Source organism: Chrysemys picta, chromosome 7 (genome assembly GCF_011386835.1).
Source record: "Chrysemys picta bellii isolate R12L10 chromosome 7, ASM1138683v2, whole genome shotgun sequence".
Taxonomy (NCBI): domain Eukaryota; kingdom Metazoa; phylum Chordata; order Testudines; family Emydidae; genus Chrysemys; species Chrysemys picta.
The window spans coordinates 101,096,125-101,168,213 of NC_088797.1; positions in this window are offsets into that span (position 1 = coordinate 101,096,125).

Sequence of the window (72,089 nt, forward strand, 5' to 3'; positions counted from 1 at the left end):
GCAGGATTGATCTTAATATGGTGAAATAAAAATGAGAACGTTTGAGAACTAAGAATCACACAATTTGGAAAATCATCCTCAAGCAAGTCAAACAGTATGGTAGCTATTAAATTGTTTCTATTTTAAATTATTTTGGCTAATGTTGCGACACTCTACACACCAGGGAAGCACCCTGTAACCCCCATATTAATCCTTTGTATATAATTGTGATATTGAATATAAAACATGCCTTGTAAGGTACCATGGGAAAGGTTATGATCTGCTGAAACCCACTGTTCCTTCTAAATATATATAATATGCATATGAAGTTATGAGAATTGTGTTGTATGATTGTCACTAAAATATCCTGTGGATTTGGGAAGCGCCCAGATACTAGCTCCCCAAAGACAATAACGAGGGGGAAACCAATACTTGGGCGGGTGTCGAACAACCCATCAACAGCCATTGTCCAGCAAGGGAGCTACAATGCAATGACTCACTTGCACAAGGCCACACCAGGGGAATTGCTCAGCCTTGCCTGGTGACTCAGCAATGCCCACCAGACATGCCTGGACTTGTGTTCTCTAAGAACATGGACTATGGGTATAAAACAGAACACAGCAGGCCCATGCTTGGCCTTTTCTCCTCCTCCCACCTACAATGCAATCAACAAGAACGTTCAGAAGACCGAAGACTCCAATAAAGGAGTCTGGCCCAGGTTTAAGAGACAAACCTGTATACTAAAGGCCTATAAAATCCAGGGGGGTGAGAACATTGCTTGATCTAAATACTATCTAGGGTGATGAGGGTTAAGGTTTAGACTGCATGCTTATATTTTATATTATTTTGGTAACCACTCCGACTTTTTGCTATCACTTAAAATCTATCTTTTGCAATCAATAAACTTGTTTTACAGTTTATCTTTACCAGACAGTTTGCCTGAAATGTTTGGCAAATCTGCTTAGGTTTACAAAGGCTGGTGTATATCCACTTTCCATTGATGAAGTGTTGAATCAATTAATAAATTTGCATTGCTCAAAAAAGGATCTTGAGCAGTGCAAGACGGTATATTCCTGAGGTACAAGGCTGGGAGCTGGGGGGTTTGACTGGTGCCTTTCTCTGTGTGATTCATGAGTGGCTCTGGGAGCATTCATGCAATCTAGCTGGGTGTGGGGTTCCACATGCTGTTGTGCTGAGTGATAACAGTGCCTGGAGGGGTTTGCTGCTTGTCACTAGCAAAGTATTGTGAGAGACAGCCCAGGCTGGAAAGATAAGGGGGCACAGTAGTCCCAGGTCACACTCCAGGGATCCCATCACAAATGTCATGAATATATGGCCTAGTGCAGTGGTCTCCAATCTTTTTATGCACAAGATCACTGTGATGTTATCTGATTAAAATATGACCATATAGAGCATTGTTGCAACCACTGTTATATATTTGCAACAAATCTTGTATGAAGGTTGCCAAGTGAGGTGTCTAAGAAAAGGTTATGATTTGCTGGTTATGATTATGCTATCTGCATGCATGTATCGGTTTTGTATTTGAAGTGTTAAGTATTGGCTCTATACCTGGATTTCAAATGTTGGCATCTGGGGTACTGCCCATAGCTAGCCAGCGCATTTTGGAGGGACTATTCAAATTAAGTGGCTCATCAAGAAACACTTGGTTGACAATGGACCGTGGGAGATGCCAATTTACACTGAGTGGACTGTCGTGTAAACATGCTGTCTGGAGTGTAGGTAATGGCTTCCTGCAATGACTGCGCGAAATTGGGCATGAACATGTGACTTGCCCGTGTGACTCCAAACACCATTTTGTTGCTGTAATTTTCTGCAGTAAGAATAATGGGATGACCTCCACATGGCAGAAGCTATAAAAGGCCCTCCATTTTGTCTTCAATCCTGCTTCTTACCTGTGGAGGAACTTTGCTACAAATTGAAGCTCTGAAAAAACGACTGAATGACCCATCCAAGCTGTGGATGTACTCCAGAGACTTGACTTAAGCCAGCAGTATATTACATCACTGCTACAAGCCTGAACCAAGAACTTTGCAATTACTATATGTAATTGATTCCTTTAACCAATTTTAACTCTCACCTTTCTTACTTTCTTTATATGAATAAACCTTTAGATTTTAGATACTAAACGATTGGCATCAGCGTGATTTTTGGGTAAGATCTAAGTTATATAGTGACCTGGGTGTGTGGCTGGCCTTTGGGATCAGAAGAACCTATTATCTGATGAGGCTGGTTGTAAAGAACCACTCATCTCTGAATTCAGTGTTTTTGGTGGTGATATAAGAACTGAAATGCCTGAGGAAACTGCCTTCATGTTTTCTTATTAGCCAGTGTGGTGAAACAGAGGTTTACTTTTGTTGCTGATTTTGTATATCCTATGGGGCATTCACCATCAGTCTTAGGGTGTGTTTGCCCTATTTCTCAGCAGTTCGTCCTGAATTTGGCATCCTCTGTTGTGACCCACTGAGGCACGATTGCAATCACTTTTTGAATTAAAGTGCAACCCAGGATCTACCCTGCCCCTTCCTCAAGGCTCCTGCTCACTCCATTGCCCCTCCCTCCATTGCTTGTTCTCTCCCACCCTCATTCACTTTCACTGAGCTGGAGCTGAGGGGTTCAGAGTGTGGGAAGGGACTCTGGGCTGAGCCTGGGGCAAGGGGTTGGGTTGCAGGAGGGGGTGAGGGGTGCAAGCTCTGGGAGGGAGCTTGGGTGCAGAAGGGGGCTCTGGGCTGGGGCAGAGTGTTGGGGTGCAGGAAGGGCTTCAGGGGGTTGGGGTGCGGGAGGGGGTTCAGGGCTGGGGCAGGGGGTTGGGGTGCAGGAGGGAGCTCCTCCCAGCAGCACTTACCTTGGGTGGCTCCTGGTTGGCAGCGCAGCGGGGATAAGGCAGGCTCCCTGCCTGCCCTGGCCCCATGCTGCTTCTAGAAGCAGCAGTCACACCCCTCTGGCTCCTGGAGGGGGGGAACATGGCTCCTTGTGCTGCCCCTCTCTGCAGGCATCGCTCCCGCAGCTCCTATTGGCCGCAGTTGCCCATTCCCAGCCAATGGGAGCTGCGGGGGCAGTGCTTGCAGGTAGCAGCAGCACGAGGTTGCTTCCGGGAGTCCCGCGGGGCCAGGGTAGGCAGGGAGCCTGCCTTAGCCCGACTGCACTGCCAGACTTTTAGCGGCCAGAGATCGTGATCAACTGTCAGAGGCTCCAAGATCGACCAGTTGATCGGGATCTACCAGTTGGTGACCACAGGCCTAGTGTATGTATAGCCTTTCTGGAAATAGCAAGAAGAGTAGGTGAGACTCAAAGACAAAGTAAACAAAATAAGTTACTTTTTATGGCATACCTTAAATCAAGTCATTTCTCTAACATCCCTATCACCGCATCAATGAGGACAACAGCACTCTGTCCACAGGATGAAGAATTGAGAAACTAGTGAATCATTATCATCAGGGCCGGCTCCAGGCACCAGCCTAACAAGCAGGTGCTTGGGGCGGCCAAGGGAGAGGGGCGGCACCTGCGGCAATTCGGGGGCAGCAGGTTCCTCACTCCCTCTAGGAGCGAAGGATCTGCCGCTGAACTGCCGCCGCCGATCGCGGCTTTTTATTTTTTTTTTGGCTTGGGGCTGCAGAAATGCTGGAGCTGGCCCTGATTATCATTTTACATTATCCTAGACCACTGGCACACTGGCCACCAAATGGCCCCTTCCTCTCCATATCCTGCCCTGATGATCTTGGTCTTCACACACCCCGTGCCAAATGAAAGGGGAGCAGAGGCTATAAATCTGAGGAGTGTTTATGGTGGAAAATGAAGAAGGAGGATTCAGACATGATCACACAAATTCCTCTAAATCTTTGCTGAAGCTGTATTACAAGCAATGAGGACCTATTTGCCTCCACTGAAGCTTCCAAATCATGCCCCAAGAGGGCTTTATAGAGTCTAAAATCACTTCATCAATCTTGAGTGTCCACAGCTTGCATCAGAATCACCATATGAAGAACTACCATATCAATTCACTGAAACAATCACACATTTAGGAAGCCTATACCCACCAACCATAAAACCATCTGTATTCATGAAGTTCAGTACATTCATTCTCTCATTCCTAAAGGAGATTTGATCCAAGACCTGTGAATCTGACCCATGCTCTTTCTGGCTCATGAAAGGAAGTTGTCAACAACTGGTTTTACTCCTGACTGAAATAGCCAATGCCTCATTCAGGGAAACATACAGAAATCTGATCAACACTGAAAAACCCCACCATGGGTAGAAAGCCACCTACCACCCACCATCAAGCCTTCCATTCCGGAGCAAGCGCATAGAGAAGCTAGCTAAAGGCCAACTTCAAGCTTATCTAATAGAAACTAATACCCTAGACCAGGCACAATTTGATTCAAACCAGGACATGTATCTGAAGCCACTTTAGTGGCACTGATGGATGATATCCTGATGTCAATGGACAAAAACAAAACAAAACAAAAACACTCCAATGCATGCACTTCTCCTCCAGGATGAAAGAACAAACCACATGCGACAATATTAGTCATATTGCTTAATGAATTACCGGAAATTGCTCAGATACTATGGTATAAAACTATCAAGAACTACTGAATACAAAGTTTCTGCTCAAAAAAACCCAACCAACCAAAGGCAGAACCTGTGGATGAATTCTCTGACTGCTTGGATATCGTGAACAGAAATACACCCTTCAGGAAATGATAAAGATTTAGAGTCCCAGTGGAAGTCATTTAAAAATGTATCAACACTGGCAGCAATCTACAATTTACTGTGTTTTCACCGGGAAGCACAAATAAAAACCACATTAGCTACATAAATCACTGACAAAGGATAACCATATGGTTAGGACTTGGGATTGGGACTCAGGAGATCTGGGTTCTATTCCCTCTGACTTTGAGCAAATAATTGATGGAAATTCCAGAACACTGAAGTTCATGGGAATTTTGCCAATGACTTCAGGATTTCACTCAACATCTGTCTGTGATCCAATTCCCTCACTTGTAAAATGAAGATGAGAGTACCTACCTCTCTTGTAATGATATTGTATGGCTTACTTGGTTCATATTTTAGAGCACTTTGAGAATATTGAGCATGAAGCATTATTAGTACAAGTCAGTTTGTCAGCTCAAGATGAAGTGAGGTTTACTGGATCAGATACCATCCTATTATGGGAGAGTTCAAACTGAAGAGATTTTCTAAGTTGTCTATTATCAGAATCATAGGAGCAAGGCTGTATTAGTCATTAACAGCTACGAGTGTTTTTTCCATGACAAAAGAGATTAAAATTCTCTATATTATGACCAAACTTGTTTTACAAGCACCTCGTGAGCAAATTAGTATTTTATATGTTTAATCTAAGAAAGGTCCCAGGCCACAAAATTTTATTGTTGCTTCTAGTTTTGAAATACTCACATTGCTCCCCTGAAAAATGAATTGGAAGGTGTTTTTGTATTCAGGGTGCCAGTTTAACTTCTTATGGAGGTAAGTTTTATACTCCTGAAACACAGCCAGTTGCTTACTAAGGAGTAAGCCAACCTCTACAGATCAAGGGATGCAAGACACACTATATGCACCTGCCTCTCAAACTCCACCCCTCAGCACGCCACATCCTGATAAATTAAAATCTAGTGGGATTTACTGCACTAAGCAGCATTTTCTCAGCTAATCCTGAAAAATTCACACAGTGCAGAATCAGGCCCAACCAATTCCTTTGTGTCCTTCCACTTCAAACAACAAGAAGAACAAAGGGAGATATAAATTATAGTGACTTGTGATTTTGAGAGACTGTTGGGCCTTTGCCAACTCAAGTAGTGGAGCAGGAAACTGTGAAGATGTAAGGCTCAGGGAAGCAGAACGTAAAATAGGCTGGTGTGATAGGAAGAGTGTGAGAGAGGCCTGTAAGCTGGAGGAGGCAGTGTGGGAAGACAGGGAAGTTTAGAGAATGTGGCCCGCATATCATTAGGCTTTTCTATGAAGCAAGGCCCAGCATGCAACGATGCTCAACAACAGCAAGGCTGGATGGAACAGGAAGGGATTTATGAGACAATGCTCCTCACAAGTGTCTTCTTTATCAATATTTTAACAAGAGGCTCTGTAAGAGGGTGTCGGAGCACCCTCTTAGAGACAGGATGTGGCATTGCAGGTGTTCTTCTGCTCTAGTTCCCTGTTATCTACCGTTCTGTTTCTGCAGTAATTTACAGCTTCTATGGCCCAGACCTCTAGCCAAGTCACCTTTCAAGTTCAGTCCCCTTCCAGGATAACAGAAAAGTCCAAACAAAACAAATCCACAGTCTAATGGTTTTTATGCCAGACCTTTGGCCCGTACGTGGGACTCATCAGTCTTTGCCTCTTTTAGTCCCAAAGCTTGTGCATCCCCTCTTGCTGGGGCAGGAAATGGGAACCCAGGCCTTACCTCTCCTCTGGGTTCCAGCTGAGGGTTCCAATTTGAGGCAACTAAGGACTGCTTACATTCTCTTGCTGCTTCCCTGAGCTGCTCTTACCTTTTCTCTGCTTGTCAGCATCTCTCACAGGGCTGCAACCTCCACAAGTCCCACTTTGGAGTTCTGTCTCCTCATATGATTTCTTCCCCATCCCACTACTGGGGAGCTTCCTCAAGGCCATGTCCAAACTCCCTGACAGCACCCTGACTCCAGATTCTCCTCACAACTCGGTTTCAGGCAGGGCTGGCTCCAGACACCAGCCGACTAAGCACATGCTTGGGGCAGCACCTTGGGGCAGGGCGGTGCTCAATTTTTTATTTTTGGATTTGGCAGCGTGGTGCTCAGAGGGGGTGCGGGTGCTTCGGGCGGCGCTCGGAGGGAGGGTGGGGGCTTCGGGCGGCATGGTGCTCGGAGGGGAGCGGGGCTTCGGGCGGCGCTTGGAGGGGGCAGGGCTTCGGGCGGCGCTCGCGGGGGCGGGCACGGCGGGGCGGCGCTCTTCTTTTTTGCCTGGGGCGGCAAAAAAGTTAGAGTCGGCCCTGGCTTCAGGACTGCCTTTATGGATTCCCCCATCCTCCTCCTCCTCCACTGGACCCAAGGCTGGCTCTAACTTTTTTGCTGCCTCAAGCAAACAAACAAACAAACAAACAAAAAACCACATGAACGCCGCCCCGCTGTAACAACCCCCCCCCCCCGCAGCACTGCCTCGCCGAAACAAAACAAACAAACAAAAAAACCTTGAGCGCCACCCCGCCGAAACAGAACAAAACAAAACAAAAAAAGGAGTGCTGCCCCACCATCCCAAGATTGGCTGCCCCTTAGAAGGTGCCGCCCCAAGCACGTGCTTGGTCGGCTGGTGCCTGGAGCCAGCCCTGACTGGACCTGATACTAAATTGGGCCTGACCACTCCCAGAACACCCCCAGATGTAACCTGATGAGTTAATTAAGCCTTATAACTCCTGCATAGGGCATACACCCCTATCACAGATTCCTATAAAACATTCCCTTTTGTCTCTGACAAGCTATGAGTAAAACCTCCTTTTATCTGAAATTTCCCTACTCTTTAGTATATTTGGGAATTCCAAGAGTAGATGATGCTAGGTTAAACATCTATCTAAACATTTATACCAAATTCATCACCACAGTATCTGAGCACCTCACCTGTAGCTATGGCTAGCTAAAAAAAGAATTTACTATGGTGATTTTTAACTATGCCAAATCCCGGATCTTCAGTGCATTGTCTTGAAACATAAAAATAAATAAAAAATAAGCATCATGAAGGTTGTTGCTGCACAGTCTCTGACTCCCTCTGTCTGCAACAAAGTACCATGAAAATAAGCTATCCAGCCTTTATGCTTTATCAGATAAGAATCTCCCTTACCGCTAACTTTACAATCCACACAGTCCAGAGGGAACATTATTCTACTCACAAAAGCCACATACTGTATAGATATAAGATGTCTCAGAAGTGACCTCTGCAAATAGAATCAAAGTGATGTTCTAAGAACCTGAGCTCAGAGTTTACAAACATAATTCTGTGGGTACAGCTTCAGCCTCAAGGCTGTTAAGAAATCAAGTACTCAAGACTTATTGCAGATGTGATAAACTATTCATAAATAATTGGACTAATTCCCCCCCCCCAAGGTTTTGAAACAATTCTGTCAGGTTTCAGAGTAGCAGCCGTGTTAGTCTGTATCCGCAAAAAGAACAGGAGTACTTGTGGCACCTTAGAGACTAACAAATTTATTAGAGCATAAGCTTTCGTGGACTACAGCCCACTTCTTCGGATGCATATAGAATGGATATGTTCCATTCTATATGCATCCGAAGAAGTGGGCTGTAGTCCACGAAAGCTTATGCTCTAATAAATTTGTTAGTCTCTAAGGTGCCACAAGTACTCCTAAACAATTCTGTGACTACTATATGTGAAAGCTTCAATTACTATTCAGCACGATACCTGCCGTTAGCTATATAACAATGTACAGTAAGTGCTGTGTTTCAATATCAGCATGCCTAGAATCAATGGTGCTTTAAAGGCGTATATCTGGATTCAAAGTAATCATCCTGAGTTAGGTCAAATCCAGGACTCCGCACATGGCTCATTCCATTATGTACAGGGGAGCTTCAAGCTGTTGAGGAGTGGGGACAAAGGGGGAGTGGAATCTTTTCCCCCCAAGCACAACAGAAGGGTGTGGGATATCTACTCAGTGATTCCACAACCAGTACTACAGCCCATAGGCTCTGGTGGTAGCTGCTGGTTTAGACCAGTGGATCCACACAGTTGCAAGCCCACTGTCTGAACACTCTAGCCCTAATGCCCTCCCGTTTTAAGCTTTTCCAGGGATAGGTGCCTTTAGAGCCACACACAGGAGGTATTAAAGTCCCCTATCATGTAGCCACATCCCAGCCTTTCCCTAACTCTGCATTAGGGTGATCAGAGAGCAAGTGTGTTAAATCAGGACAGGGCGTGGGAGGGGGTGGTGGTAAATAGGAGCCTATATACAAAAAAGACCCAAAAACCGGTACTGTCCCTATAAAAATGGGAATCTGGTCATCCTACCCTGCATAGTAGGTTGGGAAGATTTCTCCCTAAGAATTGTGTTGACTTATGTTGCTTGAAAACCCATTTCTACATTATTGTGGTAGGTACAAAAGTATTTAAATCAGTGGGACAAAAGGACATTTTTAAGGTATTAATCAAAATAAAAAAAACCCAAACAAACTGTGGTAATCAAAGGTACCATCATTGATTTACTAGTAAAAGAAGTTAAATGGAGAGGTCTGGAAGAAATAAATACCTTACTAGGGGAATATGAATTCAGTAAGTAATGAGAGAAAAGCAGCTTAAAGCACAACCACCAGAGATTTATATAAGCAGGAGACAAGATTTACTGAAAGATACACATTTAAAACAAAATGAAGCCATGGGAGGAGGGGGAAAATAAATTCTGGTTTCATAACACACGGCAATTTCCAAACTACCCAGAGTAATCCCTGTCTAATCAAATTAATGAGTCTGAGCTCTGCAGTAAAATGCCTTATATGCAGAACATGCACTCTGTATATTTAATACATTTGTTATGCCAGGGACACTGTATTAATAAAAAACCCTATCTGGAAGCCAGTTGAATAAGTATGCAAAACAGTGTACTTATACACTTGCTTGAAATCAACATGAGCTTTGGATGAGTAAAGACTGCAGGATTAGACTTGCATTATGTGAGTAATTATTCAGGGTCAAGTAAAAATAAACCCAGTTTTCAACACACTGGTATAACAAAAATTGGCAAATGTGGCCAAATTCTCCTCGTCATCACATATATGAAATCCTGTTGACTTCACGGGAGCTGCACAGGTATACCAGAGAAGATGGTGGCTCAAGGCCTGCAAAATCTCCAAAGTGATTTCTCCATATTATCAACAGAGCATATTAGCCTGCTACACATAAAATATACTCAGCTAATCCCCCACCTCTACAACCAATAACAAAAAGAGGAACAAATTACAAATCCAGTTCCCCTTCACCATGAATATCCCAGACCACTTAGCCTATTTGCATAAGTTTACATTTTGAAGTTTGTCATAACACAAAACTCACATTTTATTTAACAATAGAAAATCTCCTTTCTAGGCCCCCTAAACTGAGAAGGGGAAAGAATGTAACCATGGACATTGCAAACCCCAAAAGCCAGCTCTTCTGAGAACCAAATTTTTTCCCCTCAAATAGGCAAGAACAATTCCCACTGTTTTGAATAGGAGTGCTGTGCTTATTATCCAAGGACAGAATTTGGCTCTATGTCCTTTGTAAGACAATATAAAACTGGCACATGAAAAAAGAAATATTTGGTATAGTGGTGGTAACTAAAATATGGTTCCATGGTTTAAAAAAAAAAAAAAGTCAAGGTGGGTTTAAATCTAGTTCATCACAGACATTTTATTTTACTCTTTGATTTTTGAGAGGAGTGTGAGAATCACTAACCTAGAATACTTTATAATTTTTTCCAGTGGTAATTTTCATTTTTGTCATTTATGATGAGTGATGCAAGGCCAGAGATCACACAAGTAAGAAGAGAGGGGGGGGAAAGAAGGCACATTGCTGTGCTTGGAAATGTGCCACAAGATAAAATTTAATAAGCTGGTTCAAATTCAGATTCAAGTTAAGTTTCCTCTGCTCAGACATGCTCTTAGTACTAAAATATCCCTCTCTTTCCTTTAATAGGCATCAATTTGGACTCTGCTATTGCTACTAATTGTTACATTATCAAATAAATGTGATCTTTACCCTTCTCCCCATCCACTTCTTCCTAGATATACTCATAGGCCTGTTACCAGATTTGCCTGTTACTTTGGGGTACTCTCATTTATTAGGGTTACTCTTCTGGGGGGGGGGGGGAGTAGGCTTCTCTAATTCTTTCAATGTATTGTTTGTGTCAGTTGTGTTCTCATATGGAGCTGTACTTCTCCCTTCTGCCAGTTCCCTCCCAATGGAGCTATCCTGCAGGACCCTGGTTCCCCAGGGCTGTGTTCCTCCAGCCCCAGAATCAGATGAACACATACACATTAACAGAGCATGTCTGAGAGGACTGGATTAATTAGCACTCCCAAGCTGATCCCTTATATGTCCCTGGACTCAGCAGGCTGGGTTGAACAGCACTTCCAAGCTGCCATCCTCATATACCACGGGCACCGCACTGAATAGAGTATGCCTGAGCAGGCTGGGTTGAGCAGCCACCCTCCTATGCCACAGGTTCAGCATGGCCCTATCCCCACTTTCACGTTACAATTGTTCTGGTAGTAATGCACTTGATGAGCAAACCCCACAGGATTTTTGGGCTCTGCAGGGATATTTAGCTTAGATAAGAGGAGGATTGCCGCAGAGCAAATGGGGAAGCCAAGAACATATAAGAGAGAGAGAGAGAGAGAGAGAGAGAGAGAGAGAAGAAACCAGGTTAACCTTAAAAGCTATTTATTGCCAGGTAATAACCATACACGGAGAGCCAAACAAACAAAACAGTTACAATATTAAATCTAGCTTAAATTTGATTACAAAAGTCAGGTTTAGAAAACTATAACTGATCCCACAAGTCAGGGTTAGAAAGCTATCTCTAGTGTAGAAAAAAAAAAGGAGAGAGAAAGTTGGATTCTCACCACTCCTTGAAGCTTGAATCGGTCGGGGTTCCCTGGTGGTGGTAGCTGAGGGTCTGGAGTGCTGGACACAGGCACTCTAGACCCTCCACCCCCAGCATGATCAGTCAAGAGAAGATGAAGTCCCAATGGAACTGATGCACATTTTTGATCCAGGCATCAGAACACTTACTTGAGCGTGGGTAGGGGTTTTTGTAGGGAAACAACATTAGTTCAAGGGAAAACACTAGATTTGTTTATGGCTAAACTGATGGCTCAAGGGAGTATACGAAAGTTATTTTGTTCAGGCTAGACAATAGGAACTGATCATTCCTGGCTATGGGCAGTGTTCCTTCGAAGGAGCTCACAATGCAATTAGGCAGCTTCAGTATTTTGGATACCAGTAAAGGATTTATTACTAGAATTGGTCCGATAGTTACTGAGCTGGGTGCGTGCAGGCGTGGGTTCATTAACATCTGGAGCAGAGATTCCCCCATCATGAAGTGCTTCCCTGCTTTTCTGGTCCCAGAGTTCAGTGCAGTTCTTGCCTTGGAATCTCTGTTCTCCATTCTGTATGCTAATGGAAATGCCTCCCTGTCCCATTTTCGATGCAAATGAGGCTAGGGGAGTTGCGTTAATCCTGTCACCATTGTCCAGAGGGGTTTAGGTGTGTCTCCCACTGCCTTTTCATTGCTTTTTGTAAGTCTTTCTTCTGATCGATTTTTGGTTCAAGCAGAGACGGGGGTGGGTGGAAGAGGGGTCCTTTGTGAGAGTCTGACAGGCTGGATACTGCACCCTGGTTCCCCAAGAACATAGAACTGATAGGTAAAAGGCCTTTCCTTGAGAAAAGGTTTACATATCAGTGCTGCAGAGTGTCCAGAAAGATTTGCATCTCAGCCATTTCCATTTTATTTTACCCTGGTTTGCCAACACATGTGCAGACGCTTACAAAAGCTTGCAATTGATTGATGATAATTAAGCTGTCAGACATCACTGTGAGGGGCAACCAAGAATTGAAGCAATGACAAATGGACCTGTTTACACTGCCTGCTATTTTTCTTTGAGCTAACGGTCTGGTACAGGTGACGTGCTCAACAGCCCCTAAATGAAATGATGGATACAGCTGCTAGCGGTGACAGTTTTGTGGCATGAGGAGAAATTAAGGTTGAAGAGGGAAGTTTAACAGCACCAACTAATGGCAAAAAGCCACTAGCTGGAGCATATAATATAAAGCGGTGTCCTCAGGATTGATGCTTTGTTATAAAATATGACAGTTTAAATATTCAAACAAAATTTAATAGTGGCCAGTTTGGCTTGAAAACGGGTGAGATAAAACAATCCTCTATACATTGCCTGTCTGGAAAAAATAGACTGAATTTTTCTTTTATGTTCTCGCCCCCTGCCCCTTTGCTTATTCCTCCATTTTAAATAAGATTCAGCTATCTACTTTAGAATAGTCATTTTGATTTCTAGTGGCATTTCAAGTTTTAAAGAGACATTTGCAAGATAAAATTGGGATTTAAAAATCATTACCTGTGTGACTAAAAACATCCTAGAATATTAAGACTGAAATTATTTTAAAAATCTGATGCACATTTTGCTATTTATGCTTGTTGCACTTCACTCCTCATGGACTGTGGAACTCGACTGATTATTTTCACTTTACCATTCTCATGCATTACCATATGGCTCTAATATTACAAAATACTGTTAACGTTAAAAAAAAATCCATAAAAAGTGAGGACTGAATTACTAGACTGTTGCTTTAACTGAATTTAGACTGAGGCTCCATTAGACTGCAAACTTAAATGAAAATTAAATCCATAACAAAAAATAAATCCCAAATTAACAGTTTGACAATGAAACCTTCCTTAGACCCAGAAAAAGAATAAAACAGTATTTCTTAGTGAGAAAAAAAATTGTCTAGCAAAACTGTGGGGAAAGATGAAAGTTGAAGATAGGAAAGTATTAAAGTCAGCTGTAGGCATTGATGCATGTATTCACTAGTTCTACAAAGAAATTAGAATTTGCCCTGATGTCATGGTGCAAGTGGAGACTCCCCTTCTGTGGGAATGCCTCCAGAGATGGTGTGTTGCTACCAGAAAGACTGGAAACTCAAGTGAACAAAAGGAGAATCTGAGTATCTCCTTGGGTTTGTAAAAAAAAAATGTCAGGTTGCATTTAAAGTAGCATTAAAGAAATTAAGGTATAAAGAGTGAATTAGTGCAATAAAAAGGTAAAAATATTATTCTCCAATACATTCTGTGAATAGCTAGGAAGAACATTAATGTTTAGAGAGCAAATATCCCCCAAGAAACCCAAAGTAATTGCAAATTCAGAACATGAAACTTGACAATTTCCTCTAGAAAACTGGGTGTGAGTCCACCAAATAATATTGCTGATTTCAGCTAGTCACTACAGGCTGGCCACCTGTAAGAGAGCACAAGTAGGACTTCACCATACGTTCGGGGAATGCATTGAAACAGAATTTAAAATAATTTCTTCTTTAAACTGCTGCAAGGTGTCTTTTGGTAGCTGGATTGTGGGCAAAGAATTTCAATACATGATAATTTAACTAATGTTTAGCATTCTTCATGGTTTTTTATTTGGGATTACTCAGATATGGGACATGTGGCATAAATGCATTTAGAGTAATGTGAAACAGAAGGTTAGCAAACACTCCAGAACATGGGTAATTGGTCTGAGTTATTAGAGAGCAGCCTCATCTGTAAAAGTAGCGTGAATCATCAGATGTGTAGTTAAGATACATAAGTGGCTTTACAAAATGGCACCAACCAACATGGTTATTTTTATATGTTGTGAATTTGTGTGGAGTTCTCTTGTAGAATTTTCCCCAAGAATATGATGGAGCACAGCGTCACCAACAGATCCCCTGGAGAATTCTGAGGTTCTCCCTATTCATTATTAGATGGTTTTTTTTTAAAAGAAATCTACATATATTTATGAAATTACAAGCATTTTCTATTTTCACTTGTGGCGCTAAAATCAGGGGTAGCACAAAGTTTTAAATTGATTGCTCTAAGTACCCTCCTTGCGGGGTGGGCAGGGGCGAGGAGGGGGAGGGAGACAATAAAACTCAGTTACTTTTGAGCTAAAAGTTATACAATGGATTTATAACCCAGTACAAATTACTATAAGAGACTGATATAAAGACATTCTAGGTTAGTAATAGCAGTTGGATTTCCATTCCAGAACCCAGGACATGTGGTTCACGGCTAAACACTTACCAAAGATCCATGAAAAGAGTGCAGTTTTTAATTAATTTGTTCACAACTCAACATTTCTTACACAAATTTCAGCGGTCAGATTGGATTACTTGCAAAGTGTTTGCTGTGAGTATTCCTTTCTGTATGGATATTCAGGGTTCAATATCTATGTCGTCTGCCTGGCCACCTAAGTCACTTGGTATTGTTTCTGCTCCCTAAATGGATAACCAAACCTTTAACAACTATTTCTGTTTCCATCAGAAATAAGTCTGCTCTGTGAGTAGGTGGATCTCAACTCTCTTCACTTCACTGGGATGAATGTTTGGGAAAAGCAAACAAGAACAGAGGGTCAAAAACTGTCACAGCAAAACTGTATTTAGAAGTCATTGTGATGTGAGTAATTTTTCTTTCTACTCGCTCTGCTAGTATGTCTGTAAACCATGACAGTGTCATTTCAAACTAGCCATTTGTCATTGGCTCTAATGTAAGTAATGTCTGTGTGACATTACTAACGGCCAGTGAGAATCCCTGAAATGATGCATTCTGTAGCCAAGTATTGATATTTGATGCTTGCCTGAGTGTAATGTTAAATACACACCCATGAAATAAAGTCATTCATTTACATCTGACACAGAGTTAGCTTTAACGATTAAGCTGCATTTCCTATTCCCAAGTAAATATCTTAGCACAACATGAGCTGGCACAATAGACCATTAGGCTTATAGACCCACTGGGATCTATTTGTTGGTGTCGCTCTTCTAAACTTGCTTTCCCTGTGTGACTGACTATAAGTATTAGCTTTCTCTAAGCTCAAACTGCCTTCTTTTTCCCACCCTTGAATGGATGTTCATAGATGAACCTGCATTGAGGTTGTTAGGGATATGATGTGCTGACTCATTTTCCCTCAGGTAGCACCAGCCTAGGGAGGATGGAAGCAAAGTACCACATTACTAGAGACTGACTTCAGCAGAAAGAGGGGCCCCACCCTGGAGACAGTGTCATTCACATGAGTTCACTTGGTGTGAGTGTCCTGGAGTAAATCCAATATGGAAATCTTAGTGGAGTAGACATCACTCGCCAGCCTCATGGGCTCCTCATCAGAGGTAACAGGGCTGCTGACAAGTCTGATCTGGAGCCTGCCATGCTTGTTGTATTGGGAGACTTTAATACATACCCATTGTGATGGCTAACACACTGTCCTGGGATCTTACAACCATCCTGACAACCACAGGTTGGTTTCCCCTTCCCCTCAAAGTTTATGGTGCATGACTTTCGGTGAATGTAAGTGTGATTCAGGTCTTTTTTTTTAAAGCTGCCTCCTGTTTTGCCCCTGCAAATTTGCAGGTGCGATTAATGAAATGCCATAACAGTCTTTCTAGGGCATTACGGCACTGGTGCTTTTGGCTAGCACCAGGATAGACAAGGCTGTGAGACAATGAAAAGTTAATTTTGAAGAAGACAAGTAAACTTTTTCTGTCTTCAAAAAAGGTTTATTTCAAACTTTGGGAAATGCCTTAGATCAATTCTCAGTTTCTGCAAACCACTTTGTCTAGCTAATTATTAATAAGCAAGAATCCTAGAGTAAAAGGCACATAGCAGAAACATGTTCTTCCTCTGTAGTGTAATGTGAAGCCAATTCATATGATATTATTTTTCCAACTAGCGAGTTAATTTAAGGGCCTAATCTTCTTCTGGGTGTAATTGACTATATTTGGTCTTTATACCATGGCTGAACTTCAATAACAGAACCAGTCATCTTTAAGGATTATGCTATGGTTGCACTGTAGTACATGTTTAAGCACTATGTAATTTTCTAAGACAGTATTAGTTGCTAAGTACTAGGGTATTCAACTTTTCTGCACAAATTAAAATAATTTGGGACAGATCACCTATCGTCTAAATTAGGGCCAATGGGAAAATCCTATTAAATGATATGCTAATTTTATCATGCATGATATTACCATACAGCAGATTGTGATAGCAATAGACCGTTATACATTCAAGCTAATATCTGATAAACAATTATAGTGTATTTACATTTATTTTCAAAAAATGTCTTCAAACAAATGGTGATTCTCAAATTTATTCTTTTCTCAGAATCGATCAGACATTTGAAAAATAATTTTTAGTGAACATTTTGTTGATTATTCAATACTAATTTCAAGCTAGCTCAATGCCTCACATAGGTCACATGATAGGTTTCTGTGCCCTGATTGGATGATTTTAACTTTTATGACTGGTCTATGTTCACTGTCAGCTCGGGTGTGAATCTACAGTGCACTAGCTTGCCATGCGGCTTCTGCTCCCTCACACTGAAAGTGCCATAGTGCACTTTGACCTTGCAAACAGCAGTACACTAAAGAACACTATGGCACTTTTAGCGTATGTTATCACAGCAGCAGGATCCACATGGACAGTTGGCGTGCAGCATGCAGGTGTGTTGTAGATTCACACTCCAGCTTGCTGTGCACTAACTCTGCATTTAGACAAGCCCTCAGAGCAGTACTCCAAGTCAAATGAGTAGAAGCTCACTTAGGGTATGTCTACACAGTAACTAGACACTGATGGCTTGCTTGTGCCAGACGACTCAGGTTTCGCAGGGCTCAGGCTACGGGGCTGTTTCACTGAGGTGTAGACTTCCAGGCTCAGGCTGGAGCCTGGGCTTTAGGACACTCCTACCTTGTAGGCTCCTAGGGCCTGGACTGCAGCCCAGAACTCTACACAACAAAGAAACAGCCCCACAAGCCCGAGTTGGCTGGCATGGGCCAGCCACAGGTTTTTCTTTGCTGTGTAGCTATACTCTTAGTCCTTCAGGAAAGGACAAAGATTGTGCCCATAAGTATTATGCCAATCAAATAAAGTAGGTCTAAGAATGGTGATGCAGTAGATCAGTTCAAGTTTTATTTTTTTCCTTGTGCATATGCATATAGAACCTTGTACATGTACGACTGTGAGATCAGAGTGGTTATGTTTGTTGGGTCCCCCAAGACAAACACTTGACATTTTTGGGCTACAAGGGTAATTAAATCTCTTTAGACTTTTGATACCAGCATTGCCAACTCTCGTGATTTTATTGCAAGTCTCATAATATTTGATGTTCTACTTAAAGTCCCAGCTCTTGGAGTCAACTTTCATTTAAGAGTTTCTGGACTTCATGGTTGCAGAGAAAAAGCCAAGTGTATCCCAGAAGTGTGAAAAACCAGAATGCAAATAAATCCAACAAAGCTACTATTCTCTTAAAATCTCATGATTTTTGACTGTTTAGGATTGGCAATACTCTGATACTAACACATTTTACTATTTTTTACATCTTCTATTCCATTTTACTTCTCAGTGTTCCATTTAGATTTTATACCTTCTCAGTATTTATATTGCCTTCTAGAGAAATACAAATATTTAAATATGTCTACCTGCATTTATATGTATGTGCCTTCACCTTGCTTACCAACTTGCTGTGCTAAAACTCCATTTTTAGAGGCTGCTTCCATTCTGTTATTTCAAAATGAAACATGATAGAGTCTAAGAGCAAAAGGACTAGGTTCTTTATACAGAGAGCATTGTTTCTGAGTTGCATGACATTTTCCTGGTCCTCTGTCAAATTTAGAGGAGGTGAAGTATTCAATCCACTTAATCAATCTTATTAACATTTATTAATATTAGAGCAATTTTTCTTTTTCAGCATTTGGACTATTAAAGAAATCTTCAAAAGCTTATGCATGGATACCACAATATTTCAATGCTAACCTTCTTCTGCTTGTTTGCTTTTCTTTACAATCAGATGCAGTAAATATCCCCCTTCCCAAACAAATCAATTTTATCTGCAGATTTCTATGTGGCAAAAATGTAATCGATGATAGTGTAATATCAATATTCCATATGGCTCCTGTAGTTTGCTAAGCAGAATTTTTATTGTGCATGATTATTGGTATTTCATGAGCAATAAAAGGAAACTATGACAACTGATCTTGTCAGCAACAATAGTGTATCATTGACTCAACTGCTTATCTCTGTTTTGGAACGGGAAATATTAATAGCTTTGATTTAGTAATATTTTTTTTAAATAAATCCATCTTTATAGGACTAAACTGCATATTTTTTGTGAGCCACAACATTAGCATTACATGTAACATTATGATAATACTCTTGCTTTTACTATGAACTTGACCATTATGGCACATATGGAAAAACTGCATCCTGAACTGTTGGCATTGCATTATCAATAGGAGTTTTCAATTTTTTTGCTCTATTACCCCGCTAGGATATAGCCAAGCTATTTCCTACCTGCTTTTAGGAGAGAGGAATTAAAACTGAAAGCACTTTTTCTAGTCTATTCATCCCAGACTATGGACATGCAGACAGGTAAAATAGGACCCTGGTCTAAACACCTGTGTTTGGGATTTGCTACTTGTGCCAGGGCAGTAAAAAGCACTGAAAATGTTTTTGGAAGAAATAGCAACTACTTGTCTTTCTCCTCCAGGGGACTTAGATACAATTTTATACAGCATTGTCTTTCAGCCATTTTCCTAGGGTTAGAGGCCCAAACAGGTAGCTGTTAATATGATAATATAGAGATTAATGTAAAGCAATTGAGGCAGCATTTAAGACTAAGATGACGTTTAATAAATGCTTAGATCATTATTCGACACCAAATGCTATGCTTCGAAATAAACCACATTCAAAAAGTGATAAGTTAAAGATCCTCCTTGCAGTACTGTATCTCCTTCACCAGAAGCCTGTATTCCCATTAGGTTCATTATGTGCAAGACTGCACAGGCTCAATACCGCAGAGAGCGACTGACTGAAATACTAATTATGTTTACTTGGCTTGGCTTCTGCCCTCTTCTCTAGTGAAAAAAAGTGCTGCATAGATTTTTTCCATGGTTGCCCAACTTCATAAGAGTAATTTGGGCTGATGGAACAGACTTGTCTTTCCAGACAGATAGACTTTGAAATGGCACTGTCTGTCAGTCCTTGCAGAGACTAGGAATTTAGGCACTCAGCATCTTGCAGGACTGGGCTCTTCATATAATGCTGCAGACAAACACATTTGACCCGATACTCCTTTCAGACTGGTGTAAATTGGGAATAGCTCCATTAAAATCTGAATTACACAAGTGCAAAACTGATGGAAATGAAAGGAGAATCAGGCCAATTATATTTTTAGCCCTTCCTCATGGTGTTGTATCAGCTCTAGAACACTATTCATAATTAGAAACCTAGAGCCAGATCCTTGGTTCCAGCCCTTGTGCAGTTGGTGTGGCTCAGGTGAGAGGGTGCAAAGATAGCTTTCTGCCACTTTCAGGAGTCATCTTCCCACTCTCATCCTGGGGCCATCAGGCACTGGGCCAGCCCTGGAACAAGTTAAGGTAGTCTCTGGGCTTCTGTATATTGTGGCAGCTGGTCACAATCCAAAGGAGCCATTGCACTACTTGGGAATGACCAGAACCCAACGGTGCTCCAGCTATGGCTCCTTTCTCTTAGGAATGTGCCTTTTTTTCAGGGAATCTCAGGAAGTGACAAAGGGGGCCTCAGCGTTGGCTCTATTCCACCAAAAGGTTTCTCCTGCAATGGGGGAATCCTCAGGCAGTCAGATTTGCTGGCTTTAGGCACCACAGTAAGGCAGACACAGTGGGGAGGGCCAGGATCTCATCCCCAATTTTGCTTGGCCTAATAGGAGTCACTGAACCACCGGCTGAAAGAAATGCAAGTAGTTTCAGAGCCCAGGAAATAAACAGCAAGTTAGTAGTCTTTTTCCCTGTTACAAAGGAAAAATATTGGCAGAACCATCAGAGCCTGAATCAATTACATGATGTTGCTGCCTCACTGAATTATAATTGAGCATCAGATAATCATAATGAAGTCTAATATCAGTGACATCAGAATTAAAGATATGGAAATATGACATTTATTAGATTTATATTTGTGAGTCAAATCTCCTGGCAACATTAATGTTGATCTACTGGACAGCATTATCACTGCTACTGTGTGTGTGTGTGTGTGTGTGTGTGTGTACTAGTACCTTCTGGACCAGAGATGGGCAAACTAGGGCCCGCAGGCCACATCCGGCCCATGGCACCCTCCTGCCCGGCCCCTGAGCTCCTGGCCCAGGAGGCTACCCCTGGCCCCTCCCCTGCTGTTCCCCCTCCCCCGCAGCCTCAGCTCGCTCCGCCGCCGCCGCAATGCTCTAGGCGGTGGGGCTGCGAGCTTCTGGGACAGCACAGCTGCAGAGCCCGGCCTGACCCGGTGCTCTGTGCTGCGTGGTGGCGACGGTGTGGCTGGCTCCAGCCGGGTGGTGCGGCTGTAGCACTGCCACGCCACCAGTGCTCCAGGCAGCATGGTAAGGGGGCAGGGAGTGGGGGCGGGGGGTTGGATAGAGGGCAGGGGAGTTTGGTGGGGTGATCAGGGGTCAGGGCGGTCAGAGGGCAGGGAACAGGGGGGTTGAATGGGTGAAGGGGTCCTGGGGGGCAGTCAGGAAGGAGGGGGGGTTGGATGGGGCGGTGGAGGGCAGTCAGGGACAGGGTTCTGGGGGCAGTCGGGGACAGGGAGCGGGGTGGTGGTGGATGGAAATGGGGGGGTTGGACGGGGCAGGAGTCTCAGGTGGGGGGGTGTGGATAGAGGGTGGGGGCTGGGCCACAACCCCCTCCCTTAACCGGCCCTCCATACAATTTCCGAAACCCGATGCGGCGCTCAGGCCAAAAAGTTTGCCTGCCCCTGTTCTGGACTGTAATGTATTAACAGAAAATCGCAAAGCATTCTGTTATGTCAGAGGAACTTTTAAGGCTTATTTTTTATTAATCATTTTTCCTTCATCTCTGCAGTAACACAGGCCAGAGTGGGGTGAGGGCAAAGGCCTTTAGCAGTTCTCAACTCCAATTTCAGAACAAACTCTAAATAGTATTTGCATGTAATTACAAAGTTGAGAACTTTTAACAGTCAGTGGATGCTGTGAAACTACGCAGTGTTGGCTGCTACTGGCTGTGTATCTGAGGCTAATCCCGACAGTCTTGCGCAAGGAGAGACGAGGGTCTGAACTGTCACAAATATTTATCCAGCAATGTGCCTGTGTATAAATTCCATAGTCAGCAAAGGCAGAAAGAGCTTAACAGTCTGCCCCGGAGACAAGACCAAAATCAGCGTTGCCTTGCAATGGCTGTCAGGAGATTCAAGTCCATCAGCTGTAGTAAGTAATCCAGAAGTATCAGGGGTGGGAAGAGGAAGGTGGCTTCAGCAAGGGGCTGCCATGACAATAAGATGAGGAATCTCTTACAGGTTTAGAAGGAGCTGGGTTCATGAAGCCAGATGATGACAGCCAGCTAGTGAGTGTGGGAAAACTAGCCAGGGTTCTGAAGAGGAGAGAATGTCTGGGAACAAAACTGTATGTATTTTTCCCTCTGATTCAAGCACACAGACTTCTGGTCATTCAGTGAATATGAGAGACTCCATTCCAAACCATTGATATCCAACTATTAATTAGAGTGCACTGATTTAGGCATGATTTAGACATGGCACTACCAACCAATACACCAAACATTTTATTTGGGTAGGGGAAGGTAATTTAAGAGAAGAGGAGGGGAGAAGTGTTTAGAAGACTGAATGGGGTTATAAACAGATTGTTTGAAAGATACTGAACATATGATACTGTTGGTTTTAAAAGTTTTGTAAGTTCGTGCTATAGAAAATGACACACTAAAAGAGACTCAAATAGCACTCAAGTTGTTAGCATGCATTAAGTACTTTAGAAAAAGGTTAGACAAATAATCAGGTGATTTTGAATATTTAAGTTACTTTTTATTAAACAGTGAAAGCCACCACCATTTCAGAATGTTTTTGTAAATATTTAGGATATGTATAATCTAAACATTGTTAATTTTGCTCAGAATGCCTTTGCCTTTCTTTGCATCACTATAAACTGTTTTAATGTGTGAGAACTACAATAATAAAAACACAACCCAGTTTACTCATTTTGTGGGTCAGTGTAACTCAACCTGGATCCAAATGCAGGTTCAATTCCCTACTAATGATCTGGGGGGAGGGAAGGGGAGAACAGGGCACGCGCACACACACACACACACCTGACTCTTACTCCGAGAGATGGTGCAGCATTGGGGAAAATAACATTCTTCATGTTACATTAATCCAAACTGTCAACTGCTTCTTTCACAGTATTTTATAATGTTAAAGATTATATTGCACTACAGGTAGATATCCTAAATATCCTGGTCAGCATTTGCTCTTTCATATAGTACTGCATAGAATAACTAGCAGAGTTAAAATGTTTACACTACACAAGATATCAAAGGCAGTCTGTATATTGCTATTACACAACTGGTGCATAAATATTCCTATTCCATAGCAATGTAATATAATACAAAAACTTGGCAGCAGGTTCCTTTCTGGTGGAAAGGATGCTATCTTTAAAACAGGATAATCAAGCAAGATAACTAAGTGCCTACAATTTTCTTCTGCACTGGAGAGGTCTTTCCAGTGAGTCTGCCTGCTTCACCTCATTATGTGGTGTACACAATTTCTATAAAAAGATTAGAATAGCTACAAAACCACTCTAAATATAGAAGTGGATTAAGCTCCCAACATTGAGACTTTCCATCTAGGATTACCAAATTACTGCACTCATTTGCAGAATGCCCATTTGCGATAGGTCCTTACAATTCACTCCCCTGGGTCCCAACAATTAAGTAATGGGGAGCCACCAAAAGCAAACTGGAATTGAAACAGTTAATACTTGCTGTATGGAGTCTTGGAAGGGAAATTTAAGAGGAGACTTAATCATGATCTCTAGTTACCTTCTCCCTGTGTAGGTATCACATACCAGAGGACTCTTTAATTTAGCTGATAAAAGCATAATAAGATCCAGCAGTTGGAAGTTGAAGTCAGCAAAGATTAAAGTAGAAGTGAGAGGGAGTCAGGCCAGATTAAGTAAAACTCCTTACTGCCCTTGAAGTCTAGGCAGGTTTTGCAGATGTAGGTTTTGTCACTGCAATTCTCCAATTAATCTGTTGACCACAAAGAAGCCAAGTGGGCTGCCCTCAGACTATAAGTAGCGTCCATGATTACATGTGTGCTCTCAACATGCACCATATATCAGCAACTCCTCTATGCACAGTCTCCGTGGCTCTGACTCATTGCTATTGCAGGTGACCAGAGGGAACCCTCTGGGCCAAACCCTATCCAGTTGGTCAGATCACAATAAATCATTAACCAACTAAAATTGTTCACAGGATGAAGTTCAAAGCAAATGTATTCTTCTTATAGAAAAGAATGCCTCCACATAAGAATGATCACTCCATACATGTATCATAATCACTAACACTGCCACTATCTATAGACATGGGAATGTTAAACCAGCTCTTTAGTGCTCACGGTTCTCTGCTGAGAGGGCATAGTATTTGAAGGCTTAGCTAAAATGTCACTTTAGAAATGACGTATTAGCAGTTAAAATACTCAGTGCATGGTACATGTCAAAGAAGGAAAGTCTGTTTCCTTATCAAGAGAATAGTTTTACCTAAATTCAGAGTGAAATACACATAGAGATTTGCTACTTGCATCTGCTGGTAAGCTGATTCTGATCACACTCTTCCCTCCCAGGCCTAGGTGTGTCCTGAGGAAGCTGCATTTTCTACATTTACTGAGCAGGAATCTTCCTAGCACGTGCAATGGAGCATGCATATTATTACAAATGCTGGCACATTTTATCAGGATTCAGCAGAAGAAGTCCCCTATCGGATGGATGCTGCAAAACTGCAGCTTCATCTTGGCTAAGAGTGTGGTCAGTATCTTCCCTTGTTCTGCATTATGTAGGGTTACCATTCGTCCAGGATTCCCCCGGACATGTCCGGCTTTTTTCAGTTAAAAATAGCGTCCGGGGGGAATTTGTCAATGTCCGGACTTCCCCCGCCCCCCATGCAGAGCGTGCGGGGTTTACAGAGCAGCCGGCCAGATGGTGCCACTCGCACGGGCTCCGGCAGCCAGAGCCCTTCCTTCACTTCCCCCCTCCTCTCCCTGCAACTTGAGACCACTCCCCTCCTCTCCCTCCCTCCCCCCGTCCTGCATTCACAGATCGCCGGCTGTCGCCTCGGCCTCCGGCAGTCTGGAGCTCCGACCCTGCTCCCCTCCCCCGCTGCCGAGCAAGCTGCTCTGCAGCACAGTAAGGGGGCTGGGGCTCAGAGAAGCGGCAGGGAGGTTCTGGGGGGGGGTAGTCAAGAGACAGGGAGCAGGGTTGGATGGGTCAGGAGTTCGGGGGGGGGCTGTCTGGGGGTGTAAGGTTTTGGGCAGTCAGAGTACAGGTGGGGGGGGTCTCAGAAGGGGGCAGTTAGGGGACAAGGCACAGGGAGGCTTAGGTAGGGGGTGGGGTTCTGGAGGGCAGTTAGGAGCAGGGGTCCCAGGAGGGGGCATCAGGGGACAAGGAGCGAGGGGGTGTTTGGGAGTTCTGGGGGGGGCTGTCAGGGGGCAGGGGTGGGGAGAGGGATCGGAGCAGTCAGGGGACAGGGAGCAGAGGGGTTTAGATGGGTCGGGAGTTTTGGGGGGGGCTGTCAGGGGGTGGGGAGTGGTTGGATGGGGCGTGGGAGTCCCAGGGGTCTGTTTGGGGGTGGGGGTGTGGATAAGGGTTGGGGCAGTCAGGGGACAGGTAGGGGGTAGAGTCCTAGGGGGCCAGTTAGGATGTGGGGAAGGTCTCAGGAGGGGGCAGTCAGGGGACAAGGAGCAGGGAGGCTTAGGTAGGGGGTGGAGTCCTGGGGGGCAGTTAGGGGCAGGGGTCCCAGGAGGGGGCAGTCAGGGGACAAGGCGTGGGGGGGAGGGTTGGGGGTTCTGAGGGGGCAGGAAGTGGGAGGGAGTGGAAGGGGCAGGGGCGGGGCTAGGGCAGGACAGGGGCGGGGCTAGGGCGGGGCTCCTCCCGTCCTCTTTTTTGATTGTTGAAATATGGTAACCCTAGCATTATGCGACCTTTCACCAGGCGTAGCTGGGCTGAGACAGAATTAAAAAAAAACCAGAGGACAAGCACTGTCCCCTTAAATATAACAGAACTGAAAGAATAAAAGAAATACCATTACTTACCACTAAGCAGATGAAAACTATACGTAGCATGTATTAAACACCAAGAAACTACTCATGATAGTCTTAGTAGCAGACATCTCATGAGTGATCCATCATGACTGTGCCCTAGCTATCTGTGATAACGCCTTGATGGTCATAGACAGACAGATTCCAAGGCCAGAAAAGACTATTGTGATCATTTAGTCTGACTTCCTGTGTAACACAGGCCACAGCACTTCCTCACAATAATTCCTTTTGAATGACAGCATAACTTATAACATAACATATAACAAGAACATTAATGCTGTGGTTCAATGTCATGTTCCGGTAATGGGCCACAGCAGTGTGCATTCAGATATTCCCTCTCCTGCACTGCTCACTCCCCATCACACTAAACTGGATTGGCAAGTTAAGGAAATCCAATGGAATGTTGTGTGATTCTTTAATGCACACCACACTAAAGGAAATACAACACAGAAGTCTATTGGTTATCTGGACTGTAAGACCACAGTTGAACTTGATCGGCTGTGAACTGTAATAATAACGCCTTGAAAAATAGATTTAGCATGTTGCTATAGTGTTTCTGGCACAATTTGGCAGGAACTAGTAGAGGGGATGTATAAGGGGAGTTTTTTTGGCAGCTCCGTAGTGTGGCCGGTTTGATTGTCTGTCAAGTTGTCTAGGTAACTGACAGTCTATACATTGTTTAAGTAGGTCAGCTTCCATTTCAACCTCATCCCCAAGTCCTCCAGCAATAGAAGTTATTGAGAAGGAAGATCTTTCACATTCAGTTTAATTCTCATTATCCTGGGCATTATTTCCTCTCATACACAGTAATATCTTGAAATATTTTTTTTTTTAATCTTAAGATATTTAAGAAGAGTTTCTAGTCAAAGCAATTAAATTGCAAAGCACATTGAACAGATACATTTCTCAGTAATGTAAATCTGAATTTGTATTTAAAGATCTTTTGTTAAAATCCAGAGAATGTATATAGTGGATACTTATACAATAAAGCTGCACTACACACATAGGCTTCAACAGAGTATTTCAGACTTAATTGTTGTAAAGCCCTGAAATCACAAAATTGAAGCTGAGCTAAGAAAATAATTTTATTAAAACAAGCCTGCTTTTCCTCATATTCAGAGGTTAAAACTTAGCTTTATGCCACTTGGGATTAATAGCTCAGACATATCTCTCTCTCCACTTAAACCTGCTTTCTGTCATCCAGTCCCACATCTCAGCCTGCTTTGCTGCCATCTCTTCATGGATGTCCACCTGGTAACTAAAACTCCATGTGATCAAATTGGAGTTTCTGATTCTCCCCAACCTCCACAAGCCCAGTGTTTCTGTCACTGGATGAAACAATTTTCCTCACTTGTGTGTCATTTTTTACTTCCTCACACATCTTGGCCATATCTAAGTCTTTTAGGTACATCATATTTCAAAAGGTTTAGCCTTTAGGCTTTTGTTCAGGCTCACATAGTCTCATCTCTACTCTAATCTCCTTCTCTTTGGCCAGCCACATCAATCCCCTCAAGCCCATTCAAAATCCTGGCTCATTGCTTCAGCTACGTGAACCATCTCTTTAAGTCTCTCCACTGGCTTCCCCTCCTCCAATGCCTCAAACACAAGCTCCTTGTTTTTGCCTTTAAGGTCCTTCATCATTTAGTCCTATCCTATCTATCAGATCTACTAGTTTACGAAGCATTCAGCATTCCTTTATTCTGCAAGGAAATCCAGCCCTGATCACCTGCCTGTTCCCTAAAGCATCATAGCACTACTTCAGTGCTTTCTCCCATGCAATCCACTATGAAAAGGACAAACCCTGACACTACTGATAAATCTGTCATGCTATCCTTCTCTAAATCCTTCCTTAAAGCCTCTCTCTGCTGTGATATCTACAGACCACTCCCATCTGGCAGGGGTTAGACAAATTGATACTTCAGAATTTAGCAGCAATGCATTTTGGTTTATAGTTTTCTCAGCCACTTAATCCAGATCCACTTTACTGGTCTGTTTCATACACCTGTTGTTGCTGTCTGAAGTGTAGATCGTGAGCTCTCTGGGGCAGGGACTGTCCCTTTCGTTGCATGACTATGCAGTGCAATGGGGCCACTAGGTGCTACCATATTACAAATAATAATACTTACCCATATCTAAATGCTGATTTACAGTTTTATATATTAAACCTATAACCCTGTCTGAGCTCAAAATACACTTGATGCCTCTCATCTCCATAATTTCTGCTCGACAGCCTTTGTTTAACTACTTAACTTGCTACAATTTCTCTTTCAGACCCCTTCAGCTGGATCTGCATAGATGGCACAATATAGTTTTTAAAAAGATGAATATTCTACCCTATTATATTTCCTTCAACTTCTTCCCAGAATGCTCCCTGCCCAGTATAGGAATGAGTTAGAATGGTTACATCGTTCATTGATTTGGCCAAGCAAAACCCCAGAGCAGTTTACTGATCCTGCAGAAAGTCAACAGTGTCTGGAGCTTTTACATTTGGACAGCACTTCAGTGTGTAGGGGGGTTAGATTCATTACAATGAAGCAAAAGGTGAAAGTCTGTTTTTGGAACTTCCCATTGTTACCCACTTAACCTCTCCAATTTAATATACAGCGGATTCATATAATATGAGGATTCATCCAAATAGATGAATATTTCTTACTGCAGGGAGTTCTGATGTCTAGTCATCAGTACTCAGCGATGCAGTGTTTGAGGGAATTAATCAGACATGTAGAAGCCAGTTATTCCTTTAATTCCCATCTATGAGGGCTTCTGGCTAGCAAGATTTAAACATTCAAAGGTGGGAGAATAATAGCTCGTAGCCCAGATTTTCTCCCCACCCCACCCCCACCCGCTTTGACTTGGTAACTGTGAGCAATAGCCAGTTTGAGGACAAACATCTGCTTCCATCTGAAGATTTCCATATGTATTTGCAAACAAAGGGGGGTAGATTGTACTGAAAGGACTTGTATGCAACAGGAATGGGAGAAACAAAGCCCAATCTCCCCACTATATTTCTTTGGGGCAAACTGAGACAGGGAATGGGTGATAATGTAAGTGTAACCCCCTTGGGGTTTACAGAGCATGGCCCCTTTAAATCTTTTTCCTGGGGGGCGGGAGGGGAGGGAGTGCCGATTGCTTCAGAAGGAGGAAGTGCTGTTGGGTGGTGGCAGAGCAGAGAGAGAGAGGAGAGCGACAGGGCTGTGTGTCTGGAGCTCCAGACAGAAGGGCTGCAGAATGAAGCAGCCAAGAACCTGCCCAAACCCTGGGAGGGACAGAGTGCCCAATCGGGGACACCTCAGGACGGGAGCCAGGAGGAGCACTGTGCCAGGGAAAAATCACCCGAGAAGGACAAATCAGAGCTGTATAGGGCCACGACTACTGGGGCTTGTGACTTTGCATTTGGAATAAGGAGGGAGGCTGTTAGCTAGTTAAGTGGGGAGGTTGTTGCTCGGTGTTGCTTTGCAGAGAACGGCAGAAGAGGGCACCGGAGGGGTTTGTTGGGGAAAGTTTACTGGTGCGGCAGATGATCAGTAGCACCGAAGACTCACCCCTGTGCACTGTTCCAGTCCAGGACTCCTGAACTCTGTGTGCAGACACATTGCTCAGTGTCTGCCCTTTCAGATAGTGGTACCACTGGGCTTGTGGGGGTCTTTTGTTGAATGCAGCCCTGTGTTACCACTCGCCCTATACTTCCCCGTTGTTTTTCTCCTTTCATCCCTCTGTAAATAAATATTTCCCTTTCCTATATTCATTGTATTCTGCTGGTGTGTGTGTATTCACTCGGAACAGGTGCCCCTGGGGTGGAAGGGACTTTCCCTGCTGCATTCCTGTGGACAGAGCTGCCTGCAGAGCAGACTCCATCTTGGCCACGAGGGTGCTAAAGTTACACAAGAGAACATAATGGCAAAAACTATCAAGAACAGGGAGCCAGGTCTCGCAGGGTGCAGTCTTGCTTCTCAGATAACACCACAGGAGGGCTGATGAATGTCATTGAGGTCTTTCTTGGTCAATTACGTGAGAGGTACAATGTTGCTTAATAGCTGGAGATGGCCACTCCTGAGCTTAGGCCTATCTCATTATAAAAGTAGAGATCAGCTACAAAATTCAGATCCTTACTCCTAGAGAAGAAGTGGGGTCTTGTGTTTGAGATGCTGGACTAGGATGCTAGAGATCTGGGTTCCATCCTTGCCTCTGCCACAGACTTCCTGTGTAGCCTTGGACAAATCACATTCTCTCTGTACCTCACTTTCCCCTCTATAAATAGGGAAAATATTACTTCACTGCCAACAAGGATGTTGAGAGTAAATTCAAACTACTTTTCTAATGAGCACTATGGAAAAACCTGAAGACAAATAAAAAGGAGAAGAGGTTCTAGCCTTGATTCAGACACCACTCATACCACTTTGAGGTGTTTGGTTCTTGGGTTTTTGTTTGGTCTCATCTCTAGATACAGCTATTCAGACAGAATCTCAAAAGACATACTAGAGATGCAAAATTAGAGACAAGAATGTTTAATGAAGTCAGCAGTCTGGCTGGCAGAACATAACCCTGTACTGTTTTTCTTTTTATTGTTAAACTGCAAGGAGGACCATTGAATAAAATGAATTTATCATCATTCCTATACATTTTCTAGTGAACTTTTTTGAAGTAGTTTTTAGATAATCTAAGATTATCCTTACATTTAATCCTTTTGATAAGAAATGAGGATGTTGAGGGTTGCATTGCATAAGACAGATCTTGAAAAATGTATATTGGTGTCTAATAAAATAGGTTTTATAGGAAAGAGAAACTCTCCTACACAACTTGGTTTTTTTATGTTTCATTTATATTTATACACACAACTAGATCTTTGGATCTAGGAAACTTTGGACCATTTCAGATTAATAGATCCATAACCAAATTTTAAAGTGAAACATGAGTACTGTACCTGCTTTTAAGATAGTTCTAGTCTTTGCAAGAGTGCCACCTACAGTACTTAACAGGCACATCAGAAACAATCCAGGGCATCCTAGTGCTTCTATCAGCCATTTAAATTTCTCTTTGGTATAAGACACTTTTCATAAGTGGATTGAACAGAAATATTTTAAAATTCTCACTCTTTGCTTATGAATATTTTTAAGTATGATTGGGAAAGATGTAGTTAAAAATACTAATTGCTTTTATATATTTTTAAATATCTATGTGATATGTTATTCTTGTGTGGCTATGATTTATGTTCATATCAGTTAAATTCTGATCATAGTAACAAAAATAATCCTACAGCCACTCAGGCAACACACACTCATGCGCGCACTCTAAGGTGAGCATATCAACAATTTTGTGATTACGCATGGGCTTTTTTTGACTGATTCTGTCTTTAGCCTCCACAAAGCTGCCTGTCCAAAAGAAATTCCTATACTTGTCTTTACTGGCTACAGACAAATGTAATTTCATTTCACCATAGGGGAAAACTGGATGGCTTAGGGAGCTGTTGATGGGATGGAAGGAAGAGAGCTCTTCTGTCTAGGTTACTTGGATTGAATACGTTACAGGCCAGAAATGATGGAGAGTGGTCAATAGGCAGCCATTTCTTAGTGGACAGGCTTCAACAGTACTGAAATTGGCACCACATTGGCATCTTCTGCAGAGGGGCCAAGGATTGATGGGGCTTTAGATGGGACTTCACTCATACCTTTAGGAAGACAGGATGGAAGCACACTGACAACAAGGTGGGGGGAAGCGTCTGCATCCAGTTCTGTCAAAGTGGCACTAATCATGAATACTAACTCACCTTATTCTCCATTTTAACTCATGCCCAACCTCACAAGCTACAAACATGGTCTGGCCTCTGCAGTTTCTTATACAATGTCTGTTTCTTAGGTATTCCATGTCTCGCTGAAATCTCCTTCCCCAAGAACATGGAGGCGACCTAGATCAGTCAAATACAGTTGGGGGGAAAAAAGTTTTGGAGGATCATTATGGACAATGTTATCTGAATAGTCCCTGAATACTGCGTTCAAATCACTTGGGTCTACAAAGATTCTTGAGCTGAATATTTTGAGAGCCAGGTTTCTGGTATCTCCTGCTTTGTTCCATTGGAGATATTATAAGAACAACTATTCTTCTGATCCCAGACAGAATAGGGAAGTATAGTGAAAATAAAAACACTATCTTGTTTTCCCATTCATATGGAGAACTTCCCATATGTAATAAATGTTAGTAGAAAGAGTAGACTGAGTCTGTGGAATTTTTAAGATTGTATCCTAGGCCCTGAAATTATTTATTTTTATTTCCCAACTGCAAATTCCTTTGAATATAGCTGTTCATATTTATCTACAGAGACTTTACGAGCTCAGCTGGTTAAAATACCAGACCTTCTACAAGCTGAGCCTTTTAAAAAAAAAAAAATCACAAAAGCAGACAACTGCACTTAAGGCCTGATTAAATTCCAATCAATGGGGGCTGGGTTGGGCCACAAGTGCAAGAAGGAAGTGGGGAAACAGGAGAGTTTAAATTTAATCTATTCCACATTTTGTAAATCAGGTTTACAAAACAGGATCTAATATCACTTGCAATATGATAGTGACAATAGCTCAGGTGTTACATCTTGCCCAGCAGTAATATAGTTCCCTAGTCCAGATAAACTATTTGGCTTTATAGCTTATCCACTCAGGACTAGATTACTATCTCCTAAAATGGGAGCCTGTTCAATGATCTCTTAATTAGCTCTATTTTTTCCTGTTGTTCAGACTAATTAGAACTACAAGGAAGTTTCTCTCCCATTCATTTTAAAGGGAGTCTTGTTTTATGTAATGAAGACCACAGACCTCCTGCAAGGAGTTTTTTACACCATGCACAAAAGCGCAACTTAATTTGTTACAATTAACATCTTCTTCTTCTTAAACCATTGCAATAGTCCAGCTAGAAAGCTGAGCAAGTGGAAAGTGTGATGGTCAATTCTTCCTATAGCTAGTGAGTATCTCAGTCTACTGCTCACATCTAGTCCAACATTTGTTCTAATACTAACTAGCTATTCAGTTTGATCACATTTTATCCTTTTCTGTTCTCCTTTAAAAAGAAATTGACACAAAGTGGTTGTTTTGCTCAAATCAATGTTTGAGGGAGCAGCTGTTCTTCTGAAAAATAGTGATATCCATGTGGGAGTACATGTATTTTTACTATTCATGCCAGAAGTGCTTTTACCTGTTTTTAATGTTTCAGTCATTCAATCAGGGAGCAGAGACAATACTGCCTGACTAAGGAGACCAATCTCATGCTGTGAGAAGTCCAAGACATATTGAATGAAAATAGAGTTTGCGGACAATCCACAGGTTGAAATGTTCATGTAAATTGGTTCAAGCAACAAAAAATATTATTTATAAAAATCAAGTGTGAGCATTTTTGTAAAGGGTGCTAAGTGCAACAAAAGTAAGCCTACAAATAGGACTGTGGGCTGGGAACTTGCTGCTTTATTCAACTACACCACAAAAGAGAGTGAGTGTGTGTGTGGGGGGGGGTAGTCCTTAGGGAAGTTGAGGAGGGGTGGAGTACAGCTCATCTCATAATACCCAGTTATCCCTATCATGACCACGGTACTACAACCATGAATTATAAACATGTTAGAAAGTTTTCACCAATCAAAAACAATATTGGAAAAAATGTCACCTCCCATTTGAGGCCTCTAAATGAGTGGTGTGACTGTCAAGAATGATCAGTAGTTTTCTACCTTCAGTAGCTTTCAGTGAGTGTTACTGGGTCCTGAACTCCTTTGAAAAATCTAGCCCCATTGCATTTAGGGATCTAAATGGGATGTGAAACCCAGATCTGTGAAGGTATTTAGGTGCCTAAATCTCATTGTTGGAGTTAGGCACCTAAATGCCTTTGAGGAGCTGAGCCTAAATTACTTTGAACATCTTGTCCCCAAGCTGTATTTGCCCCACAGTGCTGCTAGGTAAAGCACAAACTCTTCAATACACAAGTCTCAGAGTGCTGCTAGATATTACTGTGAATAGTCATTATGGCCCAGATCCACATAGGTATTTTGGCTTCTAACTTCCATTGATTTCACTGGAAATTAGGATCCTATACCTTTGTAGATCTGGGCCCAGGTGTTTAAATCAAGGTATCATAGTGCAAAAAGTTTGTGATGTCTTCTGGCTCCCCCAGCCTCCCAGTGACAACCCCTTAGGAACTAGAAGTTATTCTTGGGTTTTCAGTATAAAAGCCCTAATGTAACCAGATCTGCTTCTTCATGGCCCCTTCATAGGTATGACCCCATGAAGCCTAGCTTGTCCCCACCCTGCTTGGTTCAAAGCCTTTCTAAAAACTTTTCACTAAGAGATATTTTAATCCCTGATGCCTTTGATGTTCATGCTATGATGCCTTGTTGGTCAGCTACCAGCCACACTAGATTTAAATCCACTGGGTACAGACCTGAGGCACTCACATCACACACTGTTCCAACTAGCTGTCCGTGTCTATATTTCTTTAGACTCTCAGACAGAGAAGCCAAGATTAAGAACAAATGGATGTCTACTCTTCCTCTCACAACATGATCGCATGCTGACAGCTGCAGGTTTGCAACAACAGCACCAGAGATACTAACTCCACCACTGTTCAAACACATTTGCTCCTTGTTGGGTTAGTTAAAAAATAGTTATGCCAGTTGAAGGTAAGAAACAACGAGATAGTGACGGCATACACACATTGAAAGCCTTTAATAAAACAATCTGATGTTCTGAGGTTGGTAATGGTAACTACTCATCTATAAATCAGTTAAGAAAAACCAGGACTCTAGATTATACTCATCTGGAAATTTATTATTCAGATCAAGGGTGGCCATCCGGAGCCTGAGAAGGAGCCAGAATTTACCAATTGTACATTGTCAAAGAGAGACAGTAATACGTCAGCAGCCCCTGCATCAGCTCCCCCCCAGTGCCTCCCGCCCACCGGCAGTGCCACTGATCAGCACCTCCCCCCATGCACCTCCTGATCAGCTGTTCTGTGGCAGGCAGGAGGCACTGGGGAGGAGTGAGGGCATGGCAGGCTCAGGGGAGGGGGCTGGAAGGGTTGGAGTGGGGGAAGGGCCTGTGGCAGAGCCAGGGATTGAGCAGGGGCCAAAGCTACAGGTGCCTATACAAGGAGCTGCATATTAACTTCTGAAGAGCTGCAGGTGGCTCCGGAGCCACAGTTTGGCCACCGCTGATCCAGATGCTGGTAATGGAAACAGCTGACTCTTCCCCAACTGGTCTATTCAGAATAAATTACTATGAACCAAATTCTGCCCTTAGGTATACTTGCAAAACTCCCTGAGAAGTGTAAGGGAGTTAACTGGGTTGGAGGATAGTTTCTCTCAAGGAAAAAGAAACTTCTGTCTGAGAACTTCTCTCAAACCATCTTTTGAAAAAAATGGAACAATGAAAGGAAATGGGAGCTGTGCACAAGTCCAAGGGCAGAGTTTAGTGCTGTGTTTGTTTTATTTACAAGCTCAAGAAAGAACATTTCTAGTTAAAACTGATCCGTTTCTTCTTTCCTTCCTCTTTACTGCAATTTAGCTGGACAATTAACCAAACACTTCTCATGTCCAATTTGGGCTCAATCCAACTCCCCTTGAAATCCAAAACAGCCTTTCTATGGACTTTAATCAGGCCTTTAATTTTGCTAATTGAGCTGCTTGTCTAGATTTCACTCTCTTACTTGAGTGAGGGAACAAAAATTAATTATTCATGGCAATGTTGATAATTATGTATGTTGCTCTATTTCTGATTCAGGACTAAAAACATCACTGAGTTCCTAAGAAAGACAGGATTTTCTGACCAGCTGCCCTGAAGCATCTATTCTAGCTGTAGCTTAGCACTATGTTTTGGCTTTTGATTTAGTTCTGGGTCCTATTACTCCATTGGAATCCACCAGATGCCTCCAGCAGCCACAATTTCAAAAACAGAATGAAACTTAACAAGGAATACATTTTACACCTGCATGATGCTCTAAAACTGCCTCAGGTGCTGAGTGGGAACATTAGGGGAGCCAAAACAGAATGGAATCCCCCCTGTCCATTTTACAATGAAAATACTTTAAAAGTAATCTTTATATAAGTAGGATTGGATCCTAAAGACAGGCCGATGCTCTGACAGGCCTCTTCTCCTCAATAGTGTAACTATCCCACTCTCAAAACAAACTCTAATATGGTTCAATTTTTTCCCTCTGTAGGATTAAAATGTAAATGAGAGGATCCCATCCCAGCATATATAAAGGGCCTAAAGTGACAATTCTGTTTTAGGGACCAACCAGGCTGCCACATCTCTTATTAAACTGACTACAGCTTTTTCCCTAAACATTGGCCAAACCTTTCTTCTGGCATCTGGACCCAGTAGACTAATGAGTCCCAGCTGCATCTACTCTCCAAACACTTAACCTGTCCCATCCAGTTACAAATCCCCACCATTATAGCTGGGAGAAGAGGTTTGGAGGCTGGGTTCTGTGGACACCCTCAGCCCATCTACTTAAGGGCCCCTCATGGCCAGATGGGTACAATATCCTCTCAAAAGGCCAGGAGAATATTCCCTCCCACCCCCAAAAAGAGTAGACTATCAGTATTGTTGGTGCACAGTAATGCTATGTGTGAACCTCAGAAGGTTAACAGCTGAAATGCTGAAACAGGGAATATGAGGGTGGGCATGCTTGGTTTGAACAATTAATTGGAATTAAAGGAGTTTTCATGACTGTTTTGCCTCTTCACTAAACAAAAAACCTCACTGTAAAATTGCAGTCAATAGTAACAGTAAGCTACCATTCTTTTCACAGAGGAAACCCCAGCATTTGCTTTTTAGAAACTGGTAACTTGAGGCTAGAATGAGCAACATTTCTTCCCTTTGCTTCCCTCCCTCCCCCACAAAAAAAAAATTGTTTTTTATTTGTGAGAATTTTTTCCCCCACATGTCACAACACATTTGTTTTATCCATGTTACAAAACCTTAGATTATTTTCTACAGCAGCTGTTGTAAAAGGATGACTCAAGTGTAACAAAAATAAGTCTACTCACAGGACTGAAGGCTAGGAACTTGCTTCTTTACTGAACTCCAAAACAACAGAGTGGAGAAGAAAACTCCCACTGATTTATCAGGAAGGAAGGGGATGGAATAAGGCTCCATCCCATAATACTCAGACTAACATCTTGATGTCCCCTTTACTACAGCAGTGGTTTTAAAACTGTAATCCATGGATTGCTGGGGGTCTGTGGAGAGCTGATTGGTCACATGGTACTGGGTTTCCAGTGAGAGAATCAGAACAGGTATGACAGAAGAGGAAACAAAAATATAGACAGTGGGATTGATTAACTTCTTTCCCCCGAAACACTTGTTGAATTAAAGACAGATAGTGCCCCCATATTACCTCTTAATATGTAAGTAAATACTGTAATTGCTTCAGGAGTATTACACAATTGCACATGATAGGGAGATAGCATTTGCAAACTAAGAGATGAGATGGTCATTATTAGACTATGGTTCATATTTTGAATATAGGAGCCCCTGTTTCTAGAACAGAGAGTGGTGAGATGATGATTCTTATCTTTTTAAGTGTTTTGAGATCTACTTATGAAATTTGTTTTCATTCCAAACCAAAACAAAAAGTTGAAATTTCAAAATTTCCTGTGGAATAGAAATTTAAAAAAAGTTAATTTGGAAACATCAAAATGTTTCATTTTGATAATGTTGACATATATATACACACACCACAGTATAAGAGTTGAAATAAAATGAAAAAGAAATAAAATGAGTCCAAATCATTCATTTCTCCACATCTAAAATTGACACATTCCCCTGAAACATTTAGCTTTTGAATAAACTGCATTTTCCAATGAAAAACTGTTCCATCAAAAAAATTAAAAAAATAATAAAAAAATTGACCATCTCTATTGAAAGGTTGTGGGGAGGGGGGTGGTACGGAAGTGGAGTGCAAGTATATGCAGTAATTAAGTTGTTCTCAACCTAATATGTCCTTTCCCTTTAATACAGCTGGAGTGACAGGTATTCTAAATGCTCTAAATATTGACCTAGAGTAAAGCTATCAGATAATGCAGATAAAGTCGTCCTTTGTCATTAAGGACAAGCTATTGAACATTTAAAATCAGTATTGCAGCTTCTTCTGAGAGAGGAGTATGAAATGAATAAAAAAAGCCGCATTTCACTTGCAGGAAGGCTGCTAACATGCATTGTGATAAGATTCTGTCAATTAAAGCCATTCGGTTCCTGCATCTCATAATATCTCTCAAGTTAGGATTTTCTCCTAAGGATTCTCCCTATTTCTGTCATGTACTGTAGCCACTGTTACCTCTAAGCTGTGTGCATGTGCGCGCACACACAGATCCTAAACCCCGTGCACACGGTAAAACCCCACGCACACAACAATTTGCACAGAAGAATTTTTTTGCACACAGGCCTGTCAGAAATTAGAGGGAACATTGACTGTAGCTCGACACTATGATAATACAGTTATGACATGAAAATAGAAAATAAAAGAAATTGAGCTTATGGCTTGAACGAGAAATGTTATTACCAACTGATATTAAAATTGACAACTTCTGTTTCCATACAGCCCAATTCTGACTTCAGTGAGAGGTTTGCTCAATTAACAATTGCAGAATTTGGCCCTTAGATTGTAAATTTCTTGAGACAGAGACCATATCTTACTTTATATTCTGTACAACATCATGCATGCCCTTGGTACTCCAAATAATAAACAATGATTTTTAAAATTTGCTAGATCCATGTATTTAAGAGCTGAAGCAAGATATGGTGGTTGTAAAACATCTGATCTGCTTGTTGTCCAGTTTTGCCTTCCTTTGGAAAACAATCTGGCTTTCAGAATTAGAACTAGAGTCATTTCCCATTTTTGCTGTTCTTCTTCCACTTACTTGCACTCTGTTGTTATGTCTTTAGGAGAGGAGTGGATTTTTTTCACACTTTTATATGTCATTCTTTTCTCCCACTTTATGATACTTTAGGTGTGGGTGAGCAGTTTACAATTGGAAACATTCACATTTTTAAAAACAAATACTAGAAACATTCTATTTTTAGAAAGCAGAAATGGTGAGGTATTTATATCAGTCCAACCATTTTCAAAGTGATGGGGTGGGATAATGGAGGTGGAAAAATAGGGTTATACCACAGTAAATCTGTTCCCTTCCCTCCACCCTTAGAATCCCCCCAAGCAAACCAAGTTCTCTCTGTTGCTCAGATAGGCTTACATCAGCCTATTTTTCATATCATCCACCTAGGATCCGATGTCCTGAGGTTTGTAGACCCTTGAGAGCCACTTGTCTCCTCAATGCCTCCCGAATAGAATCACAGAAGTTTGAGAAAGATAAGATTTCTGATAGAATTTCCTGAGCATGTGTAATATCTTCTTTTAAACAGTGACAAAACTCTCTTTTCTTATTTCTCCCTACAGGGAGTTTTTTGCACCTTGCTCTGAAGCATCTGTTCCTGGTCACCCTAAAGAGAAGATTGGACTAGATTGACCACTGATCTGATGCACTCTGACAACTGCTATGTTCCTATGTGTAGCATAGGCAAGAAGATTAATGTGCCAACCATGGACATGCCACATCAGTTCTTAGTCACAGGAGTGAAAAACATCCTTCAGAGTAGATACATTTTTTTGTGTAGCTAAATCAAAAGTATCCTAATGGGGTTTGATTACTCTCTTTTCCTTTTAATTTTTTAACATATTAAAAGCCTCACCCGCTCTTCCCCCTCCTTCCCAGGAAAAGCAAAAAACAAGAATAAAAACCCAAAACTTGCTCACATTAGACTAAACACTGCGATATCTTCTAGGTACAGCGTGCAGAGAATTTTATGACAAACTCATATGGGGCTCTTAAAAGAGGGATTTACTGCAGACCATTTAGCTGATGAGTAATGCTACAACAGCATGCACTGTACTCACTTGGGATATGGGCCTCTCCTGGATGCAGGGCCGGCTCCAGGCACCAGCTTAACAAGCAGGTGCTTGGGGCGGCCAAGGGAGAGGGGCGGCACGTGCGGCAATTCGGGGGCGGCAGGTCCCTCACTCCCTCTAGGAGCGAAGGACCTGCCACCGAACTGCTGCCGCCGATCGTGGCTTTTTTTTCCCCTCCCAATTGCCGTCGCCGGTCGCGATTGCGGCTTTTTTTTTTCGCTTGGGGTGGCAGAAATGCTGGAGCCGGCCCTGCCTGGATGGAATTAGATCTGCTCATATATATGTATGGGAGGCTCCCTCTTCTGGGTAAGCTAGCAGAGCTGTTGCCTTTAACTCACTGATTGGAAGGAAGCCAAATCCAGCTCCTATATTCAGTGAGGATGTTTAGGACTTCTGTTCCTTTTACAATGGCCTCTTTTGGGCAGGGACTTTATCTCTTTACTGTCTGTAAAACTCCAAGCACCAAAAATAGAAATAATAAATACCATGATCACCAGCTATATTTATTATCTGTAAAAATGTGGTGCCATGACTATTAATTGTTACAACTAAAAAAAAAAAAAAGAAAAGAGAGGACTCAGGTTCCTGTTCTGAACAACTTCAGCAATGGCGGGGAGGAGGGTGGGAAAAAGCCAACCAGCACAAAGTATGTGTAGGAGAGAGTAATATTGGGAAGGATACTGCTTTCCTATTTATTTGGGGCCTGATTCTACATATACTGTATATTGCACTTTAAGGCAGGATTGTTCATGCAGTGTAAAATAACTAGAATATGCTGTATGCAGTGCTTAATTTGTGCCAGGGCTTGCCAGAGTTGAGCCCTAGCACCTCTAGGCTTGGCAGTTCATAGCCCCGGCACCTGTGGGCTTACCTGCCTCAGTTATGAATGTAAAGAAAAATAAGCGATTGATTGATTTATTTGAGCCCTGGCACATCTTTCATTACAAATTAAGTACTGGCTATATGCTTCCTTACTTATTTGGGGACTAGATCTTTGCACTGGCAGAGACAGACTATCAGTTCCAGAGCTCCTTTTGTACAGAGTATGGAAAGCCATTCTTAAGAATACTTTACTTTTGAAATGTTCAACATTTTGGAATCATGCCTGAGGGCAGAATGCTTTCCAAAGCTTTATGTCCCACAGTATAGAAGATGTGAAAGGTACTCTAAACTGAGCTCCACTGTCCAAAGACTTGTAAATGTAGGGTTAGCATACGTCCGGATTTTCCTGGACATGTCCGGCTTTTTGGGCCTCAAATCCCCGTCCGGGGGGAAATCCCAAAAAGCTGAACATGTCCGGGAAAATAGGGACAGACGGGGCCGGGGGTGCTGGGCTGGGGGCCGGGCTGGGCCCGGCGGTGCGGGGCCGGGGGCCGGCAGTGCTGTTCCGGGGGCCGGGGCTGGGGGCCGGGCCGGCGGTGCTGGGCCGGGGGCTGGCCCGGGGCCGGCACCCCAGGGCCCGAGCCGAGCCAGGCTGGAGACGCCGGGGCCGGAGGGAGCTGCTCGGTTGGGGGGGCCAGACTGGGCCCCCCCATCCTCCCCCAGCTTACCTGCTGCCTGCTTCAGGCTTCCACGAATCAAATGTTCGCGGGAAGCAGGGGAGGGGGCGGAGTTGGGGCGGGGACTTTGGGGAAGGGGTGGAGTTGGGGCAGGGGCATGGGTGGGGCTGGGGCCCCGTGGAGTGTCCTCTTTTTGGACACTCAAAATATGGTAACCCTAGTAAATGTTGCTTAGTACGTCTAGTTCACAGAGTAACATTTAGTTATGTTTTAACAACACATTTCTCATTGAAATATTTTCCCTTCCCTGCTTTAATCCTTTCTCCTATTTGAACTGAAGCCTTTTCTAAACAGAATGGCATTTGGCAGTGGAAAATTACAATGGAGGGTTCTTAGTACAGAGGGACACAGTACTGAACAGCAGAGCATAAGGCCTTAAACAACATTTGGTGGAATGTGTTGCAACATCACTGGAAATTAAAAGATTGCTATCATTGTGACTCAACAAAATGTGATCGTCACCGGACACTGACCCTGGCCTCAGTTCCTGTACACAATTTTGTACAGTCAAAGCCTCATATTTACTATGTGACAGTAGTAAAAATGCTACCACCAGTCCATGGGCTTGATGCTCATAATTGTAAAGGCTGAGATCTTTGCAATGGTGCATTTTAAAGCTAGTTCTTAATATACTCCATGCAATATATAGGCATCTAAGAATTATCAATCACACTCTCAGATGTTTACTAGCAGCCTGATGGTCTCTTTCTGAATATGCAAGCAGAAGGAACACAGACAGGTGCAAGGAAGAGCCAGACCAGTGGATCCATAGCATAGAGCACCATAGAGGACCTCCAGTCCAGATCCATGAACCTGTTATTCTGCAGCAGCACTAGCAACTCAAGTGTGTATGCATCTAAGATGCTAGGAATGTATTCAGGCTGGCTAGTCCCTCCCATCACTTGCATTGCCACATCTACACTTTATTTTTAGCTCGTTAGCACAATCAGAGCTAGCACAGGTTTGTCTCCTCTATCTGGGAATCACAGCCCTAGCTCAAAGCTAGACATACCCTAAGTGGGTGGACATGGTCTGAAAAAGGTTAGTGGTGGCTTCGCCAGGCCCTCCAGAACCACATTCTTCTGCTGCTGCCTGAGCTAGACAGTGAGAGACTGGGAATCTGGCATAGTCTGCAAGGTTGTGGTAGATACGCAGTCGGGCCTGGGTTGGACCCCTGCTGATGAGATGAGCTCCAGCTCTCTATCACAAACCCACCGCCACACTTTGCACTAAGTGGCTGACTCAGCACAGAGACTAAGAAATGCCTCGGCCTGAAAAATGAACTGCCTCAGTTGTCCTAGAATAAGTTCCCCTGCTCCAAATCATGGCTTGATGGCAAGGCAGTGTGTGAGGAAAACTTGTCCTACTGCTGCTCTTTAGATAAACATAGAGCCTTCATGCACCTAGGCGTCTAGCCAATGCCTTTCACCAACTGTAAAGCTACACTTTGTTTTTAAGATGAAGTTTAGCGTTATATGCAAATATGAAGATTTATCTCATTGAATGTCACACATGGAGTGGCACAAAAATTGGCATCTATGTGTCTGAGGGTTTACACTGCTGCCCATCATTGTAGTATGAGTATCTTCCATATAAAATCAATAGCCATGTCCCTAGTGGAATGCTTGGAGTTTCTGGTACTTCTCGTTTGGGGTAAAAACTCTGTTTGGGGTAGGGTTTTTGTTTTTCATTGTTTGGGTGGGGGAGTGTTGGTCAAGACTTTTGTTAGGAGTAGGTGTCAGTTATTCTATGTGCTTTTATATATCTTGTACAGCACCAATAACTCCCATAGTGCCAGGTTTGCACATGACCGGATGGGATCTTAGGAGTCTGAAATATATTTTGGAAGTCAAATAAATTGATCAGTACTGGAAAAAAAAAAAACCCTTCTGGTAGGTTCCCCCCTCCCCCTTAAAGGCTGCAAATGACAGACGGTTACGAGGTGCCATTCAACTCAGAATTCAGACAGATTGTCATGACATTATGCACCAGATGTATGTGCACTGACTACTGAAACGGATAGCAGCAGTAAGCAACTTGAAAAATGTGTGCTAACTCCTTCTCAGTTTGTGAGCTTTGAGACAGTCACCCGATGAGCTCTCTCTCTCTTCATTGTATCATTTATTACTTGATATATGAATGGGCAATAGGTGTAGGGACACATACATAAGGGGAGTTACTTTACAATTTCAGGGCTCTTTCTTGCATGACTTTATTGTTCTCCTGGAGGGTGGTACATCTTTCCTGTTAAATCCTATTTGAAATACATCTAGTCTATCAGTGGGTTGTGCCTGTTTGACTCATGTACTAACTGGTCATCAAACAGATTTAAGCCTAGAGTTATCTGCTTTGTAGATGTCAGGATGGCATCACATTTTAGGCAAGGGGTGGATGTGGAGCTATTTTTTATGATTTGAGATGTTAGTGATTATGGGTCTTGTCTCATAAATGAGCCTGTTTCTGTCAATGAAACACAAAGGACATGATGATTCTTCACAGCTTTGCACTTTATGTAGCACTGCAAAGTGTGTCTAACCCCCTACTCCTGATTGATAGTGTTATTCACTCACTTTGCACTGCTGTAACTAACTGCACAAAATGCGAGACAGTGAAGAATCAGGTCCACAGTGACTATGAAACCAAACGAGATACTATGATCAGAACGACCTTAATCTAACTAGGAGAATGTGTTGAACTTGGGCTAGAGTATGTATATGTGACACTGATCTCAACTGAATGGAATACAAAATGCTCACTTGTGTGTCATGGACCCTATACTGCTAACAGCTAAGTGAAACTCTCCTTCAGCTCAAGTGGTGGGGATGAGAAGTTGTGCGTTTGGAATGGGAGGCCTGGGACTGACTCCTGCTGCTGTGAAGTCTGGTGTAGCTATGGGGTGTGGCACAGAGAGAGTTCTATTAGGCCATGCATTGCTTACAATAGATTTCAGTGAGACTTGAAATGTTGCTAGAGGATCCAAGTGCCACAGTATGGTTGCATTATGCCAGGGTACAAAATGCTATGGAAAATCAGCCAGTTGAAAATGTTCTTTCCTGGAAAATTAAATATGTACAGGTAGATATATATTTGTTTTCACAAAATGTCTGTAGAGTAAGACAATTTCTGTTCTCTTAAGATATTCTGCAACTGTAGTAGGGACAAAGGGATTACATTTTGATTAATTATATTGCTTTTGTGTCACTGGTTGCCACTCTGGTACTGTAACAAAGGAGAGAAGCATTGTAGCTCTAGACCTGCCCCCATATTTAAAGCTGGTTTCCTTATTTGAGTTAAAATGTGCATGTCAGTGGAAGAAAATTTTGCACTTATATAATGCCTCTAATAAGGATCTCAAAGTGCTTTGCAAACATTCATCAAAACCTCATTTAACAGATGGGTAAACTGAGGCCCACTGAGGTGAAATCACTTATGCAATATCATGCAGTCAGTGACAGAGCCAAATCTAGAACTCAGAAATCCTGACTCAGGTTTCTGTCCTCTAACTTCTAGAAAGCATCTTCCAAGGTGATAGCCGACAATTCCCACCACAGAGAAGGGATAGTCTTCAATGAGTCTATGACTGCAGAAGGCAACAGCAATAAGTGCTAATGCCCATTAAAAGGCTTTGATTTAGAAATCTAATGCAAATCTAAATTTAATCTAAAACTGAAATTTATATTTATTTTTCTGCCAACATGATTGACCCACCCTCTGAAAACTTGCTACAGATCAGAGGGCACACAGACTCTAAAAGAATGGGACATGTGCTCTTCTGTGCATAAACCTTACAGTAGCGTGGGTAGAAAGTGAAAAAGGGCACCAACTCAATATAGGACATGCAACCATCTGAATTCCAGGTTGCCAAATGACTACAGGCAGAGCAAGCCTTCTAGAAAAGCAAACAAGCTGCATGTAGAAATATAAAGTTTAAAAGAATCCAATAGCCTTATGAAAGATGGAAAAAATAACAATGCTCATTCCCAAGGAATGACAGTGTTTTACACAAATGCCCCCTCTCTCTGCAGCCTGAGAGATGAGAAGCTTTGTCCAGGCCAACAAGGATGTCACAGGGCAAGTGCTCCCCATCCCCTTTTGGAGCAGGGTAAGGGTTGTTATAGCCCTACAGCTAAATCTGTGTGATCACCCTTAGTCTCAGGGGAGTGTGGCCCAATGTTCAGCATCAAATATGGCTGCCCTCTCCTCAGGCTCTGTGGCCCAATGGCCAAAGTCAATGTGTCTGCCCTCCCCAGCAGGGCTGTATGGCCTAGTGGCCAGAGTCAGGGAAATGCTCTGCCACCTAGGGGTGGGTGGTGTCTCAGATAGGGAGACCCCAGGCCCTCCCTACTCCACCAGACCCCAACCCAGGGCCTGGGCAATGGCAAATGAGCTCACCACTGACTCAGCAGGGATCTAACCAAAACACACAGATGCCACCCAGCACAATGACTAGTCCCCTTAGGTTACTTCCTACCCTATCTCTGATGCAGCGGCCCGGGTTTCTCCAGGATCTCTGGGCTCCTCAGCCTGTGCAGCTCCCACCTTCCTCAGGCATGCTTGGGTATCCACCTGGGGCTCGGCAACTCTGTCTTCCATGGTTTGGGGGCTTCAGCGGCTCCCAAGCTGGAGCCTAAAACATGCAGCCTCCCTCCTCAGCAGTCAGCCCAGACTGAGCTGATCTGCTCCTTTTTATACCAGGTCTCCAGCTGGAGCATGCCCACCGTAGCCTCCTTGGCCCATAGGGTGGAGTTAACATCCACTGGATCAGTGTGGGGCAAGTGCACCCTGTCACAAAGGGGAAAACCCTTTCTTTCCTAGGTCCTTTTGAGAATTGCAATACCCCCACCCTTTTCTTCCACTACTTGTGACCACTCAATCACCTTGTGGTTTTGGGAGCAGATCTTTTTGGCTGATTGGTTCGACAGAAGGGTGTAGTGTAAACAAATTGGCTCCCTCAGACCCAAAGGATCCTAAGCTCTTCCCCCGCTTGGAGGCACTATTCTCCACCAGGAAGCAAAACATCCTCTCCTTGAGTTTAGGGTATGACCAGGTTTTTTGACCTTTCAGTGGCATCATGCTAGTCACCTTTTTGGGACTCAGAAGGAATTTTCCCCTCACAGCTAGCTTGGCCTGGGTCAGATGGGGTTTTCTTCACCTTCCTCTCAGAAGCCCAGGGTATGTTAGATTGTAAAATTTATGTTAAACAGGTACTCAGTGCAGGTAATCAATCAACAATGGGGCCCAGTTCCCCGATAAATCAGAATTGGAAGTGGATTAGGAGAAGGCATCACCTAAAGAAGGTGGGAAATGGGGCTGGGGCTCTTAATGACTGGTAGAGCATGGAGACAGCTCCCACGGTACAGCCTTCTTAACACTCAGAAGAGGGAGGGCAAAGAAGTCCCAGTGGTGGTGCTGCACCTGGATTAAGAGGGTGAGGGAGGCCGGGGGCGTGGCTCACAGTAGCTTTCCATCCAGTGGAACATATTACAGTGGGAAGGATGATCTGCCTGGGTGAGTTAGTGGTGGATTGTTCCCAGATATTTCTTAATTAGGGTGACAAGATGTCCCAATTTTATAGGGACAGTCCCGATTTTTGGGTCTTTTTCTTATATATTCTTTTTCTTATTACCCGATTTTTCACATTTGCTGTCTGGTCACCCTATTCTCAATATAGTTGTGGCCTAGTTAAAGCACATTCAAGGTGTCTGTTCTGAACACTGCAGGAAGAAAGACAAATGTCTGTTTACTTTGTAGGGTCCGAACTTTTTGATGTTACACACAGTGATGGCAAAACAATATACTGAAATGGAGTCACTCATTATCTGAAGTAGCTGATGACATTTCTGATTCAGCATGTAATCTTTCTGGTTCACTAAAGGATATATCTTATTCACCAGGAAAAATATCTACAGTAGCTAAATAGGGGGCTTATGGAATCTGATTTACTGGGCGATGAATTTCACAGCTTCTCTAACCTATACTGTAAACTCTTCTGGGCAGGGAGCTCAGTCTTTATTTATTATTATATCTGTAAATCACAATGCACACCAGTGGTGCTATGTATAACAGTATATATCATAGCACAGTTAGTAAAATATCTATTGTAGTTCAGTAAGCGGTATATCTGATTCAGCAGTTTATTAATATTCTCCAGAGTCCAGTTTTTTCAGTAAGTGAATTGAAACCATTTCACTATGCAGCACGTCAAATTCACTGTGCAGTGTAGCAGTGATTGTATATGCTGAATAAATTTGATAAGAAATCTGCATTTATGTGCTGTGTAAAATATGTAAAAAATGTATTTTGAACTATGTGGCATTTCATAGAAAGAATCTGAAAAATCCAGAACACTCAGTTACATGTTTTCTCTAATATATGGCAGTATATAAACATCAGAATGCTGTCATCATGTAAATGAGAAAGAGCAAGATAATAGAATGGAAGATTTCACAACTGTTTAAGATCAGAGGATATTTCTCTACGACAGCCATTATCAAACTGAACAGATGTTAAGAGAGATGAAGCAAAAAGGCAATCTGATAGTGTGATTAATTTTTTTCAAAAGTACAAAAGCAACTATTGCATTAAAGACAGCTAAAAATGCACACTATCTTCTCAAAATTGCTTTTTCAAGTGTGTGCAATTGCTGGAGTTGCCACAGGAATGTCATGTGATTATGAGGGAAGGGATCCAGGAGACAATAACTTTATTAACACTGATTTGAACCCTTGATCTAGGAAGAAGCAAGCTTGATATTTAAAGTGTTCAGGCTTCAGCTATTATTTTTATTACCTGTATAGTGGTAGCACCCAGGATTGGGGCCTCATTGTGCAAGACATTGTACTCTCTCTCTCTCTCTCTCTCTCACACGTGCGCACACACTCACACTGAAGAGTTTACAATCTAAATAGAAATGCCCCATTTATGTCATTTCACTCAATGAGAGAAAAAGGACATACTACTTCCATTTTACACATGGGAAACGGAGGCACTGCACGATTAAATGACTTGCCCAAAATTACAGGGAATGTCTGTGACACAGCCAGCAATGTATGCCCTGAGTCTGAGTCAGGTGTGTTATCCGCAGGACTATCTTCCCCTCACATAAGATTGAGCTATTTCTCTGAAGCATATTTTCAACGAATGTATTGTATAGAGCACTTTTTAAAATCCATACATTAACTTGAACAATTACCTCATTTCAGTTGACTCTGCAAATAAACAACTTCTCTGGTTTGACACAGAATTTTGAGCCCTCTTGTGGTACATTACTTTAGCTTGTAAGAAAGTGAAGGAAGTGGTTATTTTTAAAAAGTGAGTATGAATGAGAAACAATAATGGGCATACATTGTCAACATAGAAGATTTTCCTATTGTCATAAATGTTCCTGCTTTCTGAAATACAGTTGAACACAGCTATACAAAGTAACATACAAATCATCAGGAAAATACACTCATTGGTAAGTTTTCTTTGAGCTATCCTGGGCAATAGCAACAAAGAGCTTATCTTCCTCTTCCTGTGCCTTGCCATCAACTGCTCTTTTTTGAGGGGAGTGCTTTAGGTATCCTGGTGATTATTTCTACCCTTGAGTGGATGGCTCATGATCATTTCCCAGTGAACATAAGGAAATCAGATCAATCTATCATATTTATTTCTGGTGGGTGTTATTATTTGAACAAAATACATTTTTGTGAAAGTGAATCTTTCTGAAAGGATGCATATGGTTCAGATAACAGAGCCAACTCACTTTATGGCCATTTAGATTTGCTGCATCATTAAATGGTATTACAGTTCTTACACACATTTCATTTGTATGAGCCACTGGGATTTCTCAGAGCTAGAAATCTGTAATGCATTGCCACAGTTGAGATGTGCGTGTCTGGTTTCATAAGCTACAGCTTGCAAAACTGCTCATCCTGTTGCAGCATGATGCACATTTTATGTTTCCTTATGTAGCTTAAATTGGAACTAGGCCACCAGCTGGGGTTGGCCTTCTAACAAACCTAGATAGCTTAACTATAGTTTCCAGTGAACAAGTTTCAGAGACTTTTCAGATGATGCTGACAGCTATGGAAGCACTGAGATGGCACAGTAGTAGAGATGCCCTTTTCTTTTTCAAAGTGCAAATTAAATGTTCAGTCCACAAAAATTGATGGTCCAGGATCCAATGAAAAAGTGTCACTAAAAAACCATCACTGTAGCTCAGAATTCTAAAGGTCTGAGGCAGAACTATACAAAGTCAGGGGTGGAATTAACGTCTTACTATCTGATTATGGTCTCACAGATGGTAAGAAAATTCCTTAAGGCCTAATTCTGCTCCCCTTACTCATGTTTAATATTTTACTTCAGAAGTAGTTTGAATAAAGTTACCTTTTGCATTATTTTGGTGTACTTCATTTCTGGTCCACGGGCTGGAGTGGGAGAGTGGAGGGAAATAGGGTAATTGGGAGATGAGTGGTTTGACAGATGAAAGAGGCAGTGCTCTGGGCTGTCAAAGCTGTTACTGAAGGGTGGACAGGACCATTATAGGATTATGTTGGGAAGACTAAGCAAACCAGTAGCTGCAACACATGCATTTTCTGTTCAGCCTGTCATTGCAAATGTGCAGTGACCTGGAACAGGATGCAATGCTAGTGAGATTTGCTTAAGCAAATGTAATCAGAAAGGTGGTGTGAGTGTTGTGTGCACTGCTGACAGAAGTTGTGTGCGTGGACGCGAGAAGTGTACAGGCACATTGAATATCGCAATTGTGGTTGCATTGCCAAAATGCTCTAATATAGCTCATCCATGTGTCTTTGAAGGCTGATAATTAGTAGTTCCAATTCCTAGGTCTTTGAAATCATTCAGTTCTTCATTCAGCAATGTATTAAACTCAGGAATAGCAAAGTGGCTGTTACCTTTCGAGTGCATGAAGCCAATCTTTTCATGTGGTAAGAGGGCTTTTATTTTAATGAGCACTTAGCACAGGCAGACTTGTCCCAACTTAGTCAAAACCAAAGTCTGTCATTATAAATAAAAAAAGATCTTTACTAACTTCTATATTTTATGAACCTACAGACATTTGTATTTTTAGTTCTTTTTTGAACTTCTCCGTGAAAGTTCATCAGAACTGTTTTCTGTATAATCATGTAGGCCACATGAATGTAAAAATTACTTTCACTCCTTTTTAATCAACGCAATAGTGATCTGAAAATTACAACCATCTGTCATGTTGCTCCCACAGACATGAAATCACACAACACACGAGTTTGTCCTCTACTAAAAATGATCTATGTAAGGGAAGCAGCTTTAGATTTAAAAGAGCTCATCACTCTTCCTGTTAAATGCTTTAATGTTTGATTATGTATTTCTCGATATTCCAAAAAAAGACTTAGGTGACTATAGCTTTAATGGCCAAAAAAAGCTTTTTATAAGATATGGTTTCCTCAAAAAAAGGTAACATTGTTTGATTTTTTGAACATGTAAAGATGGCTGGAGGAGAGTGGTAGGTAAATGGCAGGACTGTAGGACTAGATCCTCAGTGGTTTTTAGGCAACTAACTCCTATTGATTTCAATGGAAATTTGGAACCTAAATATCTTTGAGAATCTGGTACATAGTCCCTTATGATCCCACAGAGTCTTGGAGATTATTCCATCTAACCTGAAGCATTTGTGTCTGCTTGACTCATGCCTGGATGACAAGCAGCTCCCACCACACACTACTAAACTATTTCATAGACTGGGACACACCATATAATGGTGATGAGCCTGTTGTAATGTACATAGTACCATTCGCCACAGAACCTTGTCTCTAGTCCCAGACACACATGCCTCACAGAAATATTTAGGCTTAGTATACATTTAAGCCTATAAGGTGGATAGAAAGCTGGCTAAATAGTCAGGCTCAACGGGTAGTGATCAATGGCTCCATGTCTAGTTGGCAGCCGGTATCAAACGGAGTGTCCCAAGGGTCGGTCCTGGGGCCGGTTTTGTTCAATATCTTCATTAATGATTTGGAGGATTGCGTGGATTGCACCCTCAGCAAGTTCGCAGATGACACTAAACTGGGAGGAGTGGTAGATACGCTGGAGGGTAGGGATAGGATACAGAGGGACCTAGACAAATTAGAGGACTGGACCAAAAGAAATCTGATGAGGTTCAACAAGGACAAGTGCAGAGTCCTGCACTTAGGACGGAAGAATCCCATGCACTGCTACAGACTAGGGACCGAATGGCTAGGAAGCAGTTCTGCAGAAAAGGACCTAGGGGTTACAGTGGATGAGAAGCTGGATATGAGTCGACAGTGTGCCCTTGTTGCCAAGAAGGCTAATGGCATTTTGGGCTGTATAAGTAGGGGCACTGCCAGCAGATTGAGGAACGTGATCATTCCCCTCTATTCGACATTGGTGAGGCCTCATCTGGAGTACTGTGTCCAGTTTTGGGCCCCACACTACAAGAAGGATGTGGAAAAATTGGAAAGAGTCATGCAGAGAGCAACAAAAAATGATTAGGGGGCTGGAGCACATGACTTATGAGGAGAGGCTGAGGGAACTGGGATTGTTTAGTCTGCAGAAGAGAAGAATGAGGGGGGATTTGATAGCTGCTTTCCACTACCTGAAAGGGGGTTCCAAAGAGGATATTAGGAAAACCTTTTTCACTAGGATTTTTCACTAGGTGGGTGGTGAAGCACTGGAATGGGTTACCTAGGGAGGTGGTGGAATCTCCTTCCTTAGAGGTTTTTAAGGTCAGGCTTGACAAGGCCCTGGCTGGGATGATTTAGTTGAGGATTGGTCCTGCTTTGAGCAGGGAGTTGGACTAGATGACCTCCTGAGGTCCTTTCCAACCCTGATATTCTATGATTCTATAATTTGTTTTATAGGAAGGGGCACTGTTCTAGTTTTCAGATCTTGGCTTGTGGCACTTTTTGTTTGTTTTTCCATAATTTTTTATTCTTTTGTACAACATCTTAAGGTATCTTCTTTCTCCATTGATCTGAGTTTACCATACAAACATCTTCCATTTTGTTTCTCATTTCATATTCTTTTGGGTTCATTCCTGTCTCTTTAGCAACAATTTTGGCTCTACTGAACACACTCAGTTTTGTACTACCAGCAATATCGTTCTAGGCAACCTTCCTGCTATGAACACTGAGGGTATGCTAGTTTGAGACTGCATGGTAGGAAATTTAGCTAAAATCCTAAGTGAGAGTTCAACAAGCAAAAGGAGTAGATAGCTACCAAATCACACCAGTCTGCTGAACTTTAGCTAGTGACACAGCAACCAAGTCCATGTTTTGTTATTGAATGGAGCCCCTACACTGAAGACAAAAGTTTATTAGCATTTGTAGATAGAGACTTTTGTGTAAGTATAGAAACGTGATTAACTTTAGTCTTCAGTAAGATGTGCAGCTTATCATTAGATTATTAAAACTATTTAATTAACTATATCTTGTTACTATCTTGTTGAATGATTTACCTCTTACCACCTCCATGGATCTGTTTGAATAATGCACTCGATCTTTTAAATGTAGAATATTTTTATATTTTATGCAAAGCTTCTCTGCATCTGTGACAGTGTACCCCATAAGGCTTTATGGGGAGGGGGTGCTTATAAATGTATGTATGACATAACTGGAATATGTTTTATGCTGCCTGTGCCATGTAACATATCTCCGTAAGGGTTGTGATCTACTATATCTATTCATCCTATTTGTACGTATATATCATTTTCTACTCGAGCTTAAGAATATGGGCTGTATGCTTGCCTGATTTCTAAGTAAGCTTTGTGAGGCATTTGGTCAGCTTCTTTAGGAAGGAATTTGCCAGGTTAAGTACCTGATCAGGAGACACTTAGGGAACAATGCATCTTGGAATGCTCCAATCCACATGAGAAGTCTTCCTGGAGACATGCAAGATGCCATGTGGACAATGCAAAGACTGAGTCATGCAGGGGCATGTGACTTGCCCAGGTGACTCCAAAACTCCATCTTGGAGCTGGGCTTTGCAGAGGAGGGAGGTCTCCACCCACAAGAGAGAGTCTACTTAAACCTGTGGGAGACCCCTCCATTTTGTCTTCAGCTGGCTAAAGAAGGAGCCTCTCCACCCCCCCCCCCCCCAGGATACTTGAAGGAGACTGAAACAAAGGACAGTAACTACAGGGGGTGTGAGTGATTGCTGGACCCAGGCTAAAAGGAGCTTAGCCTGTAAAAGGGAGCACTCTGGAACTGGTGAGGAAATTATCTGTATTCAGTTTGATTAGGCATAGATCTGCGCATTTTATTTTATTTTGCTTGGTGACTTACTTTGTTCTGTCTGTTACTACTTTGAACCACTTAAATCCTACTGTCTGTATTTAATAAAATCACTTTTTATTTAGTAATTTACTCAGAGTATGTATTAATACCTGGGGGAGCAAACAACTGTGCATATCTCTCTATCAGTGTTATAGAGGGCGAACAATTTATGAGTTTGCCCTGCATAAGCTTTATGCAGGGTAAAACGGATTTATCTGGGTTTAGACCCCATTGGGAGTTGGGCATCTGAGTGCTAAAGACAAGCGCACTACTGTGAGCTGTTTTCGGGTAAACTTGCAGCTTTGGGACAAGTGATTCAGACCCTGGATCTGTGTCTGGAGTCAAACAGGAGTGTCTGGCTCAGCAAGACAGGGTGCTGGAGTCCTGAGCTGGCAGGGAAAACAGAAGCGGGGGTAGTCTTTGCACATCTGGTGGCAGCTCCCAAGGGGGTTTCTGTGATCCAACCCGTCACAGCATCATTGCATTTTATTTTTGGATGAGACTGGTAACACAATGAAGCTGGCACAAAGCTTACTGCCGTACTCTTTTGTAAAGTCAAATTGCTTCTCTTTCCTTCAGTCATACATCCTTGGTAATTATTAGGTTAGTGATTTAACAGGAGGATATTTTCTGCCTCCAACATCACTAAATTTAGTCTCTTGAAGAATAGAGGCTTAAAACAGCCCTTTGCTGCTTCGATTTCAGGAGAACTTTCTCATTTCACCACATGCCCTTGAGAGTCAAGTGGAAGCAAACTGCAGGGAATTACACTTAAATGCTATGATCATACACCTGCCTTTTGTGTGACTAGCTGCCCACAAACTGCTTTGAAACATATTCCTATAAAGCTGTAAAGAAAGAGTTCCGAAAGGGCAGAAAAGAATGAGTTGGAAGCTTCACTTTTCGAACGCTTTTAGATGCTTGTCTGTCACATCAGGCAAAAATTCTATATAGTTCAGGAACTGTAATGAAGTCTGCCATCCCTTCCAAATCCGTTCAGGCCGGGCAAAGATTTGTGAGATTGCAAAGCAACACAAGTTGTATTTTGTTAGTCTGTGAGCTAGGGGACAGTACAAGTACAGTATTTGTTACTGGTTATAGGGAGCCAGGTGTGGATGGCATCTTTGCAGACATATAGACAACATAGACCCTGTCCCAAGTAACTTCAGACCAACAACATACACAGAATAATGCAATAATACTTGGCACTTCTATAGTGCCTTTTACCTCATAGCCTCAGAGTACTTTGCAAAGGTAAAATATGCGCTCCATTTTACTGGTGAGGAAGCTGAGGGTAAGTGACTTGCTCAAGGCCACACAGGGTATGTCTATGCAGCTCACAGCAATGATTCGCTGAGCCCAAGTCAATAGACTTGGACTTCTGGGGCTCACAGTCGACTGCTAAAAAATAACTGGGTATCTGGTGGCTCAGGCTGTAGCTTGGGCTATGAGCCTGTGGGAGGAGGGGGGCTGCAGAGCCCAAGCTGCAGCCTAAGCCATAACTTAAGAATGCAGTTTACACAACTATTTTTAGCATGGTAGTGTGAGCCCAAGTCTGTGGGTCCAGGTTCAGAGTCCCGCTGCAGGCTGCCAAGATATATCCACAGATGCAGCAAGGCAACTCCAGACTGACCCCCACTCCTTGGTAATTATTGACCACTCCGGTCATCAAAAAACACTGTCTGCTTCGAACAAAAACACAAGAGGAAGATGAGCATGAGAGATCAATACCAGGTGTCTTCATGGGACATGTGAGAGCACTTGTTGGAGTGGTGTAGAAACCTGAAGGTGAGCAGGGTACTTCAACTTGATGCAGTAAAACATGACAGAAGACCTATGAAAGAACTCAGCGGCAATATGGCTGGAGCAGCAGTTTGGATCATCTGGAGAAGGGGAACACAGAAAATAAGGGCTGACCAAAGCAGAAGGCCTAGATTTTAGCATGTGAGCTGGACAGGAAATCTTTTAAAAGCAATATTATTACTTCTTCCATAGGATGTAGCAAGAGTCAGGATGTATGGTATGAGAGAGGTGACAAAGATAGCATGAAGTTTGTGAACCTGGAATAATGGAACCAGCAACAGGTGTAGGGAAGGGAGGGAGAGGAAGATTTTTAGTTTCTTTTGAATTCAGTCGCTTGTCTGACATTTCTCAGACATAGCTTTAATATTCTGACATCCCAGGAGAAAAGTGACTTTAACTCCAGAGCTGAACACTTTCCCTGCCTTTAGAATGACATGCTACATTATATAAAGCCATTTGCCTCATTTTTGTAATTTCCCTTTGCATCTTTAGGAGCTTTTATTTTGCTTTCAGACAGGAAATGAGCCTGTGGCAGAAGCCATGCTCAGATATAAGATAATGCATGCACACTTTTGGAAACAGGTTATGCAACCCATGTCTACTTCTGCAACTGCTGTTCATGTAATAACTCATCTTGATTGTTCATATGCTATTTTGCACTATGGATTTAATTGAATTTACAGTTAAAGGGTAAAATTTCAACATGAAAAGAAGCCTTTTTTCTTCTTGTCCATCAGTTTTCAAACCAATGACAGAAATGGAGGGAGTTCACCTTTTCTCCTTTCCAATAACTATCATTTCCCACTATCAAATAATGGGAAATGATAGTTATTGGGGGCAGTGGGGCAAAAGGGGGAGTTGCCCCAGGGGTGGCAATTTAAAAGGGCCCAGGGCTCCAGGCCATTGCTTCCACGGCAGCAGCCGGAATCCCAGCCCCGAGCCCCGGCTGGCATGGGCCAGGCAGCGCGGATGGGCTGGCTGGGGGAGGCTGACCCCTATCCCCACCGCTTCTGCCCGAGGCCCCGCACCTTCTGGGGGCCTGGAGCTGGGTGCCCATACCAGTAAGTATTTAATATTACTTACTTTCACCCCTGTGTCTAGCCCCTCCCGCTAAAGCTTCTAGCAGCACAAACTTGGACCATGGTCAACAGGGAAGCCTAAGGCAACAGCTTTCATTGGCCCTTTCAAGGAGTTGAAAGCACCAGCAGCAACATAGGTCTGGCTCTCCTTCCACTAATGAGACCCTAGACTATAAGCAGCCACAGACAGTAACAACCACTGTCCACTTTCTCCACATGGTCCAAGCTGTTATTGATCGCCACCACCAGGTCCTGGGGCTTTGACTGTAAGGGAAGGGACTAGTACGCAGGATGTTCTCAGATATCCTCTTTGCATCCCGCTCTGAAGGCTGCTGCTGTTACTACCAGCTCTGGTACCTTTTGTTATATTATCCTGGGAGCTTGTCCCTACTTATCAATGTTTTCCTCATTGCTGGCAATGACTAGCTGGAGGTTTGTAAAGTTGGGTTACCATCTTTTTGGTACTTTCTAATTTTAGACAGGATTAGGAATATCAAAATACCATGAAGAACTTTGTTCCTGTTTCCAAGTCAGTTCAGACATATACTGCAAGAGATGCCATAAGTCAATGGCAGGCCGCAGGGATCATAGAATTATAGAATCATAGAATATCAGGGTTGGAAGGGACCTCAGGAGGTCATCTAGTCCAACCCCCTGCTCAAAGCAGGACCAATTCCCAACTAAATCATCCCAGCCAGGGCCTTGTCAAGCCTGACCTTAAAAACCTCTAAAGAAGGAGATTCCACCACCTCCCTAGGTAACCCATTCCAGTGCTTCACCACCTTCCTAGTGAAAAAGTTTTTCCTAATATCCAACCTCAACCTCCCCCCACTGCAACTTGAGACCATTACTCCTTGTTCTGTCATCAGGTACCACTGAGAACAGTCTAGATCCATCCTTTTTGGAACCCCCTTTCAGGTAGTTGAAAGCAGCTATCAAATCCCCCCTCATTCTTCTCTTCTGCAGACTAAACAATCCCAGTTCCCTCAGCCTCTCCTCATAAGTCATGTGCTCCAGCCCCCTAATCATTTTTGTTGCCCTCTGCTGGACTCTTTCCAATTTTTCCACATCCTTCTTGTAGTGTGGGGCCCAAAACTGGACACAGTACTCCAGATGAGGCCTCACCAATGTTGAATAGAGAGGAATGATCACGTCCCTCGATCTGCTGGCAATGCCCCTACTTATACAGCCCAAAATGTCATTAGCCTTCTTGGCAACAAGGGCACACTGTTGACTCATATCCAGCTTCTCATCCACTGTAACCCCTAGGTCCTTTTCTGCAGAACTGCTTCCTAGCCATTCGGTCCCTAGTTTGTAACAGTGCATGGAATTCTTCCGTCCTAAGTGCAGGACTCTGCACTTGTCCTTGTTGAACCTCATCAGATTTCTTTTGGCCCAATCCGCTAATTTGTCTACATCCCTCTGTATCCTATCCCTATCCTCCAGTGTATCTACCACTCCTCCCAGTTTAGTGTCATCTGCAAACTTGCTGAGAGTGCAGTCCACGCCATCCTCCAGATCATTAATGTGCTGGCACCGCTTCCTGCAGCTCCCATTGGCCAGGAATGGTGCACTGCAGCCACTAGGAGCCATGCTTGCAGATGGTCAACATCAGCAAAATGTCTCACGGCCCACAAATAGATTACCCTGATGGGCCATAGGTTGCCCACCACTGCCATAAGTCTTCTGGCAAAGCCAGTAATTGTGAGATTTCCAGGCTAATTTTGCAGGTGCAAGAAGTCTGGATAGGATGGATAAATTTGTAAATGTAGGGGTGCTTACATGAACCTCTAATGCTTTTGAATGTCACACATCACTGCCTTTAATGATATAGATACAGTATCCGATAAGATTTAACTACAGTACATGTCCCAAAAAGAATGTGAAAAAACCCCTATAATGTAAAACCAACCAAACAATTTTTAAAAAGGAAACCAAAAAAGCAAACAAAGAGATATATATCTTTCACTGCCTGTAACATTGCTTGGAGAACCAGGTAGCCAAGTGGTTGGGGCACCTGACTTACTTCCATGGTTGAGGTACCTCAGTCTTTTAGGTGGTGGGGTAGGGGGACCTGGGCCCTTCCTCTCCACCGGGTCCCAGCCCAGGGCCCTGTGTTAGTCAACCCCTGAACAGGGGGCCCTCCCATTACGGAGTCTAAATCTACTTCCCTGGGCTACTTCCTACCACTGTCCCTTCAGTTTGGGGTATGGCCCTCATAGGCCAAGTGGCTATGGTGGCTTATCTCTAGTAGTGCCCTCTTGTGGACCTTGCAAGGTGCCCTGCCGCAGTCCCAGGCTCCTTTGGGCAGGGCACCTGTAAGTTTAGTGAGGCCGAACACGGCAATGTCTCTGGGCTTCAGTCACCCAGTTACCTCAGTTGCTAGAGGCTCCTAGGTCTCCTCCACAGTCTCCCTTGGCCAAGTAGGGAGGCAGCTAGCTCCTGTCTCTTTGCCGGTCAGTCCTCAAGTGTGTTAGGCTCTCTCCTTTTCTTCCCCCTCCAGGCCTGGCATTGGCTGCAGGTATGATGGGGTGGGGCTAGGTAGGCCCAAAGGGTCTCTTTAACCCCTGCTGTACTGGCAGGCAGTTTCTCTGTTTCATCCCACCACCATTCACTCCCACTACTTGCCCTGACATGTGCATGATCTGATCTGCTGAATAAACCCCAAAGGACTGGCATGGTGGGTGGCTCTGTGACTGGTCAGTGTATTCATAAGAAATGCCAGTCTACCCCATTAGAGTTTAATTGAAAATGAAGGGGCTAACATATTTAGCATGAAGTGTCTCGATCCCTAGCTGACAAAAGTCATATGATCAGCCAATTAGAGCCCCATTCATTTGGACTACAACAATATAAAAATCTTTCCTCAGCTGACTGAGATTTCTTAGCGGTGTGGAATTTGTGGAGAAGAGCCCACATGTTGGGGTACAGTCCAAAGACTACCTAATCCATTAGTCAAATGATTATCTAAGGCCTTGGCTACACTGGCAATTCACAGTGCTGCACTTGCTGCGCTCAGGGGTGTGAAAAAACACCCCCCCTGAGCGCAGCGAGTGCAGCGCTGTAAAGCGCCAGTGTAATCAGCGCCTGCAGCGCTGCACGCTCGCTTGCAGCGCTGCAAGCTATTCCCCTCGGAGAGGTGGAGTACTTGCAGCGCTGCGAGAGAGCTCTCGCAGCGCTGGCGGCGCGACTACACTCGCGCTTCACAGCGCTGCCGCGGCAACGCTGTGAATCCGTGAGTGTAGCCAAGGCCTTAGAGTCATAAACATCCTCAATGTTACAGTCTGAAACTGCTGGAAGCAGGATAGCCTTTGGAAAGGAACCTGTGGAGCCTGGAAGATTTACTTTTGTATTTAATCTGTATTTTGACAGAAGTTCAAACACATATAGCAAACTCCCTAGGACTGCAGCATAGGGAAGAGGCAGAATTTAATGGAATTTAAATGACATACCCTGGAGCGGAGGCACTATATTAACTTAGCCTAAACTCCTGTCACAAGGCTTTGATCAACAGAGATCCTTGCACAAATCTGGCAGACCTGGCAGAGGCCCAATGCTCTATCTAGCAGACAAAAGCTCTCTTGTTCACATAGCTATCTCCAACAGCTCTAAAGGTCAAGGTGTGCTTATCTAAATAGCACCATCTTTCCATTGTGTACATATTACAGAGCTCTATTCTTTTAAAGCTCTTTAACCATTTACATAGTCATTAACATACTACACTGAAAATCACTTCCCTTTATTTGCAAATTAGACCCATGCACTGAAGAGGACATGATAGGTAACCATGTTAGTGTAAATCCTGTATTTTTGCACTATGTTCCCTTTCCTGGTATTTATTTCAAAGTCATACGTACTTAGGAAATATTCTACTATTTCCTTCTTATACAAAGTTGGTTGGTACTTACTAACGGCACCTTTGTTTTCTTTAACTTCAAGCTTTGAGAGCGGATATGGAGAGGGATGTTTCTGAAAACAATGTACCTGCAGAATTTAAGGAGAGTATTGTACTGTCAACTGATTTTGTGGCATACTGCTCACCATGCACACACGCAGACGCTAAATAATCAAACCTGTTTGCTCATACAGAGGTGCCTTCAAAGGACTTACAGTTTCAGGTCTTTGTCTTCAAATCAACGGGTGCGACAAGATGTCTATAAATTGAAGGAACAAACACTAGCTAATTGATTAATTATTGCCTTCACAATTCTTTGTGGCAGGATTATTCATGTCCCAGGCGGGCTCAAATGATTGTTTGTGGTTTTGTAGTCAGTTGTTTGTTTAGCTCAGTCATACTTTATCACTGTCTCAAATCCTATGTAGAACACACAGCTGCCATTGACTGTATTTCGGTTCATATAAAGTCAGGCTATAGTAGCTGGTATTTGGTGTCTACTACATGATGCACCCCGTAACAGTGTATTGATTGTTAACAGGTAATGTATGTGGGACACAGTTTTACCCTCTGCTGTATGATCTATTTCTTATTAAATTGTGCTGTAGTAATAAGTGTTACAAATTCAGCCTCTGCTGTGCAGAGCAGCTAGTGGGAAGATATGAAATGTACTGTTAGTTTCTCCAAGTTAACCAAATAGTAATGATGTGTCTATTTGACTTAAAAGAAAATTGTTGAGGATTTCAAGTCCAAAATTTTTTTATTTGTTTATTTTAATGATTTCTACTGTGGTAGTACCTAGGGACTGCTTTACAGATATGTAACAGGCTGTGTCCTGAGTGATCCAAAGTAGAAAGTAACAGAGAATCAGCTAAAGGTGTGAAGTCAATGTACATAATTTAAAGTTCATTAAACTCATTTAGAGCATCCTTCACTTTTCTGCATGTCTCCATGTAGACAAGCACAAAGAAGTGGTTCCTGCCCTGAAAAGATTACAATCTATGGCTGGCCTACACTACAAAGTTAGGTTACCATAAACCACCTTGCTTTGACCTAGTTCATATGTCTGCACTTAAATTTGTCTCCCACTGATGTGAGTGCCAATTACACTGACATAGTAACACTAGGGTTACCATCCGTCCGTATTTCCCCGGACATGTCCGGCTTTTGCGTCTCTAAATAGCCGTCCGGGAGGAATTGGTAACAAGGTTAAAATGTCCGGGGGGGTTTTCTCCCTCGCCTCCCTCCCTCCCTTCCATGCAGAGTGTGGCTGCTGATTGGGCGGCTAGGCCGATTGACCCACTCCCATTGGCCTCCAGCAGCCAGAGCCCTCCCCTGCTTCCCCCTCCCTCTCTCTGTAGTCCTGTGTAACACACAAACGGACCCACGTGGAGCCAGAATGGTAAGAGGAGTGGGGGGGGGGGCAGTCAGGGAGTGGGGGAGTGTTGGATGGGTCCCCAGCCTCCACCTGCCACCCCCCCTCCGTGCATCCCCCCCTCGGTGGGTCCCCCCGTCCCTGCCTGCCTCTCCCTTGTCTGCTGTGCTGGCTCTGGCAGTACACGCAGACAACTGCTGTCTGCTGCCCCCGGGTCCTAGTGCCCCCATCCACTAATGGGAAGACAGGCTGCCCTTACCCTGCCCTTCCACCCTAGCCCTGAGCCTCTCCAACACCCCAAACCCCCCAGCCTTCATCCCCACACACCCTAATCCTCTGCTCCATCCCTGAGCCCCCTCCTGCATCATGAACCCCTCATCCCCAGACCCACAGCCCTCACCCCTGCATCCCCTCCTATCCCCAAACTCCCTCCCAATCCCCCTCCCTCTTCCCACACACCCCCTCCTGCCCTCAAACTTCCTCCTAAAGCCTGCACCCCCTCCCTTTGCACCGCCTCTCACCCCCAAACTCCATCCCAGAGCCTGCACCCCTCACCCCCTCCTGCACACCCACCCCCTGCCCCAGCCCGGAGCCTGCACCCAGCACCCAAACTCTATCCCAGAACCTGCACCCGTCCTGCACCCTAATCCCCAGCCCAGGACCTGCACCCCAGACCTCCTCCCCCCACCCAACCCCCCTCCCAGAGCCTTAGGCAGGTGGGGTGGGGGGTTCTGGGCACCACCAAAATTTCTACAACCCTGCCGCCCATGCGAGTGGATAAGGGTCAGGGCAGTCAGGGGACAGGTAGGGTCCTGGGGGGGGGGCAGTTAGGGTAGGGGGTTCTCAGCAGGGGACAGTCAGGGGACAAGAAGCAGGGGGGGTTGGGGTTCTGAGGGGAGCAGTCAGGGGGTGGGAAGTGGGAGGGAGTGGATGGGGCGGGGCTAGGGCGGGGCTTCCCCCCCCCCCAGTGTCCTCTTTTTTGTTTGTGGAAATATGGTAACCCTAAGTAACACCAGCTCCCCGAGCAGCATTGAGATACAGGGTGATGTATGGAAGTCAATGTAGCGTAAGCTTAGACACTGCATTACCTATGTCGAGCCTAACAGCAGCCACCTCACACTGCCCAAAACTAACCGCTCTGGTCAAAATTGTTAACGTCACTGCCCAGGTGTCACACTTAGCAGAAGCCCTTCCTCCCCCGACCCCCTTCAAAATCCCTGTGAGTTTTTGAAATGCCTTTTCCTGGTTGTCCAGCTTGGTGAGTACACCTCTATCTGCTCTCTGTTCTTGTGCATGATTGCCTAGCTGATCATGCCGTCTACACTCTCCAGATACACTCCTGCCTGTAGTAGACAGGAGATATTGGACCTCCTGGGCCTGTTGGGAGAAGAAGCTGTACAAGCACAACTCTGAGCCAGCCATAGAAACATCAACATCTACAAACAGATTGCTTGGAGGATGCAAGAGGAGGGGTACAACAGACCAGCAGCAGTGTTACTGCTAAGGAACTGTGGCAGACATACCAGAAGGCCAGAGAGGCCAACAATTGACCTGCTGCCAAGCTGCAGACCTGCCACTTTTACAGAGAGCTACATGCCATACTTGGCAGACATCTCACCACCACTCTGCAGCTACCATGGATACCTCTAAGGGGCTCAAGTCACAAGCCCCTGAGGTGAACAGCAAGGAGGAGCAGGTGAATGAGGAACATTAGTAGTAGTTCTATGGGTGACAGGCACCTGGTGGGGGTGGTCCAGCTGTATTGTGAGCCAGGACCTGTTTTTGACTCCACTGCAGTCTAGCCAGTCTTAGCAGTTGAGCATGAGTGAGCCCGGTGCAGTGGAAGGAACCTAGGATAAGTGTATAAATAAAGTTTCCCATTACAGTGATGGTAGCCCCAACTTAGCAGGACACAACTATCAACTTTTCATTAGTTTACTGGTACTACAAGAGGTAGCGGTACAACAAAGAGGTAGACTTGCTATGTGCTTTTCATTCCCCTCTAGAGTTAGGCGGGGGTGGGGGTGGGGCATATGTAGTTTATCGACACAGTCCCTTGAATCCTCCTGAGAGATCTTGATGAAACTTCCATGCAGGTACACTGCAATCCTCTCCTGAAGTTTTCTAGGGATGCCTGCCTTATTTCTTCCTCTTCAGTAGGACTCTTTCCCACACCAGTCACTGAACTTGGGCAGGCACCGTTGCAATAAACAGGCTAGCGGCATATGGGCCTGGTAGCGTGACCAGATGTCCCGATTTTATAGGGACAGTCCCAATTTTTGGGTCTTTTTCTTGTATAGGCTCCTATTACCCCCCACCCCCTGTCCCGATTTTTTACACTTGCTGTCTGGTCACTCTAGGCCTGGGCAACTTTCGGATTCCAACAACAGCCATGCTCTCTCCACCTTTGTTATCCTCAGGGAGTGAGATATCAGCTAAAACCACCACCACCCAGGGCCGGCTCTGGCTTTCTGGCCGCCCCAAGCAAAAAAAAAAAACCTGTGGCGCGGCCGGAGCCAGGGTGCAGGGGGACTCCCTGCCCTGCAGATGTGCCCCGGCTAGCAGGGGGAGGGGGAGGGTGGGAGAGAGAGAAGGGGGGCGGCCAGGGCTTCAGGGAGGCGCTGCCACGCGGCCCCTCCCGCCGTGCCCCCTGCCGGGAGGGCTCCGCACCGCTCCGGTCGGCTGGGAGGGAAGGACGCGGGCTGCCCTGCCGGGCTTGCTGCAGGGCGCTCCCATCCTCCACACTGCTGCCCCCTACAGGGCAGCTGGAGCGGAACAACAACAACAACCAACAACAACAACCGCCAAACAAAAAAAAGTGGCCGTGCCACCCTAGGATTGGGTGGAATGCCGCCTCCTACAAGCTGCCGCCCCAAGCACCAGCTTGCTCGGCTGGTGCCTGGAGCCGGCCCTGCCACCACCACCACCTGTGGAAAATGGTGCCAGTATTCTATACTCAGTTTCATGCCACTGAGCAATTCCTTCCTTGTTTCCCTTATTCCTGGTGGGTCATACTCACCATGGTTTGAGCTGAGAGTGGCACAGGGCAGACGTATTAATAAGTTCTCTTAACACTTTTGGGGAGCAAGGGTCAGGGAAGGGGGGAGTTCTGAACCTTAAGTTTCACTTTCCATACCTACTGTACTAACAATAGTACCTCGGTGTTTTAATCTGTAGCTATGACTGTTATGGCCTTGAGGGGTACCCTGTCCACACCAGCAGAATGATGGACCCAGATAAGAAGGAAAAAAAAATAGATGTGGGAGGACAGCTTTTGCGAGATCCTACCAACCAGTGCTGCATTAGACCTTGACCAGAGGGCCTGGAGGGTGAATGTTGCAGACTGTACAGGGGAGGAAAGAGCAGACTGAAGAAAGGTGCAGGAAAAGGAAAGGGAGATGCACAAGGACATTTTAAGGGTGTCGACTCACCCCTGCGGTGCCTTCTGCTGGTTGTCCATGGGAATTAGCTCTTCCAGCATCCTGGAGCGCCCCCTGCAGGCTGGTGATCCGCCTTGCCACTGGCCCCATGTCCCTCCCAGGACCCCAGTGCCCCTTTGTCTGGATGCTGCCCCTTGGCAGTACCCCCACAGTTCTGGGTCTCCCCCTCCCAGGGGAACCCCCACCCACTATCCCCACTTCACCTCAGTCTTGGCTACTGCCCAGTCTCCATCTAGCCCCCGTTCACTGGGGCAGACTGCAGCATCAGCCACTCATCACAGGCAAAGGGGTTCGGACCTGCTGCCTCTGCCTACCCATGGGCTGCCCCCTGCAACCCAGTACCAAATAGGCCTTACCAGGCCTGCAGCCTGGGGCTTTCCTAGGCCGGAGCTCCCCGGTGCCCTTGGCCTTTCCTCAGCCCTGCTCCACTCCAGGTACTTGGTTAAGCTCCCTGCAGCCAGGCCCTTCTCTCTCTGAACACAGAGAGAGACTGTCTGTGCTTCTGGCCCACTGGCCTTTTTATACAGGCCAGCTGTGGCCTGATTGGGGCGTGGCCACAGCTGTGGCTGTTTCCCCAATCGGCCAAGGCTTGCTGCTTTCCTAGAAGCAGCCCTCTCGCTGTCTCAGCCCTCTCCCAGGGCTGATTTCAAGCCCTTCAGGGCAGGAGCAGATGACCACCCTGCTACAGACTAGGGTTACCATATTTCAACAAGCAAAAAAGAGGACAGGAGGAGCCCCGCCTGAGCCCCGCCCCTGCCCCTCCCACTTCCCGCCCCCCCAGAACCCCCAACCCTCCCCCCGTTCCTTGTCCCCTGACTGCCCCCTCCTGGGACCCCTGCCCCTAACTGCCCCCCAGGACTCCACTCCCTATCTAAGCCTCCTTGCCTCTTGTCCCCTGACTGCCCCAACCCTTATCCACACCCCCACCCCCAGACAGACCCCTGGGACTCCCACGCCCCATCCAACCACTTCCCACCCCCTGACAGCCCCCCCCAGAACTCCCAACCCATCTAAACCCCTCTGCTCCCTGTCCCCTGACTGCTCCGATCCCTCTCCCCACTCCTGCCCCCGACAGCTCCCCCCCAGAACTCCCAGCCCCCTACCCCCCCGCTCCTTGTCCCCTGACTGCTCCGATCCCTCTCCCCACTCCTGCCCCCTGACAGCTCCCCCCCAGAACTCCCAGCCCCCCACCCCCCCACTCCTTGTCCCCTAACTGCCCCCTCCTAAGACCCCCCCCCAACTGCCCCCCAGGACCCTACCCCCTACCTGTACCCTGACTGCCCAAAACTTTCTCCACTCCCCCCCCCAAAAGCCCCCCCCGTTTCTTGACTGCCCCCTCCAGAACCTCCCTGGCCCCCTTACCCTGCTGCTCAGAACAGGGTGTTGGGCTCTGTGCCAGCCGGACACATGGCTGAGCTCCCCAGCACAACAAAACCCGGTCCCTGGCCCTGCACAGGGCTGCGGGACCGGGCTGCAGGAGGAGGAGCTGCTGCCGGCTCAGAATGCAGGGAGGAGGAAGCTGCTCCGGAGTCCAGCCCGGGACTTTCCTGCAGCCCTCCCAGCCACTCGCTCTGCTCTGCCGGGGGAGGGGGGAAATCCCGGACATTGTGAGTGCTTTACAAATTCCCCCCGGACGCTATTTTTAGAACAAAAAGGAGGACATGTCCGGGTAAATCCGGACGAATGGTAACCCTACTACAGACATAATGGGACTTCTCCGTCAGCAAACTCAGATGATGTGGACTCTTGTGGACCACAGGGTCAACAATCCTGACTCAACAATCCTTGACTCCCATTGCAGTTGGTGGAGAACTGCAGTATAGTGCCTTCCTATACCACCCCAACCCCCAACCGACATTCCATATGGCCTCAGGGCCTGTACACCACCCCTACCACTCCACCCAGCATGGACAACCACAGCTTCACATATTGACTTTTGAGAACCACAGTTGATGTATGTGTGGCTACAATGGACATCAATGTTCCTTCCTCTTGTTTATCTATTAAATTCCTAAATTATTTTAAGTTAAAATGTATTTACTTTTAAATTCTTCAGATTTTTTGAGCTGTTTTTGTAAGTGAATAAGACTTGTTTTTAAAGTTATTCATTGCTATTAGTTTACCATGCATGGATGTTGATAGTGGTCATGGAAAATTGAAAATAGGTACAAAAATTATGGGATTGAGATTATGGGATGGAGAACATTGTATTAGGGGAAGTTGACTCCTTCTCCCAGTCACCCCTGCACAAGTTGCTTCTGCCCCACCCTGTGTTGCCAAAACAGGGGTTGGTTGCATACTGGGACACCTACCCATGCTGGACCACACTGCATTGACACAAGCACTCCTGGGGAGTACCTGCAACACTGATACAAAGAGCCAAGTATGCACACGCACAAGCGATATATTAACTGCAGTGGCTGTATGCTGAGGTAATTTACGTTGGCAAAGCTTTGTAGTGTAGACACGGCCTTTGTATAAGAGACAATTGGTGAATACAAACCTTGTGCTCACCTGATCTGTAACAGTGAGATAATACTGATCACCAAAAGCAGCAGCAAGTGCAGCACACCAGATGTCTCCCCCCAGTGTTGACCCACCTTCATCTTTATAATCTGAGGAGGACTGTCCTTGGGGTTCTACGTATCTGTTTGTTTTCCTATCCACCATTCTATCACTGAGAAATAGTAATAGTGATGAGAACAGCAACAATAGTCACTACATTACACTCTGTTTATTCTGCCCCTGCAAAGGCTGCCATCCAGCCCATGGAAGGAGAACCTGTCTGCTAGCTAATCCAAGACCTGTGCTGACATCACTGATCAAAGGGAGAAAAGCGAGGATGTAAATCAGCTACAACAAACAAGGTCACTGTTGGCTTGTTGCTCATGAGAGAGCGGGGGTTTTGAGAGGGATTAATGTTTTGCTAAGTGGCAAAGGACATAGAATGAAATAAAAAACAGAACAAGATGGCGCCTGACAGCGTGTCTGTAACAAACAAACAATGAGGAATTTGCTTTGTGTGGGAAGTGTAATTCTCATTAACATAACAGTGTACCAGGAATAGTTCCCCCTAGTCCTGAATCAAATTAGAGGAATCAGCTAAAAGGTCTTTCAACAACAAATACAGAAGCAACACACAGAAATGGAAAATAAATTCTTTGAAATGTTGCAGTGTTGAGATGGGCAGGAAAAAGCTGTTTCATATTCCATAACATGAAGGCAGTCTCTTTATGTACTGGTAGGAACTACCATATACTTTCTGAATGAGTGACTTATTTCAGATGAAGGAGGGGGAAAAAACCCCAAGAAAGAACAGAAGTAAAGTCTCCAGGAGAGAGCCCATTGTATGTGTCTTCTTAGCATAGGCTGCAGCCACTAGAGAAGAAAATGGTTGCTGTTATTACACACAGGCACAGTAATTAGAAATGTAAAGGTGTGAAACACAGAAAACAAAGGGAGGCAATTTTCTAGCCATACTATATATGGATCACATTTAAACACACCCCTCATTCTGCTAATTCAGCTTAACCTGATGTTCCAGGCTGGGGAACTACTCAGTCTTTAGCATCTGGGTTCGGGGCTCTATCTTTCCACAGGCACTTAGAGCCAAATTTTCAAAGGTATTTAGGTGCCTAAAGATGCAGATTGGTGCCTAATGGGATTTTCAAAATATGGGGATTTAAGCTGATTTAACTACATTGCTCAAGGGTGTGGATTTTTCACACCCCTGAGCGAAGTAGCTGCATCAATCTAATTTTCTAGTGTAGACTGGCCCTGACTCTAATTGACTTCTGTAAGAGGGAAGCAATGTGCTCAACACCTCCGAGCTACTGAAGAACTGCCACGTGGTGACAAAGACCTGCCAAAAGCCCTTGCATACAGAGGCAAGAGGCTGTGGAGATCTCTCCCCTAGCAGCCAGGAGAGGGAAAGGCAGGAAAGCATGCTTTGTATTAGCCAATTCCTGCCTCCCGGCAGCTAGGAACCCTTTTACATGGAGAGAGAACAGAAACTCTGAAGTGCCATAGGAAACAAAGGATTCTGGGATGTGGGGGCTGTTGGAAGAAAAGTGCCTGCATATAAAATAGCAGAAAGGGAATGGCTGAAATATTATCTGTGGCACAGTTGAAAATAAGATGAAAGAGCCTTCATTAGTACCTCCATTTAGTGAAAATATGGGCTCCTGAAAAATATTAGGCCCCATAAGAAAGTCTGAGTGAATTAATCACATTTCTTCAGGAAGTCTGGTAAAAGTCAGTGCTGCTGTATTAAAAAAAACAAAAACTTGTCCCCCATAATCTGAATCCCAGAGTCTTGAGTTTCCTAATTTAGTGCATGAAGCCATGCCATGGTTACTCTGCGGAACTAGAGCTGTTCTGAGAAATAAGCCGTCATCTACTGTGTATGGATATGAAATGAATGGGCTGAGATCTCCTTTTCCCATCTGTATTTTTCTTCTCTTCTTTTATTTCTATTTCTGAGTAGAGACCTACATTAAAAAGGAAACCAATCACAATTCTTTAGCCCTTCCAATTCTAACAACGACCACAATGTGCATTTACCTTCACCCTAACTATAAAAGGGCATTATTGAACCAGATATTACTGTGTACGTGAACATTCTATTTTCACAGGTAAAATAAAGCAACTAACAATTTGAACCACCACAAGATGGCACAATTCTATAACATTGCATTTTGTCACTATCAAAATAGACGTTTTAGGGGCTGTTGTTATTCTATCACATTCATATCATATGACTATTGCAGTGACAAAAAGATTTCATTGATATATAACCAAACCAACCTCGCAGCAAAGCTTTTTGATGGAACAGGGCACACCCTGGTTCTCTGTAGTAAAGCCATTAAGCAAGGAATTTTAGTCAGTCCAAACTAAAGCTAATGAGACTTGGCTAGCAACAAAAATAGGAACTCCAAGAAAAGTTTATTGTTGGGGTAACAAGGATCAAATGTTGCCCAGAGGAGGGATGGTTCAGTGGTTTGAGCATTGGCCTCCTAAACCCAGGGTTGTAAGTTCAATCCTTGAGGGGGCCACTTAGGGATCTGGGGCAAAATTAGTACTTGGTCCTGCTAGTGAAGGCAGGGGGTTGGACTTGATGACCTTTCCAAGGTCCCTTCCAATTCTAGGAGATAGGATATCTCTATTTATTATTGTCAATGTACTTTTCCCCCCCCCGTTAACAACGCCTTGTACAAATGAACATGGCAAACAAGATCTTGATGTGCAGGATTTAAGCAGTCATAATGTTGATTCTTGGTAAAATCCTGGGAGTTTCCAGTCCTTCAGTGACTAGTACAGGGGAAATGTTATGGGAAATGCTAGTGATGGAACTGAGAGAATTTGTTTTTGCAAGGCAAGTGGGAGGGGAAGGTCTGCTGCTGCTGACTGCTGCTTCCTCTATTATTCTTTGGGAATTTTCTATAAGTGCCACACAACTGCCATCTCTGCCCAGCCTCACACTAATTCACCAGCCCTGGACTATACCACGGCTATCTTTTTCTGTACCCTCCATTTCAAAGGCATCCGCCTAAAAGCAACATGGGCATGACCTATAATGATTAGGCCTCAAGATTAGGACTTGAGGCCTAATCACTATAGGTCCAGATCAGACAGCTTCCATGAAGGCTTCCTTTTTCATCTTATGAGACCTCCCACATTTTAGTAGACATGCCCAATGTAAATTTAGACCAATGAAGAGCCATCCCCTATCCCTCTTAGAGCTGTGGTAGCACATAAGCTTGGCTGCTGTGGCTAGGTGAATTCTCTTCTCTGGTCCTGTGGACGCTCCTGCCCAGAGCAACAGATAACTTTCTGATGAATAAGGAACTGACAAGGCAGAAAGAAGAGAACAACTAAGAGAGGGGGGGAAAAACAAGAAATGAAAGCAAAATAAAAAAAATACAGAGACAAGCAGCAAGACAAGAAAGAAAAAAGCAGAACAGACAAGAACAGGAGAGAGAAGGGAAATGGAAAAAGGGAGACATGGCAGCATGTGTGCTAGGGCGTGGCAGGAGGAGCTGTTGAGGAAAGAGGGAGGAGAGGTTGCCTAGTTGCTTACTTTTCACAAAAGGATAGGGCTCAAGAATATAGGGAAACACAATGAAAACATCAAGAAATAATCAAAACACAATAGTACAGAAAACTGGCTTCCAAGAAGTGGAATAAATGCCCCCAACAAATATCCATATTTATTTACTGTTCAATGACCCCATATAGCACTGCAAGCACCATATAAAGTCTTAGAGAAAGGGGCTTGTATGAACTGCATGTGGAATTAGAAATTAAATCCAAAGAGAACTATTTCCTTATTAAAAGTTACATGAATTAGCATTCTGGCTACAGTTCACCTCGTTCAAACGCCCCTAAACAAAGTAATTGCGGTAACTCATATATGCATGAAGGGCAGCACACAAGACAATATTTCAAAACATTTCCATTTCCCGTTTCCTCATCTGTCACAATGCAGACTAGTTTGGCAGTGGCTTTCACAGCCTTCCTTATCAAGTATCAAGGTTCCTCTATGCACTCTGTTATATAAAGTGACAGCAGTACAGCTGTTTTGCTACATAAAAGAGGAAGAAGACAGGAATGTAAGAAAGGTGAGATGTGTTGATATAAAGTGCTCAGAAATCTCAGTACTATGGTAATCAATATGTAGCAGAGGGAAAAATGAGAGTGGAAATATAGATAAGGTATTATTCACTCTTCACCTCTATATTTCTTCTTAAGGCCTTAACAATGAGTTTCACATAGTGTATGAGGACTTCTCTACATAGTGCTTTAATTCACACCAGAGCGGTGTACATTTTGTCTACACTAGCATGTCATGCACTAACTGGTCTGTATGGACTCTTC